The sequence below is a fragment of the Anguilla anguilla genome, chromosome 19 (assembly GCF_013347855.1).
Source record: "Anguilla anguilla isolate fAngAng1 chromosome 19, fAngAng1.pri, whole genome shotgun sequence".
Lineage (NCBI taxonomy): Eukaryota > Metazoa > Chordata > Actinopteri > Anguilliformes > Anguillidae > Anguilla > Anguilla anguilla.
The window spans coordinates 8,478,095-8,548,155 of record NC_049219.1 but is presented as its reverse complement, the minus strand read 5'-3'; the positions used below and the strand labels follow the sequence as shown (position 1 = coordinate 8,548,155).

At 51.5% G+C, this 70,061-nt stretch overlaps 4 protein-coding genes and 1 long non-coding RNA gene across 6 annotated transcripts; 3 read left to right on the top strand and 2 right to left on the bottom strand.

Annotated features, from left to right (window-relative positions):
- The first annotated feature begins 4,529 nt into the window (after positions 1-4,529).
- LOC118219262 (prickle-like protein 1) lies at positions 4,530-12,928 on the top strand. Its single transcript, XM_035402288.1, has 7 exons — positions 4,530-4,702; positions 6,662-6,775; positions 7,289-7,426; positions 9,785-9,988; positions 10,351-10,537; positions 10,713-11,567; positions 11,800-12,928. The coding sequence occupies exons 1-7, from the start codon at positions 4,532-4,534 to the stop codon at positions 12,687-12,689; spliced, it is 2,559 nt and encodes an 852-aa protein (XP_035258179.1). The 5' UTR covers positions 4,530-4,531; the 3' UTR covers positions 12,690-12,928.
- A 9,483-nt stretch (positions 12,929-22,411) lies between these two features.
- On the top strand, positions 22,412-25,593 carry zcrb1 (zinc finger CCHC-type and RNA binding motif 1). Of its 2 annotated transcripts, none has more exons than XM_035402467.1 (8): positions 22,412-22,470; positions 23,019-23,121; positions 23,385-23,413; positions 23,751-23,862; positions 23,947-24,054; positions 24,164-24,273; positions 24,645-24,717; positions 25,194-25,593. In XM_035402467.1, the coding sequence occupies exons 2-8, from the start codon at positions 23,038-23,040 to the stop codon at positions 25,350-25,352; spliced, it is 675 nt and encodes a 224-aa protein (XP_035258358.1). In that variant the 5' UTR covers positions 22,412-22,470; positions 23,019-23,037; the 3' UTR covers positions 25,353-25,593. The 2 variants fall into 2 exon arrangements, with proteins under 2 accessions (XP_035258358.1, XP_035258359.1); XM_035402468.1 differs by lacking the exon at positions 22,412-22,470 and adding an exon at positions 22,533-22,911.
- An 899-nt stretch (positions 25,594-26,492) lies between these two features.
- On the top strand, positions 26,493-31,814 carry LOC118219318 (YY1-associated factor 2-like). Its single transcript, XM_035402475.1, has 4 exons — positions 26,493-26,672; positions 26,960-27,085; positions 31,057-31,209; positions 31,448-31,814. The coding sequence occupies exons 1-4, from the start codon at positions 26,647-26,649 to the stop codon at positions 31,698-31,700; spliced, it is 558 nt and encodes a 185-aa protein (XP_035258366.1). The 5' UTR covers positions 26,493-26,646; the 3' UTR covers positions 31,701-31,814.
- Positions 31,815-33,155: 1,341 nt separating this feature from the next.
- On the bottom strand, positions 33,156-51,606 carry LOC118219348. Its single transcript, XR_004763732.1, has 3 exons — positions 51,232-51,606; positions 49,418-49,511; positions 33,156-33,265 (listed from the first exon to the last, which is right to left on the bottom strand). It is a non-coding gene; the product is annotated as an uncharacterized LOC118219348 (long non-coding RNA).
- Positions 51,607-51,611: 5 nt separating this feature from the next.
- On the bottom strand, positions 51,612-69,301 carry pdzrn4 (PDZ domain containing ring finger 4). Its single transcript, XM_035402329.1, is given in 10 exon segments — positions 51,612-51,959; positions 51,961-52,785; positions 53,637-53,753; positions 55,149-55,250; positions 55,805-55,867; positions 57,071-57,172; positions 58,896-58,998; positions 60,345-60,601; positions 68,937-69,092; positions 69,131-69,301. Coding segments are annotated over 9 exon segments (1,821 nt in total). The 5' UTR covers positions 69,006-69,092; positions 69,131-69,301; the 3' UTR covers positions 51,612-51,776.
- Positions 69,302-70,061: the final 760 nt, after the last annotated feature.

The window sequence follows — 70,061 nt, the reverse complement described above, 5'->3', positions numbered from 1 at the left end:
TCCCCGGGGTGGGGTGGTGGGGGGGGGGCGGGTGTCTGTGCTGTGAATTCTGGGAATTTCAGGCGGGTGGTCCGCGGGCCGCGCTGGGCGCCCTCCTCCGGAGCCCTTTTCGGCAGCTCCTCTGCAAGTTTGGAACAACACCGGGCCCGAGGAGAGAGACAGGATTTCCTGTCTCTAACAAGGCTGTTGCCTTTTTCTCCTGAAGTTCCTGGTTTAGATACGGGCTCGCGTGGGCATTTACGTCACCCAGGGCTGGTTCTGCAGCGAGCGGTGAAGTCTGAAGCTCCGGACTGGACAAGGGAGCGTCTACAAACCGCCCTGATGAAGTTCGGTTCTGAAGTTCTACGACCGCTGGACCGTAACCGCTAAATGTATTTTCGACAAGAATATCAAGTGACGTTGTTTACAGTGGGCTTCAGTATTACAATCTCAGAGCCCTTTTTTTACGGTGAAGAAACCGACTTCAGCCCACCACCAACCTGTAGTACCCCACCCTGGGTGTGGCACGTCGGCCATTTTGCGCAAGAACACACCTCAGCACACGTCAGCTGAGGCGGAGGGGGTGTGCGGCCGTTAAGCTGATTGGTTTAGACCGGACATCATGGAAGCGCTGTTGAAATCGAACCCGACCTCGTCCGTCCAGTTCACACACCTTCACGCAAAAGCTGTTTGCGTGATGGTGATTAAAAAATTAAAAAAAAAAGGATTTTGGAAGATTTTTAAAAGGATCTGGCTAGCCTCTGGAATCTGGAATTCCTTCAGCTGTTATTTCACAGCCTTTCATTATGCTGCTCTTAATGTGCTTTTAAATTATTATACAACGAGGGTGCGGTTTGGCTAGGAGCGAACAGAGCTCGACAAAGGACAGACAGAGTCTCTCGGAAAGCCAAAAGGTGTGTGAGTAACACCCCTCCCCCCCCTCCCGAATGCAGATGCATACACTGACTGACAAACGGACTCTTTGTTAGTATACGGTGTCCTCAGATAAAAGCGCTTCCTCTGTTTAACTGCCTGGGGAGGCGAGCCGCTCACACGCTATTGTTCCCACCGACGACTGAATTTTACTACCCCCCCCCCCCCCCCCCCCGTGCGCGCTTCAGGGCTGATGGACCCAGGGGTGGCAGAATCTCACTGCTAATTACATGACTTTTTTTTTTTTTTTTTTTAAAACCCGAGCTAACCTGTGTGCCAGAATGCTTCAGAACTGTGCGGTTTAAAGGCTTTTTCAGTCTTCGGTGACATATTACAAGACGTTACAATTCCTATGCGCCCGAATAGGATTGGAGAGCGTAATCCTGTCAGTTTGGGATTTAGTCTTAACACTTGCTGCTCAGGATCAAGTGTACTACTGCCAGAGAGAAGGCCCAGAGCACCATGGCTTTGCCTGAAGCTTTCAATCCCGAGTGCAAGTTCTCTACAAAAGCTGCGCGCCACCATTTTGAATTTGAACCATTCGTTGTTCGTCTTCAGTCTGGCAAACCAGCACGGGCAGAGACGGTCGGACCAAAAGCAAACATAGAGCACTCTTACGTATTTGCCGGTGTAGAAGCCTTGTAGAAACAGGAGAGGAAGAAAAGAGAGGGGGGGGGTTCCGGCGGTCGTTACGGCGGGCCGCGCTGATGGGACGGACGTGGGTCGGGTTTGTTTACGGAGCGAGGAGGCGGGGACCAGGTGCGAGGGGCCGTTTGCGGTCGCGGTCGACCGTGACGGGGGCGTAAAAATGTGAGATTTACAAGTCAGCCAGAGCTGGCCGGGGTCGCAGGTCAGGGATGCGTGCGTTTGCCCCTTATAAGTATTTTATGAGCACAATGCGACGTGAAACATCCTTCACGATACCCGTCTTGACACTGCTAGCATTTAACGGCACGAATCCCATTAGCAGTTAGCCTGCCACATACAATGCACTCTAAAGAGAGGCGGTATATGATCTTCTATTGTGACATCACAATATGGCCATTAAAGTAACCCTTCAGGTCACAGAGCATCAGCCTGACGGGGCTTACTAAGCATCTGAGTGACCCCCTTTCCCCAATACGCATCAGTTTAACGTGATATGTGGCGCTCTTCATTACACTGTTATTATTACGCCCTATTCTCAGGCCAAACCAAAAGGCTTGGACGGGCCAAGTTTGGCCCCCCCCCCCGGAGTATAGTTTTGGGCACCCCTGCAGTAACGAGCGCAATATTCCTTTGGAGCCGCTGATGTTAAACGTTAACGGCTTCCGTTTCATTCCGTAACTTTATTTATAACCCCCGAGCTAACATAACATTTGCGTTTCAGTTTCAAAGCTGGTCCGTGTCAGTGCTTTCCTGAGGTAACTCGATGCTCCTCTCTCGCTGAGAGAGTCTTCTAGAAGCACTCCGCTTCTGCCATAACCTGGAGCTTTATTGCTGTCAGACTTCCTGACCAGAAACAGTTGCCAGGGGTAGACCTGTATTTATTTATTTATTAATTTATTAATTTTATTTTCTTATTGCAGCTTTTGCTTACTTCTCAGTTCACCTACAACTGTGACAAGTGACAAAAACAAGGCCGGGAAAAAAGTTGGCGAAAGTACGGCTCTGTAAATTTGCACCCCGACTCAGACTCAACCTTGTTTCAAAACTTGGCTTGAAATGATGCCGGTATGGGCTGGTGAATTCTTTGCAGAGCATCATAGGCTTTCGCGGCGTCTATGGAAATCGCGCTGAATTGAAAGATTTCCCTTGGCGTTTTATGACCTGGTTACTTCCCGTACTTACGAGCCCACGCCTCGTGGAACCAGTTTATTTGGACGGGGATCGCACTTTGCATTGACATGTTAACGCGCTCCCTCCGGAATCGCGGTGGGTGGGGGGGTGGGGGGGTGAATTATTCTACCCAGGGAGGTGGTTTAGGCTGGCTGATGACATCACAGCTCCTTCCCCCCCCCCCCCCCCCCCCGCCCCCCCGGCTCTGAAGGGGGGGAAAAGGAGCTGCGGGCCACGGAGGTGGGCCCTGCGTTCAGCCAAATTAACTTCGGGCGCCTTCTTCACCCCGGGAAGCCGTCCTGAAGGAGAACGGCGACGCGAGAGCGAGACCGTCGGTTGGCGGTTCTCGTCGCCTGCCCTGGCGCCCGTGGTTGGGAAGTCAGACGCCGAAGCCGCGTTGAAAGACGGCCTCGTTTGCATGTGTGTGTCTTTTCAAATGTAATTGTGGGAAATAATAAGTTGTCCGGATATCTCATGGTATCTGTCAGGACTACATTTTCTTAGTCAAATTGCATGAAAAGTAAATTCATGCGTACGTCACATGATGTGAATTTTGTGATTGGGCATGCATAATATTAGAAAAACAGGAAGAGCTGAGAGCGGAAATAAGCAAATAAGAGTTCTGGATGTGAGCACAGGTGTGTGTGTGTGTGTGTGTGTGTGGGTGCATGCGTGCTAAACTGTACGCAAGTTCGGGGTGTGAGAGTGGGTGTGTCCCCACACACACACACACACACACACACACGCTCTCTGTCTCTCTCTCTCTCTCACACACACAATAAGTTGATTTATGCGGGCGGGGGGAAGCGCTATTTCTGTCGGATCCCCCGGGTCATGGCCGGCGTTGACTGTGGAATTTTGTGGACGCAGCTTGAGATGCTGCAACTGCCGAAAGGCGTCCCTCAAACGCGTTTTCTCCCCCCCGTGCGCGGTTTAAAAAAGGGGGCCGGGGCGCGTTCTTCAACAAAGGCACTTTTGTTGGAGGGCCAACAGGTGACGGGGTGTAACCTGAGTGCCTGCGTGCGCTGGATCTGAAAGCAGCTGGGTCTACCTCCTACGTTTCGGGCAGAAAAACTCAACTAGGGGGAGCTGGGGGAAGGTCCTTGAGGTACTCTAACCCATGAATGTAAATGGCTACATATACAGTACATGAATGACCTCGATCCTCCTACAGAAAAGCCCTTAATTACTGCCATGTAGAATCTTACCACTTCGGACCGAACGTATATATTCGAGAAGGAGAGCTCTGTTTTCCGTACGACAGTACAAGCAAACAAACTGTGTTCCTTGCCCCGGAGGATAGCGACGAAAACGAGAGCGGTTCGTTAAAGGGAGACTGCCACGGGGGCACGCGCTGGGTTTCGGGTCCTCGGGTTTCGAACCCTACTGAACGCGGTTTAGAGTACGTTGTCCGGACCGAAGGGAAAACGGTGTCACTCTCGCCACCTCCGGGTCAAACTCTGGTCAAAGGTCTAAGCCTGCCCGGGCTCGGGGCTGTCAGCTAGAGGGACCAATGGCGGGACACCTTTGGCCTTTTCACGACCGCGCAGCCAGAGCGGTCTGCCCGTAAACGCTTCAGGACTGTCGCCGCCGCGCGGGGGAGTGCCGCAGGAGCGGAGTGTGCGTGTGCTGACCCTTTGAAGAGGAGGTTTTTTTTTGGGAATGTTTCGACTCGAAATTCCAAGTGTTCTAGAACCCCGTTGCTTTCGTTTACCCCCGCGTGGGCGAGGTCTCTCGCTTCTCCTGTGACCGACGCCTTCTTCTCCCCCTCTCTCCCCCCCCTCCCCCAACAGAGCCTCGGATGGACCCGGAGGGCGCGGGCCGTTTCCGTGGCGGCGCCCCGCCCGCCGACGCGGCGGCGAGGGCCGGCAAGCTGGCCCCGGGGTTCCGGCGCGGCTCCGCCTCGGACGACGACTCGGGCTGCGCCCTGGAGGAGTACGCCTGGGTCCCGCCCGGCCTGCGGCCCGAGCAGGTGAGCCCCGCCCCGCCCTGCCCCGCCCCGCCCCCCTCCTAACGCACGCTTCTCCCCTCCCTCCCCATCTGCAGGTGACCCAAGGTGCGAGCCGCCCGTAAGGCAACGGCCATTTTAGTAGGAGCGCAGTAACTCGGGGGAAGCGGCCAGATCTGTAGGGATAACGTTGAGCACTTTAACCGCGGTGCCGCCAGAGAGACCCCGGGCTCTGAAAATACGCAAGCGATGATGAGACACGCCCCCTGAGGAGACCACGCCCCTGATGTGCCAATCAAACTCAGCACGACGGGCCAATGCAGCACAGAGCACATATAACAACCGGACAATCAGCTCATGGGAGGGTTCAGTCAGGTTAGAGATCTGTGTTTGATTGCTCTCTGGCGACCCCTGCTGGTCGATCGGGGCGCGCACGCGGGCTGCACGTTAAAGCCGAGTACTGAAAAAAAAAAAAAAAAAAAAGGTCTTCCTCTGACCCTGTTCTGTGCGAGCTCAGCTGCAGCCTGCGGTGTGTAAAGAAGCAGCTGTTTCGGAGGAGAGCTGCACATAACTGGACATTCCAAAACAGGGAGGGAATTGGATATGTACAGCTCCACATTGGGCAGCAAATTTATTTAAAAAATGACACAAGAACAACAACAAAAAAAACGATAAAAGTGAAGCTAGTCCAGAAGGATGGACCTTGGAGGAAGCACCAGATAAACCACATAGCACGGCGCACACAGACAATCTACTGAACGCCATTAAGCCCGGGGGAAATTTCCATAATGAGAAATATTGAATTAAGCATTATTAAATAAGCTCGCATTCATGTGGAAACAGCTGAGGCTTATTGCGGGATGTCTGTTCCTCACTTTCACTCAGAAGTAACACTGGCCTCCCCCTCGTGTCCCTCAGAAAGTCCCAATTATCTACAGGATGTGTGTACTTGCCATTTTGAAAAGAAAAGAAAAGAAAAAAAAAAAAAAAAAACATTTTCACGAGAGGCCTGCAAATAATCACTGGCAGCTGGCGGGCCGAGCTCCTGGGAGAGACGGCGCTGAAAGAGGCCAGGACTGCTTTTTAAAGGGGAAGCTCCTCTTCCCCCCTCGGCCGGGTCCATCGCAACCCAGAAAATAACCCTCGTGGGCTGCGTTTCGTGTGTCAAACACCCAAGCCTTGGTCTCCTGTGTAAAAAGGCCGTTTGAAGCGACGGTGCCATTGAGATGCAACTGGAAACGACGTCAACTCGGCAAACGAAGTATTTCATCTCAGTTAAGAAAGCAAAAAAATAAGTTACATTAATTGCAGCCCCTCTCTTTGCATGACATAGCCAATGGCTCCATACAAATGATGCCGGGAAAGGGTGTGGGGATGTGCACACATCCTCTGCAGTCAAATCAGTTTCCCTCGCGGGCTGCCTGGGGCGGAGATGAATTTAAACATTTAAACAGTTATGTCATGCGTTCAGCTGGGTGTATAATGAATTAAATACAGTTTTACCTTTTACACTCTCTCTCACGCTCACACTCATTCTCACATTCACTAACTCTCACACACACTCACTCTCACACTAGCACACTCACTGTACACTCTCACTCTCACACTAGCACACTCACTGTGCACACACACTCACACACTTGTGCCATGCTCTGTCTCCGGCTTCTCTCGCGGGTCCCAGACATGCAGTTAAACGGCGAGGGCCCCCCAGTCAGGAGCCAGACCTCCACTAACCTGTCAATAATCCGTTTAAAACCCACAATCAAAGCTTTGCTCCAACACGTGCTTTCAGTAAGCTTAACGGATAAAGACCTCAGCTGGAAGGGACAGCAGCACACACACACACACGCACACACACAGACACAGACTGGGAGGGGGGGCTGGGGGTACCCCAGGACCGGGGCTGTGACCCCCCCCACCCCCCCCAGGACCGCAGCGGTCCGACGGGCTCACCGCTAACCCGGCCTTCCCGCCCCCCTCCAGGTGCAGCTGTACTTCTCCTGCCTGCCCGAGGACAAGGTGCCCTACGTCAACAGCCCCGGGGAGAAGCTCCGCGTCAGGCAGCTCCTGTACCAGCTGCCGCCCCACGACAACGAGGTAGGGCCAGCGCCCCGAGGCGGCCCTCAAAAACCGCGGGGGGAGCCCCGGCGGGGTACAGCCGGCCCGGGTGGCCCGGGTCCCCCCCATTAACCCCGTTCCCCCCTGCGATCCGCGCCTGCGCTCGTCCAGGAGACTGTTCACAGCCGACTGCGCCCCCTCAGAAAAAAAGGGCAGCACGTGCCCTGTTTAGCGTTAAGTATGAAGACGGGCGTCGGGCCAGTGAAGCGCGGCCATTTTATGATTGGGTGTGTGTTAGGCCCCGCCCACAATGTGCCAGAGGGATTTCTGCTGTGGTGGCGATTGACAGGCAGAGGAGTCTCGCAGGGGGGCTGCTGGTGGGGTCCACGCGTGGCTTCCTTGTTTAAGGCTGAACGGCGTACCCCCTGCGGGACCCCTCCAGTGCAGCCTCTTGATATTTCTCAGCCCGTGTCTGGATGTCCTTCCAGAGGGTTTTTTTTGGGTTTTTATGTGGGACAGCCTGAACGGGGTTTCTCTCTCTCTCCACCTCAGCTCCGGTATTGCCAGTCCCTCTCGGGGGAGGAGAAGAAGGAGCTGCAGATGTTCAGCGCGCAGAGGAAGAAGGAGGCGCTGGGGAGGGGGAGCCTCAGGCTGCTCCCCCGAGCGCTGCTGCACGCCGTCTGCGAGCACGTAGGTCTCCCCCCCCACACCCGAAAACTCACGGCGGGGTTAGACTGAGCTCTACACGGCGGGGTTAGACTGAGATCTACACGGCTGGGTTAGACTGAGAAATACACGGCTGGGTTAGACTGAGATCTACACGGCTGGGTTAGACTGAGATCTACACGGCTGGGTTAGACTGAGATCTACACGGCTGGGTTAGACTGAGATCTACACGGCTGGGTTAGACTGAGATCTACACGGCTGGGTTAGACTGAGATCTACACGGCTGGGTTAGACTGAGCTCTACACGGCTGGGTTAGACTGAGATCTACACGGCGGGGTTAGACTGAGATCTACACTGCTGGGTTAGACTGAGATATACACGGCGGGGTTAGACTGAGATATACACGGCTGGGTTAGACTGAGATATACACGGCTGGGTTAGACTGAGATATACACGGCTGGGTTAGACTGAGATCTACACGGCGGGGTTAGACTGAGATCTACACTGCTGGGTTAGACTGAGATATACACGGCGGGGTTAGACTGAGATATACACGGCTGGGTTAGACTGAGATATACACGGCTGGGTTAGACTGAGATATACACGGCTGGGTTAGACTGAGATATACACGGCTGGGTTAGACTGAGATATACACGGCTGGGTTAGACTGAGATATACACGGCTGGGTTAGACTGAGATATACACGGCTGGGTTAGACTGAGATCTACACTGCTGGGTTAGACTGAGATATACACGGCGGGGTTAGACTGAGATATACACGGCTGGGTTAGACTGAGATATACACGGCTGGGTTAGACTGAGATATACACGGCTGGGTTAGACTGAGATATACACGGCTGGGTTAGACTGAGATATACACGGCTGGGTTAGACTGAGATATACACTGCTGGGTTAGACTGAGATCTACACGGCTGGGTTAGACTGAGATATACACTGCTGGGTTAGACTGAGATCTACACGGCCGGGTTAGACTGAGATATACACTGCTGGGTTAGACTGAGATCTACACGGCCGGGTTAGACTGAGATATACACTGCTGGGTTAGACTGAGATCTACACGGCCGGGTTAGAGTGAGATATACACTGCTGGGTTAGACTGAGATCTACACGGCTGGGTTAGACTGAGATATACACTGCTGGGTTAGACTGAGATCTACACGGCCGGGTTAGACTGAGATATACACTGCTGGGTTAGACTGAGATCTACACGGCCGGGTTAGACTGAGATATACACTGCTGGGTTAGACTGAGATCTACACGGCCGGGTTAGACTGAGATATACACGGCTGGGTTAGACTGAGATATACACGGCTGGGTTAGACTGAGATATACACGGCTGGGTTAGACTGAGATATACACGGCTGGGTTAGACTGAGATATACACTGCTGGGTTAGACTGAGATCTACACGGCTGGGTTAGACTGAGATATACACTGCTGGGTTAGACTGAGATCTACACGGCCGGGTTAGACTGAGATATACACTGCTGGGTTAGACTGAGATCTACACGGCCGGGTTAGACTGAGATATACACGGCTGGGTTAGACTGAGATCTACACTGCTGGGTTAGACTGAGATCTACACGGCCGGGTTAGACTGAGATATACACTGCTGGGTTAGACTGAGATCTACACGGCCGGGTTAGACTGAGATATACACTGCTGGGTTAGACTGAGATCTACACGGCCGGGTTAGACTGAGATATACACGGCTGGGTTAGACTGAGATCTACACTGCTGGGTTAGACTGAGATCTACACGGCCGGGTTAGACTGAGATATACACTGCTGGGTTAGACTGAGATCTACACGGCCGGGTTAGAGTGAGATATACACAGTAGGGTTAAATGCAGCTGCTTTCAAACGGGCATCATCGTCAGTAAGATGAGGCTTTAATCAAAAGGAGCTGGAATTACAGGGGGCCTGTGGGCACTGAGGGCTTCCTATCAAACCAAGCGTGGAGGTCTTTCCACCGTAAAGACGATCAGAAGGGGAGTTTGTGGCCAGTTTGATCCGGTCCACTTTGTGACGCCGCGCACTCTGCGCTTGCACTGTGGCTCTTCCGCGTTTTACTGCGGGTCACACCAGCGCCTGGGGGAAGGTTGCTTAACGCTGTGAAAATGGGCCTTTGTTAGCCGAAACAAAACTGTAGCCATATTTTCCCTTTCTGCTCCAGTGTCTCCCACCCAATTCCTCAAGATCTTTACATCTGAGGACAGCAAGAGCCTGAGCCAGAGCTCTTAGCCCTTGAATACTTGAGATGCATCAAAATGGTGACTGTCTCCCATATGGCACGGGAGAATGTGTTAAGTTGGCGGGTTGAAACAGGGTTGAAACACAGGCGGCTCTGTTTGGTCTGCAGTGCGGCGAGGGCGTCGCCGGGGGCGAGATGGCGGTGTTCGCCTCCAGGGCGGGGCCGTCCGTGTGCTGGCACCCGGCCTGCTTCACCTGCTCGGCGTGCGGCGAGCTCCTGGTGGACCTCATCTACTTCTACCAGGACGGCCGGGTCCACTGCGGCCGGCACCACGCCGAGCTGCTGAAGCCCCGCTGCTCCGCCTGCGATGAGGTGAGCGCCGACGAGACCGGGGGAGTGGCCTAGACCAAGGGGGGTGTGGTCTAGACCAAGGGGGGCGTGGCCCAGACCAGGGGTGTGTGGCCTAGTCCAGGGTGGTGTGGCCAAGACCAGGGAGGGGGGGAGTGGCCCAGACCAGGGAGGGGGGCGTGGCCTAGTCCAGGGTGGTGTGGCCAAGACCAGGGAGGGGGGGAGTGGCCCAGACCAGGGAGGGGGGCGTGCCCTAGACCAGGGGGCATGGCCCAGACCGGGGGGGTGTGGCCTAGACTGAGGGGGAGGGGGGGGGCTGGCCTAGACCGGGGTGGGGGCGGTACCAGAGTGGACCGCAGTCTCTGACTTCCGGCGCATTCCCTCAGATCATCTTTGCGGACGAGTGCACGGAGGCGGAGGGCCGGCACTGGCACATGCAGCACTTCTGCTGCTTCGAGTGCGAGGCGGCGCTGGGGGGCCAGCGCTACATCATGAAGGACGGGCGGCCGTTCTGCTGCGGCTGCTTCCAGTCCCTGTACGCCGAGTACTGCGAGGCCTGCGGGGAGCCCATCGGTGAGCCAATCGCCTCGTCACCCGGTCGCTGCCAACCGACCAATCCGCGGCTCCGGAAACAAAGGGTTTCTGCCCCTTGTGTTCCCGGTCCGTTTAGAGCACGTTTACTGAGCAAGCCGGTTTGAGGGAGGTGCTAACCCGGATGTTTTTCCCCCTCCTCCTCCTCCCCGTTCAGGCGTAGACCACGCCCAGATGACGTACGACGGGCTGCACTGGCACGCCACGGAGGCCTGCTTCGGCTGCGCAGAGTGCCAGAGCTCCCTGCTGGGCTGCCCCTTCCTGCCCAGAGACGGGCAGATCTACTGCTCCAGGGCCTGCAGCCTGGGGGAGGACGGGCGCGCCTCCGACTCCTCCGACTCCGCCTTCCAGTCCGCCCGCTCCCGCGAGTCCCGCCGCAGCGTCCGCGTGGGCAAGAGCAGCCGCCCGGCCGACCGCCGCCGCCGCTCGCCGCCGCTCCTCCTCTCGCCGCCGCCGCCGCCGCCGCCCGACTACGGTTTCCCCGGCGACGGCGAGGACGCGCTGTCCTGCGGGCTGGCGCGCCTCAGCTTCGCCGACGACCGCTTCTGGAAGGGGCGGGACGAGCAGGGGGAGGCGCCGGAGGACCGCGAGGAGTGGGCGGAGCACGACGACTACATGACCCAGCTGCTCCTCAGGTTCGGGGACCGGGGCGACTTCCGGCGCCCGGGGGAGCCCGCCCCCGCCGGGCCGTGGGCCTCGGACGCCGAGGGCGGAGCCAAGGCGGAGGGGGGGCGCCGCGGCCGGCAGAGCCCGGCCGGCAAGAGGTACCAGACGGACGCGCGCTGGGCCCAGTCGCAGGACGGGCTGGGGGACTCCGCCTACGGCAGCCACCCGGGCCCCGCCAGCAGCCGGAGGGTCCAGGAGCTGGACCTGGAGCCCGGGGCGGCCGGGTTCGAGCGCGAGCAGGGGCGCTGGCACGACGACCCGCTGGAGGGCGTCGCCGACGAGCTGGAGCAGCCCGGGCAGGGCATCCGAGACTCCATGGACTCTCTGGCGCTCTCTAACATCACAGGTGAGGAGCTCCTCAGTCCCCACGCATAGAGCTCACACCAGTTTAATGGGCATGGCAAGATCACGTCAGGATGTTTTTAGCCGATGAACATACACGGCGTCACACATCACGTATCTGAGCTTAGCGAAGCCTAAGCCGTTTGTCATTATAGATCCAGTAGCCGCTTGCATGTCCCCTGTGACTGAACTGAGGCTACGACTGAAACGCGCACCGACCCCCTCTGTCTCCGCAGGGGCCTCTGTGGAAGGAGACTGCAGGGAGGAGCCGCTGCTGTATTCCCTGCAGAGACTCGCGGAGCTGGAGAGTGGGGACTGCGAGAAGATGAGCAACATGGGGACGCTGAACTCGTCGATGCTGCACAGGAGCGCGGTCTCCCTGAGGAGCCTGAGCTCGGAGCTGGAGAGAGAGGATGTGCAAGTGGTGGAAGACGAGGAGGAGGAGGAGGAGGAGGAAGAAGAGGAGGAGCCCCTCCCGGAAGAGAAGCCGCGTCCCCAGCACGTGCCCCTACTGAGGAGGAGCCAGTCGCAGACCAGGCCGCCGCAGGCGAGCTTCTCGCCCGGCCTGGGGGACGTCGGCGCGCGCTACGAGCAGCTGGAGGTGCGGCGGGCGCCCCTGAGCGAGCAGGCCCGCCGCCGCGTCTACCGCTTCCAGGAGCCGGGCCAGCGGCCCGACCTTCATCACCCGCACCATCGTCACCGCCCCCACCGGCCCCACCGGCCCCACCGGCGGCACAGGGCCCGCAGGACCTGCTCGGATGACGCCCTGCACCTGTCGCCCAGGGACCCGCGCACCTCGCCGGCCAATCAGGAGCTCCGCGGCCAGCGGACCCGCTGCCACGGCACCTCGGACTACCCGCTGCAGGGCCTGGTGACGGACTGCCTCCAGGGCCTGCACGAGGACGACGGCGACGGCTGGTGCTCCACCTGCTCCTCGTCCTCCGAGTCGGAGGAGGAGGGCTTCTTCCTGGGCCAGCCCATCCCCCAGCCTCGCCCGCAGAGGTACCGTTACTACGGCGACGACCTCCCCACCCCCGTGTGCGCCTTGCCCTCGCCTCCCTACGACCCCCGGACCGCGTCCAAAAAGAGGAAGGGGCACAGGGGCAAGAACTGCATCATTTCGTAGGCCGCGGGGACTGAACTGACCCTCCTACACTGTCCCGCTGAACTTCATTTACCTTTTTTCCTCTAATAAAGTCGCCACCGACTGAAGCCATGTTCATATGCTTGCTGATGTGAGTACTGGGCACAGGGTGAGGATCCAGCCCTGAAACCGCCATCCCGCCAAACCCTCTGGCTTCCCCCGTGAGAGGAAAGCCGCCTTTTAGCGGTCTCATCATTTGCCTATTACCGCTCACCTAAATGCTCTTAACGGCCCACCCCGTCTCCTAGCAACATGCCACATAAGCCGTAGAATTGTACGGCAGCATTGCTATGTCCGGAAAAGGTAACGACAATAAACTATTTAATAAAGTGGTATTTAGAGACTAATGAAAATAAATATTTAACAGTGCGAATATTAATGTACATATTGTAAAATTCAGATTTTAAAACTGATATTTTTATATACCTGAGGATCAAAATCTTTTTTTTTTCCCCTGATGTATGACTTTTTGCCTGCAGCAGTGATACTGTGGAGGATCTCTGCTTTTGTTAATCCGGTTTTTAAAATAAAACGATGCGACACACTACGCCTCTGATCGCGTCATGAAGCCTACCGACCCTCGCTTTCTCAATGTGTTTTCTTTCTATTAGTATTAAATCAAACGTGGTCTGAATGCGTGTTGAGAACTCAAACGCTCTTGTATAACCCACCAGCATGGTTCAGCTTTCATTTACGGGTCAGAAGTACACTGAAAACAGACTTCCAATCTATGTATAAACGTAAAGAAATTCAAAACCGGAACATTATGGTTTTAGAAATAAAAGAGTATCGTGGATTTTGAGGTACCATTTTAATGCACGTCTTGAAAATTCATTGACTAGGACCAACCGTCGGTTTTTGCTGCACAAGCGTGTGAAAGATTTAGCCCGTTGGAGCCAGCTCGTACTTAGCGTGGTGGAAACGCTCGGCTCAAATGAGATGTGTATCTCGCCCCGAGCGAACGGCCCTTCGGCTTGGGTTTCACAGCGCCGCGCAAACGCTCCAGTCCAAAAGAGGGACGCCTGGAGGGGGATCGAGTGGACCGCGCGCCTGAAATCCGTACCAGATGTTCTCTTTCTCCATTAAAACTCCATTAAAAAAAAAAAACACACACGTCTCTCCTTTTACCGAGCACCACGTTGTCAGCAAAGGGGAACTGGGATCTCGGCAGGGAATCAGCGTTCCTTATATGTAGCCTGTCCCTCAGGAGTCAAACTAAAGACGTTGTGAGGAAGGGGGGTGGGGGGGGGGTGAATGCCAACAACCAAGTTTTGTTACCAGCTGAGCTTTGGCTGACCCTACCCACCCCCCCACCCCCCCACGACTACAGATCTCTGAATGGCAGTTCTTGGCCAATGAGTGCTCGGGATTGCATGCACAGAATCTTGCCTTCAATTACTGAGTCTACATTGCTTGTCTTTACTAGTGGTTGCAATTATAGACCAACACCACATTCTTCAGTTGCAAAATATGAAGCAAATATGCAGAAACAATTAACCATATAACCATAAAATTCCATCAGTACATTGTGGATGGACGTATTTACATATAACTACACTGTGTGTGTATCTGCTTGCATGAAAACAGTTCAGTCGCTTTTCACTTGAAATGAAATAAACCCAGGATTCCAATTTTCAATAATCACGCCCAGTCCAGGCCTACCCACCTCAGGCACAGCACTTCAAAGCCATTTCCACTGCTAATAGGTACAAAAACCAAAGAAAATAAACGCAATGATATTAAACTGATTTCATTTAGTTGCGGTTTAAAAATAAGTTTTTCTTTTATCCTGAAAGCAGCAAAGTTCTTATGCTGCCCAGCTACAGGAGGTTTTGGTATCGGTCATTTTGCACGCGAAAGTAATCACGAAGATTCACATTTTAACCAATCAGCGGTGAAACCGTTTAGCTGCCAGCCAATCAGAAGTGAAGTTGAACTGAGTACGCATACAGAACGCACCCAACCGAGTCCAGGAATGACCTCCTCTGCATCAGAAGTGTTCTTACTGGCCCGTCTGCAAATCCAGAAAAAAGCGAGTGTGCATTTTACCTCACGGCCGACCGAACGCTTCAAGCACAAGAAACGAAGCGGCGGCACGAAGCCTCTCGGCAGCGCCGCGCGATGCTAAGAACCTCCTCCGGGTTCACGGGGGCCATTGCTGCACGGGGCCTGCAGAGAGGAGGCCTGCATTCCGACAGGTGCGCGGGCACAAAGGGGCGAGGTGTGAGGGGCCCGTTAGCGAGCGGCTAAGCTATTTCGCGCCCTTCACAGCCGTCCCCGCACATTTTACCCCCCTCCAGCAGTCGCTTCATTAAAGCCGCGCAGAGGGTCCCGGGCGCGAAGCCCCGCCCCTCTTTACCGCCTGCGTGCGAGCGCCGGACGCCTCGCCTTTGATCTCTCCTGGAAGGGCGGGTCCGGCCCGGATTCTCGCACCGCGCTACCAAGTGCCCTCTCTCTCTCGCCGCGGGCCGGACCGCCTGTGGGGTGGGGGGGAGAGAAGGCCCCTCTGTCTGGCCCTGCGCTCTGAGGCCCGAGGGTGACCTCACACAGGCGCCGCAACGTGCCATAGCGCCATCGCATCGGCGATTTAAAAAAAAAATTTAAAAAGTACCGTGCGAACACAAAAAACTCTCCCATCGCACCCGAGCCACAAGCCGTTTGGCTCAGTCGAGCTTCATCGTTATTAAAGTTAAATCTGCAGGGGACTCGAAGGTCATTCTCTTTTAAGGCAAACGCCTTGCTTGCATTATGGGAGATGTATTTCCAGTTTCCGTAGCGTGCCCCAACGGATAGCGATACTTTTCTAACTCCACTTCTGACGTTGCACGGCAAGAAATAACAACGTTCAAGCAACGGCAGGGCTGGGGGTAGCGCGTCTGAATAAAAAGAGTTTACCGACACTGACCCCTAAAAACCACCTGAATGTGTGAAGGAGACAGAGACGGGGTTTCCCCATCTACTCCCTTCCTCTGCGCTGAGAAAGAAGGATGGCGGATTTCTTCTTGCCTGGGAATTGCCCACTTAACCAGACTATATACAACCTCCATAAAGGCCAGGGCTCAATTAAAAAGATCAGAATTTGGTTGTTCAGAACATGCTTTCCTTCCTCTTGGTAATGGGGTCAAAGCATATTTTTCAGTCCTTTACGGGGGGTGAGGCACGACTGCAGTGTAATTGGTTACAGATTTTTAAGACCATTTAAGAAAATAGAGGTTCAGGTTTAAAAAAAAACAAAAAAAAAACCTAGGCCTGAGTCCCGTCTGGATTCTGTTTAGTTCGAGTTGATCGTGTTTGTTGTACATCAAAACACAGCCAGCCGCAAGTCTAGAATAATCCGCTGTGCGTTTCAACGCCCCCCCCCCCGACAAACGGCATGCTGCTGCGTTTGCCGCCGCTGGGCGGGGCCGTTTCCTGTATAGCGATTGGCGGTCCCGCGGCTCTCTGGGTCCGATAGCACGGGCCCACACACAGGGAGTGACCCCGGGCAAACCTCATTTGTGTAGCGTACAAAAGAAACAAGCAGCTGAATCAAATAAGACTGAGGCATTATGGCAGGATGCACAAATCACCACAAGTGTAGAGTGTATCATAAAACAAACACAATGTAGTGTGTAATATATAATGAACCACATATTATAAACACAATGTACTGTGTATTATAAATTAAACACAATGTACTGTGTATTATAAATTAAACAATGTAACGTGAATCATAAAATAAAAACAACATACTGTGTATAAAATATACAAAATACGCCATGTATCATAAAGTAAACATAATATACTGTGTGATATAAGCTAAATTAATCAGCATTCAACCATAACTATAATGTGATAATACTAATACAGACATGTGCAAAATACATAAAATTAGAAGCAATGATATAATTAACGCATCACCTGTCTACTAATGGAGGCGGTACACAGAGTCAGAATGAAAATGAATGAATTATCATTATAAACACTGATTGCCCTTTGCCATAAACACTAGTGCCGCGCTGGCCTGTATGAGGTGTGTGTGTAAAAGAGCAGCGCTGAGTCTCTGACCTGGATCATTTCCCCACGTTCCCGATCCAGATCCTCCGCCACCTTCGACCGGGGGGGTGGGGGGGGGGTCTCCTGTCCTTTCCTGACCGGAAGAGCAGGGTCAGTGTTACCACGGCAACCCATGAAACAGGGTTCACGCGGACATCATGAAATTAAATTGAAGGACTTTCAAGAACTTAATCATGCACTATTTCACCACGTTCACTGATCTAGGACGAAACAAGTAACTGAAACGTTTGTTGGTTCTCTAAAACAGTATAACACAATATTCAGGAAGACACGCACACATACATACACACACACACATGCGCACACACACGCACACACACACACACGCATACACACACACACACACACACACACACACACGCATACACACACACACACACACGCACACACACACACACACACACACACGCACACACACACACACACATGCACACGCACACGCACACACATATACTCACACACACAATGCCGCACTGGGCTTGTCCGTCAAACAGGAAAGCTCAGAGTAGGGCCGAGGCGGTATACGTAGATGTTCGCTTAGTGACCTCTGAGATAATAACCCCCCCTTCCCCCCCATCCCCCCCTCCCCCCCCCTTCGGGACCCGAGGCCGCTGACACGCACGTGACTGAGGTCCACCGTTACCCCGGTGAGGGGCGGCGGGACTCGGGTGAGAAATGGGGAGCGAAGCCGCCGCTGGGCTCTGATGTCCCGGGTGCAGACGGGCCGGCCGGCTCCAGGTGAGAGCCGTAAATCAGCCGCGCTCGGCGGCCAGGGCCCGCGGGGGCGCACGGGGGGCTGGGCTCTCGCAGGGGAGGGCCGAAGAGGAAACCCTCGCGGAGTCCCGCCCCCCCCCCGAGCTCACAGAGCAGCCCAAACCCTCCGCCCGCTCCTGCTACGTGACCAGCAGGATCAGACGGAACATCACGCTCTACTGATCTGTCCATTACATAATTAATCACAAAAAAAACCCCCCCAAAAAACTAGAAACACAAAAAAAAGGAATCAGGCGGGAGCCCGAGGTTGGGGTTGGGGTTGGGGCCCGGTTAACTGTCAGCCTCAAAAGCAGCACATTATAAAGCAGGAGAGGGAAGCCGCGCGAAATGAAACCCACCTTTGAAGTGGCCGCGCGGCTCTCTGGAGCAGCGCCCCCCGGGGGTCATCCTCTGAGTGGCGGGGCGGTCCTCCCTCTGCAGAGGAGGAGAAGACCGGACGGTAAATCACTCCACACACCGAAATGAGGAGAGAGCCAAAAACCTAACCTGACACGACACGACATGACACCAGAGCGTTTGGGTCGACTTCCTGTGGGGAGGGGGGTTCAGCTTTCTTTTTTATCTTTGACTTGTTGTGACTCGAGGGCTGCGAACGATGGGAAAGCCGAATCGCTCTCTCCTGAGGGGAAGCCCTCGCGTGTTAAGGCGGTCGCGTGCTCCGGAACGTTCTGGAAGCAATGGGGGGGGGGAGGAGTGGGTGAAGCAGCACGGGGACATCGGGCCCCCTGGCGCGCGGTCAAAGCGCCTTCCGTTCCGTTCACAGCGAAGGGAACTCTCTGTGCTCCTCCCACACAGAGGCCCAAAGTGCTGAGGCCCTCACGTTCCTGTGTCCTGATTCTCAGAACAGTGGCTCAGCCAACGTGGGACCCCCTTTGTGGGACCCCACCTGGTGGGACCCCCTGGGGACTGCGAGAGGTTTGAAGGTAATACATACAGAAAAATAACTTCCTGTATGTTGCATAGTTCCAAAAAGCATTTAAACCAGTCAGGTTAGACATTGCTCTCCTGTAAGCAAACTACAGTTGATAATACAGTTGATAATACCGACAAACTACACACGCAGCCATTTTGAAACGCAGTTTGGTGGTCCAAATTAACAGTATTTGCTCTCTGGACTGTGTCCCAAACCTGGGCGGGACTGGCAACCCATGCCTTAGAGCAGCAGGCCTGCGTTTCATCAGACAGAGTCAACAGAAGGCAACGGTTTCAGCCTGAAACCGAGAGGGAGGTGATGAGGAATGGCAAACGCACTGCGTGGCGTTGGGCGAACGCATTCTGTGGTGCAGGTCACACGGTGGTGATAAAGCTAAATTGGCTGGTAACAGGCAAGGCTGTTTTACAGAACACTCCCGATGAGCAATTTAGACTTCAAGCTTTTCAAGGTTAAATACAGCATCTCAACCAAATATGCACCTAACAGATTGTTATTTTCATGGATATTTCATATTTCTACATTTCAAGGCCGTGTGATCCCTGAATAGCTGCTGCATCAGTTGCTGTATGAAGTGAGCCAGCGATCCGTTCATAATTACGTTTTAATTGAACTTCTTCAGTATTTAAACCGTTTAATATGGAAGCAAATGCCTATTCAGTTCTCCTGCAAATCAGCTTAATTGATTTAACTTAATTTGTGACCGCCGTGATTGGTTGGTAATGAGGCTGGGCCCGATCCCCGTCCAATAGCACGTCCGATGCGCGTGAACGCACGCCTGCCGGAGGCTCGAGGTGTCAGAGGTAATCAGTGCCGTTCTGGATCAGTAGGGCCGCGGAGCCGGGGGAGAGAGCAGCCCCCCCCCCCCCCAATGGGGGGCCTGGGTTTGAGCGGTGCGTCAGTGCGTACCGCGCGGCGGCGGTATCCCCCCCCAGATCGAACTCCCGCGCGTACGCCACCGTTCGCGGCGCTGATATCGCGGTCGAGCTCTGCCATGGTCGTCGGGCCGGACCGCGGGAGGAACCTGGGCCCACCGGGCCGGCAGCGGCTCGCGGTCTCTGCGCCAGAACAACACGCCCTGCGTGTTAAAAGGGTGTTTGCGTGCTGCCCGGCCGAAGGGTGACGCGCAGATTTTTTCATCTTTGCAGGAAAAAAAAAATAATAATAATTTCACGCTTCCCAGATGCTCATGAATTGCAAATCCGAGCGCGGCGAAGAGTGAAATTCCATCGGAGTGAAACGGAATTAAATATTTCCCCCCACCGAGACAAAGTGGGGCTAAAAGGCAGGGGAACTCAACACAACCACCTCATGATGTGCAAAGATTCTGCTGCTCTCTCTCTCTCTCTCCCTCTCTCTCTCCCTCCCTCCCTCTGTCTCTCCCTCCCTCCCTCCCTCTTGATCATTTCTGAAGACCAAACCTAACCTTACCAGGACACAGTCGATCCTCAAAACCCATCCAAATTAATGACCTATATGAGGGCAAGCAGAGGTACAGCCCAGATGAGAACAAATCTGTTCCCCTCAAATTGAACACGGGCCGCGAGTCCTGCCGCACTGCATGCTGGGGCCTGGAGTCTCCTGAGGCCACTGCAGGGCACATGCACGGCGAGGTGGAGTGCGTGTGGCCTCCCGCGCTGTTCGGTCAAAGAAATGCGCTTCCTATTCTTTCCAGTCCTCTCGAACCTCTGATCGAGCGTAGAAACAGCCGACTCGACTGAAGCTGAGCAGACGCCAACCGGGGTCGAAATACGAGGTGACTAACTACGCGAGACAAAATTAAACGAGGGTTAACGAGGACACCTCTGAACCGAAGCTCCGGGAGCACCTCTGAGCTAAAGCATCAAACTGCACTTCTTACTCACTTTGAAGTCTCCGCTAATTGGAATGCCAGACAGCGGAGGGAGAAAAAAAAAAAACACTTGCGGTTTTATTACTGCTTCAAAAGAAGGGCGGCGTCGGTTCTGGTCGAAGGGCGGAGCCCACGTTCGAAGGCTTGTCCCTCCCCGACCTTTTTAGGGCTCGATGAAGGAGGCTCCGACGAGCCCCCGTCCCGAGCGTCTGAGACTGGAGACTGGATCACAGGATCAAACAGTGCAAGCCTGACCTGGGTTAGGCCTGAGACTGGTCTGAGATAAACCCGAGCCTGGTCTGAGTTAGTGAGTTATTTTGTGCCAGATGGCACTCACTTACTGCTCATTAGCTGTGGGGAAGAGGAAGGGAAGGACTTGGTTAAATAAACTAAGGGGGGGGGGGCAGACTAACAGACCCCGTACCTTTCTACTTCCTGTCCCTTTCATCTCAGTAAAGGACATAAAGCAATAAAATAAAAACTTGTCGTCTGCAGCATCCTCAGCCACCAGCTGCCCCCAGCATACAGGAAGACCTGCCTTCACTGGGCTGCAGAAGTCCCCGAACGCTCACAATTCATAATAAAACAAGGTACTTCATATTCGGTTTCTGTTTTTGAAGGGGGACAAAAAGAGACTGGCTTTCTCTCAGCAGAGTCCTACGGCCGCCTCGCTAGACCAGACTGCGTGGGGTGACACACGCTTCGTGTGAACAAGAAAAAAAAAGAACCAGGAAGCACGAGAGGGGTGAAAACAGACACACTAATTCAGGGGGGGCGGGGGGGGGGGGGCGTGGCCAGCTGACAGGAAGAGGCGGAGCTTCATTACAAACGCCGGGCTCCAGCCACCTCAGGGTTTATAAGGGGAGCTTAGAAGGCCAGCTGACCCCTCCACAGACGTTGGGGCTGTTTATTTTAATATGGCTCCCCCTTGGCCTAATTAAGTCCACAGTGGTGTGGGGGGCAGGGCCTTGGCACCGGAGTGTCAGACCTCGGGGGGTTTCTCAGTGTCTGTGCTTGTGTGCTCTTGCGGTCTCGTGAACTCGTGTGACTGCAGGACGTATAAATCAATGAAAGGCACCTGGTTTTTGGGGGGCGACCCCTGTCTGAACCCGCGTCGCGCCGGGTCCCGAACGAGGAGCGACCTTTAAGGGGCCCGTGGCGGCGGAGACGGTGGCGGAGACATTTGGAACGCCGAGGCAAAAATAAACCTCCGTGCGTTCGCGGGGAGAAACAGCAAAAACACGCTGTAGGAACACTGAGAATGGCGGGGACTTCAGGAGGGCGATTGGTGAAAGTGCACAACACACATTCACACAATCATGCACACCACCAACATCCATGTACACACACACACACACAAACAAGTTGAATTCCTTACCACACGTAAACCCCAATCTTCTACCACACACACACACATGCTCCTAACCCCTTTCAACATGCAGATGCCCCACAAAATTCTACAGTTCTTTTTATAAACTATTCTGGGGCCTCAACTGCATTTTTGGCCAGAAATAAAGGAGCAGACGTGCTCTCTGCTGGCCAAGAGAGGAATAACATAATTCAGTTTCAAAGATATTTTCAAGACCCAACGGATCTGCATGCCTCATATGTTCTTGACCTGTTACTCTGGGCAACATTATCAAATACCAATGTTTCTGCTATTAATTAATAAGTTCCAAAGCAGGATATTCAGTTGTAAGTGCTACCAGACTGTTTGCTTAAAGTTCAAGTCAGATGCTAAAGTGCCCCTCCGTCTCTATATTCGTGAATTTGGTGTGCTCTTCATTATTCGTTTTTGTAAATTTTGAAGAATCATTTGGGTATTCCAAGAAATACTGCATGGGTTTTTATGAGGGCGTTCATTATTTTTCTTTCAATTCAAACTGTATTGGGGAAAGCTAGCCATTTTCACTTTTTGTAACATAATGTCTTTAATCCACATGTTGCCATTGTTCGTGTGAATCTTGCTCAATGGTTCTAAACACATTTCCTTGCAACTCAAGCCACCGAAGATAATTTTAAATGCACCTGGTGTCAGTGACGTCGTTTCTGGTGTAGTGGAAAGGTTTTTCCTCCATTGGAAGGAAATGTATTACGTCATTTTTCCGCGACAAAAGCATCCGTCAATAACAAAGCTAGGTTGCCAGGAGGTAAGACACGGTGCCAAAACTATTTCAGATTGAAATAGATTAGCTAACAGTTACTAATTATTTTTGCACAGAAAGTCATAAGAGTTTCTGCACTGTTAACCGAAATACTTCGACTGCTGGAATAAGTTATTGAGCTGGCTATGACGTCTCTTACCTTAGAGTTGCAATCTACTTTGCAATAAATTATCTAATGAGCAGCATTAAAAGCGTGGACGTTTTAAACGGATAACACTGTCACTACTTGATCGTAGCTATGTCATATTATGACAGTGTGTAGATTATTAGCAGTTCGGTGAATCTGAGTACGGAAACTGGAAGAACACTACAACTGCCACACACAATAGCACAATTATTGCTAGCTAGCTTGTCACAGTAGCTAACTTAGAGCATACAGTTATAAAGATGACGATTTTCTCGTCGTTGTATCAGTGGTTACTGACTGTAGGTATTGTGTTGCTAATCTCTGGGTCTTAATACATTGTTTTGTGAAATGGCTTCATAAGTAACGGTGCATTTTTGCTAAACTCTTAATTGTTTAAAATTTACAGCGAAACCTTGACTGCTATCATGAGTGGAGGGTTGGCGCCGAGTAGAAGTACAGTCTATGTATCCAATTTGCCCTTTTCTTTGACAAACAGCGATCTGCACAAGGTAAAGTACGTCCCGTTCAACAGAAATTGTGTGATCATATTGCTATGTAAATGCAGACGACAGTAGGATGCTTAGAATATGTTATTAGTGTTCTTACAAACGGACCAAATAAACATTCGGTTGTTCACTCACCGTGAACATGTATCAATGAGAACATCCTAGGCATTGGTCTTTGTTAGTGACTCACCCAAAATGCTTCGATTCTGTAGAAATACCTAAATGTTTAACGTATCAACTTGCCGTGGTTTTACCTTGTCTTTCAGTTATTTACCAAGTATGGAAAAGTTGTGAAGTAAGTATCATCTGATGATGTTTTCATATTTTGTGTGAATGGTACGTTTATCGATTGAAGTACTTGAACAAATTTTATGAGCTTACAACACGATTTTGTGTCAGGCATTAATTTGTAATATATACATATTAATTTACGATTGCGACAATAATTGTGCAGTATGTGGTGAGTGTCACAGCATTTCCTAGTGGCCTGCTTCCTTTTAGAATGCAGATGGTTCACCTGAATATTCTCCACCTGTCTCCTCTTTTAGCCATAATGACCCTCTGTAGCCCCTCCATGCAGTGGTGGCAATGATATTCGCTGTTAATTGTGGCTTCTCGCCTGTTGACTTCAGGGTGACGATTGTGAAGGACAAGGAGAGTCGGAGAAGCAAAGGCGTGGCTTTTGTACTTTTTCTGGACAAGGAATCGGCACACAATTGCGCACGGGCAATCAACAACAAACAAGTAAGCCTGTTTATTTTGGGCCAGTTCAGCGAGTTCTGAACGTACGCGGTTCTCCGTAACCTGTTTCGTTTCCTGTGCTTCCAGCTGTTTGGAAGAACTGTGAAAGCCAGTATCGCCGTTGACAACGGAAGAGCCACAGAGTTCATCAGAAGGCGCAACTACACGGACAAATCTAAGTGCTATGAATGCGGTGTAAGTCGCTTCCTGTAGTCAGATCGTTGGATGCTTCATTTTCGATGGTTTAGCCCAACGTCTGCTGTGTCTGTCTGTGCCTTCACGAAAACCTTCGCTGACATTGCAGGACACTGGCCATCTAAGCTACGCGTGTCCTAAAAATATGTTGGGAGAGAGAGAGCCGCCAAAAAAGAAGGAGAAGAAGAAGAAGAAGAAGGTGGAAGAACCCGAGGCCATGTGAGTTCTCACCATCACCATCAGCGCATTTCATCTGGTGATGCCAACTTGCATGTGAGGACAAGTGTCCCCCAAAGTGGCAATGTAGCGGCTTCGGTGCATCCATTACAGAGGAACGGAAAGATTTAATTCCACTCGAAGCGCAAAAAGGTTTCTACAAATGACCAGTACTATCGCGGCATGCTCCAGAAATGTGACTGGTGGGGCTTTGACTGCATAGAAAGAGCTGCAGCCAGCTGAGCGTGCTTTTCAATTTTGTTTTTGGTTCTTATACGTTTACAGGCTTCGCAAGCGGCAAACATGCACTCGTGTTTATTCTCGCGTTCATTTGTTGAAGTGATATTTGTGCTCCGTTTGTCTGGTTTCGTTAGCAACGAGGAGGAGAGCGAAGATGAAGGAGAAGACCCAGCTCTCGACAGCCTGAGTCAAGCCATCGCGTTCCAGGTTAGACAGCGGACACGCGCTGCGTTCATTTCGTGATGTTCCTTCAGGTTCACAAAATGACATTTGAATGAAAAACATAACCGTTATGGTTCCCAAATTCATCTCTCACGGTGGGACGGTTGGATGTTAGGTGTGCTCCTGCAGTTGCCCTTGACCACGACACTTGCCTCAGAACTGGAGTCGGTCCCCGGGCACAGCACGAGAGGGGCAGCTGCCCACTGCTCCTAAGTAACTAGGATGGGTCAAATGCAGAGGACAAATTACCCCACGGGGTTCAATAAAGTATATCTTATCTTAATCTTAATATGTACAGACCCACATTTTGTGCCAAATTAATTTTTTTAAAATAGTAAACTAATAAAGTTGTTACTTTGTTATGTTTATCCTGTGAGGCCCTCAGCACTTCTCCCATGTTTTGGGAGCGGTTTTGGTAGCCCGGTGACGGCGGGGTCGCGTTATCTCTCCTAATCCTGCAGCAAGCTCGGATGGACGAGGAGCGCGCGCGCAAGGCGGCGGCGGCGGCGACGGCGGCGGCGGAGGAGGCGGCGGATTGCCCGTCCACGTCGGACGAGTCCAGGAAGCCGCGGATCAAGAAGAGCGCCTACTTCAGTGACGAGGAGGAGCTCAGCGACTGAGGGGGTCTGCGTTGGCACGCGCGGGAAATCCCGAAACGTGCTGCATTTTGTATAGAATTAACCCTGAACATGTTTATATTTTAAGTATGTATCTTGTGTCCCCTCAGCAATGGGGAATTGAACCAGAGAGAGGCTTTGGAACTAAGTTAGATTTTTTTATTTTATTTGCACTGTGTAAATACTATGGGTACTTTGTGGGTGCTGGTCAAGGGTACATTTTGTAATAAAACTGTTAAATTCAGCACTTGTTGTATCGTCGTCATTGACACAAAAAATAACTTTGAACAGGAAGTGTTTATAACGTACAGTATGTATAAAAGTTGTCTATGTTTTCAGCAGATAAGAGATAATGGAATGTTTTAGGAAGGTGTTGTACAAGGGAAGTTTGTGTTGGTGCAGATTGTACACATATGGCAAATGTATTATTGAACAGAGATCATACATCTTATCTTGGATGTGCACATTCTTCAGATGGAGAGATCGGTGACTGTCATACAGGTATTAGTATGATATATGTGCACTGCAGACTTCTACTTCCCTTATTGCATAATGTATGTTCTTACACACTTTAGTGCATCCAGTAATGCAGTGACCCAATGTGATATGTTGTGAATAAAGTATAACTCAGTTGCCTTTTGTCAATGTAACGACACAAGGAAAACTGTTGGGCACGTTTTAGCAGTCAGATTAATTTTTCGTTTAATACTGAAGGAGTAAAATCATTTACATTGTCTTTTACAATGAAAATCAGAATCAAATGTGTATCACAATATCTCACTAGGTTGCCAATAAACAACTGGGCCCCAAAGTAAAACATTTTTTATTAAGATCCGTTTGTTTCGGATAATATAATCGCGTTATTTCCTAAGCACGCTTATTTTGTTTGGCTGCCAGCCTGCTTGTTGACTGACTAGAAGCATAATATTTTATATACAGTATTCTTCATTGTTATACTGGCTAACTTAAGCAGGTAAGAAGACCGTCCCTTTAAATAACTAGAAAACGAGCTTGTTAATGAAGTGGTTCGATTTCCGCCGTAGTATGACATGAGTTAAGGTGTGAGACATGTAAAGGGGAAGATATAAAATAGTCTGTTTTTGCGAGCCTGTCGCCTCCAAGCGACTGTTTTCCTTTCAGAAAACGGGCCTCGGATTGATTGGACAGACTGCAACCACGTGACCGCCCTCCGACTGGAGTTTCCACGACAGCTGGGAGCTGTGGTATCCGGGCGCATCGGTCATTTTTTAAAAATCGAATTCTGTTCATATATTAGTTTAAACAGAGTTTCAGCAATATGGGTGACAAAAAGAGTCCGACCAGGTAAGACACTCCCTCTTTTCGTATCTGAAAGACAGAGGCGCTATGAAGATATGCTGGATTATTCTGAGCGAGGGCAATACGAGTGAATTGAGGGAGCCGCTACAGTGTAGCAACCATGGCGGACTCGCTGTTTTATTGGTGCCGAATGAAATGCCCCGTCTGATCTGATCGCCTTTGATCCAGATGAGGTTCCCATCAGATGTTAGCAGCTAAATTTGCTCCGGCTGTATGCACGAATTCTGTAATCGCGATTGTGATGCGGTGCTTCCTATGTGTTTTGTTCGAAGGCCGAAGCGGCAATCCAAGCCCTCCTCTGACGAGCGATACTGGGACTGTAGCGTGTGTACATTTAGGAACAGCGCCGAGGCATTCAAGTGTATGATGTGCGATGTCAGAAAGGGAACATCAACGCGGTAAGTATATTTGGGGAGTCTTGATTACGTTACAACCATTTACATGCATTAATATCGTGTTATCAGCTGCTCTTTATCGATGACACCTCCTTCCCGTTTTTTTTTAACGAATTAAAAGAAAATTATCCATTCGTCCAGAATTCTACTAGCCTAATCCTCAGTTTCCGAGATGCTTTCTGTAGCTGCGCAATGAACTTTAATATAGCGAAAGCGTGTAAAGAAAGGAAGCTTCGACTACTTTTATTAAGTCAGCTGTAGGATATTCTAGTCAAAAATGTCATTTTAAAAACTGGCTGGTTTGTTTAAAAGAAGGAACTTGCAGGTATTGGGATGCGTTCCGTACCTACCATAGACTAGGTTTGCTCCCGGTTAATCTGTCGTCGCCTTAAACCTCTGAAGAGTAGGTTTTTTTGGATTTATTTTTCAAAATGAATAGTCAGTGTTCTAAAACACTATTGCTTTCCGTTACCAGTAGTTATACAAGCATTCGAATGTCCCGTTAATAACATTCTAATCACCTATTTATGATCTCACACCGTAAAGGTCCAAAATCAACCAAGTAAGCCAGCTGGGTCAGTAGGCATGTCTAAATCTTTCTTACCCAGCTGGTTTACTTGGTTGATTTTCGACAGATCCATTAATATTTTAGAACGGCCATCACTTAACCTGTTAAAACTATAAAACCCACAATTCACACAGCTTGTAGCTTATTAATAACTTATAGACTAATGCTTAATGCCTTAAATATATAGTATCTACTCCAGCAGGGAAATTGACTCACTTCTACAGTGAGTTCAGAAAGATAATTAAGGTCATCCTTCACTCAAAGGTCGGCGCAAAATTGAAAGTAAACTTTTAAAACCGAGTTAAAAATTGTCAGGGAATTCCGAAATGATTAGAAATCAGTGGGAAAAGTTTAACATTGCCTCAGGTTTGCATTCGACCCAAGGCTGTCTTAAGACGCTTTTACATGCTTAGCTCTATGCTGTAATACATTTAGGCCCTGCTTATGTGTAATTCTTCATTTTTATTCTAACTGTGGGCTATGTCCTGTTAATTACAGTTTGAATAACAGGGAAGGGGAAACCTGGACAGGTTTCGGATGAGGAACGAGACAGGCTGGGGACACGGTCGCCTCCTGTTTTACGGCTTCGCTGTGACGCGTGTTGAATCCAAGTGCGGGTCGGTTGACCTTCGAGGAGGCGAAGCAAAGCCATTCGTCCAAAGAGGCCCCCCGCTCTCCACCCCTGCGCGAGCTAGCGGTAGCCGCCAGACAGTTCTGCCAATTCTACCGTTGACGGTAGCACCAGGGCCGGCCCTAGGATTTCGGTGGCCCTGAGCAAATCTGCCCGAGCGGGGGTGCTGTTGGATTCTGACGAGCTAGTTCCGCGATATGGGGATGAATAACATAATTACGAAAAGAACGTTATTTACCTTAGATAAACATTGGATCGTGTGCCCCCCCCCTCGTGCTCATGTGGCCCCCCCCCCCCCCAGCGGTTGTGGCCCTAAACAACCGCGTAGACCGTTTATGCCACGGGCCGGCCCTGGGTAGCACATCAGAGCACGTTCGTTCCAGCCCGTTGTTTCATCAGCCGGAACACGGCCATGGCGCTTTGCTTCCCTCGCATCGAGGGCCAAACTCGAGCTCGAAAGCCCGAAGCCCCTAAAATCTCCTGCGTTCGGCGAGGTCACCGCTGCTGGCCAATGGCTGTGCGCCGGCCTCGAGAGGAAAACGGCTGAGCTCTCGCCGCTCGACAGTAGCGTGGCCGACATCGACCCCAAAAATCTGTCCAGCGGTTGTCCCCTTCTCGCAGCCCCAGTCGGGTGTAAATGCGCGCGCTCCCTGTTCTTCAGAACCTAAAACGCGGCCTCAGTTTGCTCCCCAGACCTTATTCCTTCGCATGGAGTACGACACGGATCCCCAGACCCGGCCATCGAGGCAAACTGCCGGTTTTCCTTCTCCGCCTGTGATCAAGGGGCCAGTTTACACCTGGGGAAGTGAGATCTCTGGCCAATCAGTCAGATTAATCAATTAATTACCGGGAATTAAAAATAAAAACTCCCCTGAGGGCCAGGTTTACAGTTTTGTCTGCGGTCGGCAATTGAACGGTGCGTTTGTTTAAGCCTGTTTGACTTTTTTTTCTTTTCTCCCCCCAGAGCAATTATCAGTTGGCTCTGAAAGCGTGCTGCTGTTTGTACACCCTTGAGCGAGCTTCTTAACCCTGGCTGTTCCTGTAAATTACCCAGCTGCGGTAATATGTAATTGTGAAACGCAAGCGATAAGTCGCGCTGCATAACAATGTCTGCTGAGAAAAAAGAAAAAAAAAGAAACGCAAGCAGCCTCCATTCAAGGCAATTACAGCTAATTAATTTTGACGCCTGGCGCACTGGGGGAAGGTTTGTACGTAGGAGTGTCAGGAATAGTAGGCGCATTTAAAATGTCAGTCATTTTAACCTGTTATATTAACATAAGGCGAATAACATATACTAATTGAGAGTTCTAATCATACAGTTTAAGAACATCGTGTAAGTTCCATCACGCGCATTCCGTAATCCAGAGGTGGGCAGCGAGAGCCGCACTATCCGTCACTCTATCAATACACGTATCAATACTGCAAAAAAAACCTTTAATGGTTGATGTCGAGCGATCGGTGGGAGCGAGTTTATCGAGTTTGTTTCGAGCTGGGATCCTGAACTTCGGTCCTGGAGGGCCGCAGTCTCTGCGGGTTTTGGAGATTTCCTCTCCATCAGCAGGCCGTTTAGACCTCGGAAACGAGGCGTGTGGACTATTCAGCCGATCAGCGGGTTAAATTAAGCACTAAAGAATTGACTGAGTGAATGAATGAATTCAAAATCCTGACCTCTTAGTGAGTCAAAATCCAGCGGACACGGCGGCCATCCAGTACCTGAGTTAGAGGTCCCTGGTTTAGAAGGACTAGCTGCAGCACTCTCAGCACAACGCTGTACCCCCAGCTGTGCAGCGCTCACTGGGGTGCTACGCTACGCACTCAGGTCTGGAGAACGCGCGGGAACACTCCTACGCTTCCGTGTAACGGGCTGACTAATGGCGCTGACTCTGTCATTAGCCAGAGGGCTTCCCGCTGCCCGTATGTTTGGGGTGATGTCATAGAGTCGAGACAAAAAAAAAACAGGAATGGTGAGACATTTTTCAAAAGACAAAAACAAAGAAAAGAAAAAAAAAAATGTCCTACCTTAAACCACAAATTAAAATGTTACTTCCGCCCCAAATTATGGGTTAAAGGGCTTGGAATTGTCTTTTTTCCCCACTAACCACATTGTGATTCATTTAAAAGCCACTGGTGAGCGTCTGTAAGATCAGACTTAAAAATTGATTGTGGAAGTTTTTAGTGCTGATTTGTAATTGACTGTATGCACAATTTTTGCACTTATCGTGTGAGAGACAGCGAGAAAGAGAAAAAATAGCCGCTTTAATCCCAAGTTCCTCAAAAACATATTTGCGATCCAAATCTTAAGCATGTGCGAAAAGCCTTTCCTGCGTAGGACGTCTCCGTGGAAAATCTCGGGGGCGTGTCGACGTTAATGTTTCCGGAGGGGGTGCAGGGGGGGGGGTTTTTTCGGTCTGCGTTCACACGGAGTACCCTGGCGGGCGGGCGCTTCCTGCTGCGTTCTCGATTGGCGGACGGGAGGAACGACCCTCCGGCACGCCCCCCTCGGCCATTTTCCGTCTGTAATCAGTGCTCCTACTCGGGATACGTTATGACGTCATTATCAGGGCCCTGACCTAATGAAGACGAATGTTGATTGAATCATGGCCTATATGAACGGGTTTTTAATTTTTAAAAATATATATATATAAGATCCAGACACTACAATTTATTCGCCACAGGGTTTTGTTCTCAGACGCCGTGTCGGCCATTTTGCTTTACTAGCGGGCGGACGTTTTGTTGAGCGTGGCGGTTCTGCTCTTCTCCTCCCCCCCGCTCCAGGAAGCCGCGGCCCGTCTCCCAGCTGGTGACGCAGCAGGTGACCCAGCAGTTCGCCTCCCCCACGCAACCAAAGAAAGACAAGAAGGACAAAACGGACAAAGAGAAAAACGACAAGGAGCCCACGGTCAAGAAGAACAGCCACAAGAAGATGAGGTAGGCGGGGCCGCCCCCTGGCATTAAGGGCAGAAGTTGGTGTGAAAAGCAGAAACGGATAGGGCCCTCGTTGCCACCCCTCTGGTCTAGAACAAGATGCATGCAATGTCCAGCTTTATGTGAATGTGCTCTAAATTAGGTGGTGGGATTTTGAGCAAAAACAAAAAAAGTGTGAACACTGATCCCTGATCCTGAGCTGATCCTGAACGCTGATCCCGTCTCCGGTTCCTCCCCGCAGGCCGCGGTTGAAAAACGTGGACAGGAGCAGCGCGCAGCACCTGGAGGTGACGGTGGGCGACCTGACGGTCATCATCACGGACTTTAAGGAGAAGGCGAAGGCCGCGCCCGCCCCCGGCGGCGGCGGCGCCGCCCCGCCCGCCGACCAGCACAGCCAGAGCGGCTCCGGGTCCGACACCCCCGCCGAGCGGGCCGCCTCCCGCTCCTCGTCCCCCCGGGGGGAGGGCTCGTCCGTCAACGGGGAGTCCCACTGAGGCCCCGCCCCCCCCCCCTCGGCCACGCGCGGGAACGCGCACACGTCGTAGAACTTATGCCAAGGCGCACCACGGAAACCCCTCCCGTATTCAAGCAACCCCATCCACCCCCCGTCCACCGCCCCCCATCCCCATCCCCTCCCCCCCCCAACACGTCCTCACGACCTGACGCCCGGCTCGGAGCCCAGCGTTTCGGAAGTCTTCCGGAACGTTCCCCCCCATCCCACCCAACCCCACCCCACCCCACCCCTCTGCCTCTCGATATTACGGAAACAAATGAACTGTACTTTATTCCCAACCGGTGACCAGCCGCTCGAGCGCCATCTTAATGTGATAGTATTTTTCATCAAGGTCAGTGTTACATTGTCAATAATACACGGTTAGATGTTTTATTTCTATACCCTTTTCGATATGAAATCTGTCGTGGCATGAAATGGATCCATTGTGAAAAGAGTGTTCTCCAACGATCGTGGACTGCGGCGCTCTCTCGAAGCTCGCCAGCAAATCGAACTGTGACGGCAACGGGTTCTCTCCTCGTTTATTTTTTTAATTTTTAATTTTTTGAAGCACCTGCTGGTACTTGGTGTGGTTTCGTGGGAAGGCACTCGAACGTTGTTAGTACTGCATTTTTTTATTTTATTTTTTTTTTGCCAATACCTACAGCACGTTGCTATGGATCGCCGTCGCGTTAATGGTTATGTCGAACCGTACCGTCGTACGCGTGAGTGCGTCCCCATCGATTATCTTGTTTTACTGTCGGAGGAAAGACGAATGTTTATTTGTAAAGCGATGAAATTATGAATTTGCTGTTAAGAGGTCAGTCTGCTTCTTGTTCATTTTATAGATGCTAGCTTGTCATCATTAACAGTGGTTTATAATATAGAAATTATCACAGAATAAAATGAAAATTATAGACTCCTTTGGAAAAAGCATCTTGAATATGAAATTATTATGATGATTTTTTTTGCATGCTTGGAGGTGGGGATCGGCATGCATTGGAATCAACAGTCATGGTTGGGTTCTTTTCGCTTTCTATGAATGGACCTACATAAGCGCTTTATAACACCTTCATAACCCTGGCAACAGCGGTAGGGCATAAGCAAGACAGCTCTGCTCTTCAGAGAAGGTACGGTGCACAGCAAAATGTAGTGTCGATTCAACTCTAACAGAGTACACATATGGTCCTTGTGAAACTCAGCTCATTTAACACTGAATATTTTACTGTGTTAAAAAAAAAAAAAACCTGCCAGTGAATTCCCCACAGTGAACAGGAACAGAATTGAGACCACCTTTTACTTCAAACCAGTGCCTGACATAGGCCTACGTTTGAACATGTGGAAACACAGTTCTCAAGTGGATGTGAGTACAACTAAGCAAGACAATGTAACCGGTGCCCTTAGTGTAACTCATGCTACGTCTAATTTCAGTGCTGTAAGCGTCAATGGAGGACTTACCATGCAAGGTAAGTTCATTGCGTAGGTCGTGTGTCACAACCTCTCACTACCTTCCCGCGGCTCGTCAGCTGAGTCCTGGCCCTCAGTTTAACAGCTGCTGATTCTGTCCACCTGTTTGCCAGACAAATGAACAAAGTTAACAGTGAGCCCTGCAGAGAGCCTTTTTACAACACAAATGAACACAGAGACTACACTGGACTCTACAGCCTGTGTCCCCGCCCCAGTGGAGCTGACGCCTACACCGCAGCAGCAAACGCGTCCCCCATTCGCATTTCAATCGCGTATTTTAATTTACTTGGAATTCACAAATTGTATAAAACGTTGTTCCCTTTTCGACCACAGGGTGGCAGTGTATAACCAAAATCACGTACTCGCTCCTGCTCCTTACCTCCCCCGTCCCATCTGGCCCCTCTTTCCCTACATCCAGTGCTGTTCTGACTCATGCTGCCTACCTCCTTTTCACAGTTTCCTTACTACCCTGAAATCTTGCATTGAGACTCCCTTTTCAGGAAGTTATTTGGGGGGTTTGATTCATCAGTCTTGTGTCACGATATGACTCAACGTGTGTAAACTGGCTGCTGATGGGAAGGAAATCACAAATCGTGGCACATTAAACCCCTCCAGGACCCGAGTTTGAGACTCCTGGTCCACAGCACAGTTGTTGTATCTGCTGACTTTCCAGATAATAAGCTCCATCAATAGTTCCGTCTCTGCTTATCGTCAAAGCCCGAATCAGCACTTTCATTAATGATCACAAAGGGACAGTAAACATCCTAAGTGGGCACATGCAGCTAGCACAGGAACCTCTTGTTACAAATGTGAAGCTTGATATCTCAAGGGGGATATCAACACCAGAGTTGAACATCTGACCAGTGTGTGGAATATCTCTGCTAACGGACGACTACACATAAACGGCGACTCCTTTGGGGGGGGGGGGGTGTAAGAACAGACACAGGCAAATCCCAGGCGGCTCTCTCCGGACGCGCTAGGCTATCCGGGACCGCGGTTACTCTGGCAGTAAAAGGGTCTCGCCATTACGCATCGCAAGGCTCTTGAAGGAGCTGTAAAACTGCAGTGCTGATAGTGCTTTTATAAAGTGGGTTGAGATGGGTCTCCTTTACCGCCCGTCCACACGAAATCGATAGAAGACAGTAAATGGAACCTAAACTGCTCTACTTGGCCTTAATGCAAGAACAACATCGAGGCAAGCGAGCACCTGTTAAAACGCGTTGCTGTTTAAACTTTGGGTGAGCACTGTAAAAGCCGGGGCTGTTAGAAAGAAAATAGCTTTCCCCCCGTTTAATGAGTATGGCGGAGATGGGGCTGCTTGCAGTTTTAACAGATTTAGCTTAGCGACTGCGCAGCCCTGATGCTGATTCTGGGAAAAACAGGGGGACGGTATATTAAAAGGTTTCCAAATTCACGTGGCTGGGAATCGATCGGCTGTTTTGTGCTTAAATTTGACTGACAGTTAAAAGGAAATTATTTTCCATCGCAGACGCAGTTTAGGGGGGAGTTCAGTGATCGTTAAAGCGAACACGGTGCGTCGGCAAACTGATGAAAGAGCGCAACGCAAGCAGCAGGGCGTGCACTCACGGGCGCCAGGGAGCGCCACTGCACCCTCACGATTTTTAGCTGCGACCCGCAGGTCGGTCGGTCCACAAAAGTGTCTCACCCCGTAGCGGCCACAGCTTTCGCCCCAGGAGGCTGAATTTTGGCATGGAGGTTGGTCATGACCAAAGGTAGAGCTGAGTAACTTTCAGGCCGATTGACCAAGACGGGGCGTGGCGATGGGCGTGGCCTATCACAAAAAGGCGCATTAAACTCCCGAATGGATCTCCCACTGGTGATCTCAGTCTGGGATTCTGATTGTAATGTAAGTGGTACACTGAATAGAGGGCAGTTTTTGGTATTACGTTTGTAAACATTGCTGAACTTGTCTGTTCTGGTTAATGCATCATGATGGCCAATGACAAGGTGAGAAGGTGAAGTGGGAAGTGACTTGGGAATTATGAAGGTGAACAAGGAATTATGATGCGAGTTGGCATTTAGGAGGGTTAACTGGGAATTTGGAAGATGAACTGAAAATTAGGAAGTTGGACTGGGAGTTAGAAGATGAGTGGGGAATTAGGAGTATGTGTCAGGAATTATGAAGGTCAACTGGGAACTGGAAAGATGAATTGGGAATTAGGAAGGTGAATTGGTAATAACTCTACAGTGTGCATGTGTGCGTGTGATCAGTACATTTCCCCAGCTTTAGAAATTCAGTTAATCGTCTTGCCGATGATGCGCGGAAGCCTCCGGAATGATTTACGAGCCGAGCGGTTCAGCGCGGGCCTGGGGTTCCAAAGCAGATTTGTGCCCGCGAGCTGCTCGGCAGAGGCACCGGAGCAAACGAACAGAGTCTTTTTAAAAAGGAGAGACAGCTGCTCGCGATAATTATTCTCTGCGGCTGCGGCGACTCGCGAGCGATTTAACCGACCGCATGTGCGTAGCCTTCGAGCCACGATCCGAAAAGACGGCAGCGTTTCGGGACTGCTACAGATTAGTTTATTTGGCAGTTAGAATACACTTCTTGTTTGTTTCTGACATTGGCTTTTTATAGGAGACCCTTATTGACTTTTATGGGGCAAAGCGCAGGGCAACCGTGCAGGACATACTCCGGAAGAAACCCGTCTGCTGGATTCACACCCGTCGCCCCCCGAACAGCCATTTGTGTGTGTTCGTCAATTGCTCAATTATTTATTCAGCGAATGCAAAGTCCTCGAGCCAAGCAGTTGCCTCCTGATCTGCTGTGCGGAGGGTGACTAATCCTCCTTTTAGTATTTGGAGAGGGCGAGCTTCAATGATGTGTTCCGTTGTTTGCTCCCCTCCGCATGCGCACGGTGGGCTTGGGCTGCTGCTGCCCCACCCGCGAGGGCTGGCCAAGCAGGGGGGGGCGTGGCCGGACCCGAATCCGCTGAGAGTTGAACAGCTCGATGTACCAATGTCACAAAGCGCCTGGGGGCCCAGTTCCACCCGAGAGCAAGCGCCAAGGGCGACCGTGTGGCAACGAGGAAGTGCGAAGACGCTTGGCTCGACCCAGACGCCGGGGGCAGACCAAATACAGCGAGAGAGCCGCCGAACGGTTCGCCTTCTCCGCACGGGACCCGCACTCGGACGGACGCGACTGCGCCGATGCGCACGGGCTATTCGATTAGCGCGGTTCGGCCGGGGCGCGTCGCGCAGGCAGGGAGTCCGCCACACGTCGAGTTTCGATCATCGGATACACAGCGGAGTCCGCGATAACTTTCAATTGAGTTTCAGCCTTGCTGCAGGAAACAATGTGGCCTCTCGCGTGAACGTCCGCACGCGCAACCCGGAGTCAAGGACAGAGTACGTCTCACGGTGGGTAACGTTATTTCCTGACCATTAGATGGCGCTATTGTCAAGTTAAGGCACAGCAAGTAAAAGGAGGTAGTAAAACATATGATGGGTCAACTGTGAGGTCCCTGGAATACAACAGGGGAGGCTAGCATCCTAGCCTAGCTGCCTTTCTAGCATACTAACTGAATTAGGAAACATTTGTGGAAACATCTGACCTAGAACACATTTTTTTGTGATTAATACAGTGCATCAAAGCTCAAACCGTAATCATGAACTGTGCAACCCCTGTGGACTAGAGAAATTCGGCTCAGATCACAGCAAATAAGTAGGATTTGTATGAGCATGAATAGAAAGGCGAAAAAAACATTTTATACACCCTCCCCATGAAAGAAAAATGACTTTTAAACACGGTCCCGTTTCTTACGGCATCAAGAACCACTTCAGCCCTAAAAATAAAAAAATGTAAAAAAATAACTTCTCTTTTTGTTCAAGGTGCGGAAGAGGAGAAAAGCGTGAGGAAAAAGTCTCACAGCAGGGGTGAAAAGTTCTCGCTTTAGACTTCAGACTCGCTTATTAGCTACGCCGCCCGGGGGGCCGCCCGTCCCCTCTGACGACACCTGGGCACATCAGAGCGCTCCATCGCTTCCAAAAAATAAAAAAAACCACTCCACAATTCCGCAAGAATTTAGAACTTCACCCACAGCAAATAACGGGGAATGACATCAAAGGGCTGCGGAGGACATGAGTTAACAGAAGACCAGAGAATTACTGCTTTCCAAAAAGAACTCGCGCATTGCATGCCTAAAAGATATATTGCATTAGACTAATGCGCACTATATGACCAAAAGTATCTGGACAACCCTTTGGTCTGGGGCTGTTTTTCATGGTTTGGGCTAGGCCCCTTTGTTCCTGTGGAGGCAAATCTTAATGCTACGGCACACAATTACACTCTAAACGATTCTGTGCTTCCCCAACCAGTTTGGGGAAGGCCCTTTTCCTGTTTCAGCATGACAATGCCCCTGGGCACACAGCGAGGTCCATACAGAAATGGTTTTGTCGACAATGGCGTGGAAGATACTTTACAGGACTGCACAGAGCCCTGACCTCAACCCCATCCAACACCTTTGGGATCAACTAGAAAGCCAACTGCAAGCCAGGCCTAATCGCCCAATCAGTGCCCAACCCTAACTAATGCTCTTCTGGCTGAATAGAAGAAAATCCCTGCAGCAATGCTCCAGCATCTAGCATAAAGCCTTCCCGGAAGAGTGGAGGTTGTTATACCCGCAAAGGGTGGACCGACTCCATATTAATGCCCACAATTTTGGATAGAATGGGGGATTGTCAGGTGTCCACATACTTTTGGCCATGTAGTGTATATACAGTAGAAAAACAGTAGAAGCACATCTATATAACCCTGACTCACATTCAAGAATCCGAATCCGAAAAAAACCGAATCGTTAAGACTACAACTCCGCTTCGACAAAACGAATCGTTGCTTTTCAGTATCAAATGACAAAGCAGATTAACTCCGCGCTCCAAAAAACGGCTTCGATTAACCACCTGGAACTGTTTGCGTAGTTTTTCTCCACCTCATCGAGTTTCAGTTGATCACACCCCCCCCCCCAAGGACAACCAGGAGAAATTGCGCTGCTTTAATGAATTTCTCCGTTTCGTTCAGAACTGCCGGAAGACAATCAGTGGCTGGCTCCCGGTCGATATGTCATCTGCATCATAATCAGGCCCGCTTCCATTCTGGCCATCGAGCCCGTCGGGTCTGACGTGCAAACGGAGAGCTTGCCACGCCGGGCTGTGCGCTGCCAATGTTCAGCGGCTTTTGTCACAAATAAATTGCATCCAAAAGCACCACGTGACCTAAACTTGGCAGATGTAATATTAAACTGAATAATGAGTTTTTCCTCATTTCCTGAAAAGGTGCCCTTTTTTTTTTTTGGATGTGCATGTTTTTTTTGCACAAAGCAATCAAGGATCTTTTTTATTTCAATGTTCGCCCTGAAGCATTAACAGTGCTTCTGTACAAACTCAGTCTGGCGAGCTATCGTCAGCGATCGTTAAACTCCGTGTTCGAGTTTGTGAGGAAAGGCAAATTAATTTGGTTGTTAGCGGAAGTTAAGGAGCAAAGTTAACTGGATCCCAGCTAATGAGCATCGTTATCGCCGTGCGAGATCACACAGGGCATATGCCAGCCCGCCGTCGTGTGCGCTCAGTGTGTCGGGAAGCGTGCTGGTTCTCGACGGCAGTCAACAAGCGGCCTGCTCTTCACCCTTCCACTTTCGCTCTGAAATTCCGATTTGATTCCTCCGCCACCATCCCTCTCTCATCCCCCCTCCCTTACATGGCTTTTCAGCCCAGCCTCCTCAGACACAGTCTCATTCACAACCTCACTCTGTTTCACCAGGAACGTTCTGTACTCCCTAAACAGCCCATGTGAACAAAGAATATATATATATATATATATATATACACACACACACACACATATATACACACATACAAATATATATGTGTGTGTATATATATATATATATATATATATATACACACACATACATATATATAGTAAGGCTCCCTCTTACTTGCAAAGTTATTTTGCAGGTTGATCTAAGCCGTACTGAGTGCTACCATTGGAGGCCGCTCGGGAAGTTACCACCGCCGCCGAGCTTCCTCGCAAAACAAACGACCTGCCCCGCCCTGCCCCGTCCCACGCAGGCTCGGGGTTTGGCGGGACGGCCCCCTTCCGTCGCTCCCGTCTCCCGTAATCCCCCCCTCCCCTATCTATTGGAGGACCCAATTTAAATTGACGGTTAGATTCAGATGATCGAACGCGTGCATTTTATTACATTTGCGCAGTAAAAAAACGCAGGAAGTCAACTAAAGTTGATTTGAAGTATTTTGCCAAGTCAGGTAATGGAGAGAAAGGAGAGAAAGAATTCAGATAAAAAAAAGAAAAGGAAGCATTCTCTTCAGAGGGAAACGGAAAGCGTACGTCTTAATACAATTGAGATTAAAATGATGGCAAGATAAGTTTAACAATTTTACAAAGGAGCGAGAACATATAAAACTAAAAGTAAAATAAAATAATATTTCCCCCATCGGGCTCCGGCGATAATCAGCCCGAGAGGAGGTTTCTCCGGACGAATTTAGTTTAAAAAGCCAGGCATCGCTTCAGACTTTATGGCCCGGCCTGAAAATCGCTCTCGCTCGGCTCGTTGGGTCCGTCGTTAAAAAACGAGAGAGCTAATGAAGGGAACGGGCGGGGGATTACTTTAACGCTCTCCAACCAAGCCGCGCGGAATTAAATTCTCTCCTCCTCCTCGTCGTCGTAGTGCGCGGCGCGTTTCCAAATGGCGCGGTTTTAACTGGGCTGGGTGATTTTTTTCCCGCCCTCTTGAGCCCCAGCCTTAATGCGCGGGCGGAGAGCTGGATCCTCCACAAAATGGCCGCCGCCGCCCATCCCCCCGGGCTGGGGGTGGCAGATTGGAAAGTGGCTGAGGCGGGGCTTCCTCCCGCCGCTGCGGACCGCTGCAGGGTCGTGAAAAGCACGACCCGGTCGCTGTTCCGGACCGCCGGTTTGATTCAAATTTAATTAACCGTTTCCGTCTCTCCGTCTTAAACGTGGGAGCTGTTATTAAACATTTGCGAGGAGGCTTTCGTGTGATGTGAGGAAATATCAGACGATGTCCATCCCCCCAAAACTGGATGCTGAGAGGCTGTTCTCCCAGTCTTGGTGCTAACAGCAACGGCAGTTATATTGCAAATATGTAAAAATGAAATATTTCTACATATCCTACATACATAGTCTACATATTTACAGTACACTGCAGTATATTTCATTGGCTAATGAACCAATTAAAGCAGCCGGAGCCAACAGGGCTTCGCACTTAAAAGACCGACTCAAATAAGCGAAGGTGTGAGTGGATGAGGAAAGAACACCACGCCGCGAGTTTCCACGGGTGAAGTTTGCCTTTTTAATGCATCCTTGTGACTTGTGGAAGCCTTCGGTCCAGTCCCGGAGGGCCCCAGTGTCCGCTGGTGTGTTCAGCACCGGCGGTTCATTTAAGTCACTCATTGGCTGAGGACTCCACACGCACCTTGTTCCCGAGGCCTTAATTAGGAGCTGATTGAGTGGAAACCACGGAAACCAGCAGACGCTGCGCCCCCCCCCCCCCCCCGCCCCCCCGGGGAATTCAGTGTGACGCCCCAGCTTTAGTGCGTCACGCCGCACAGGGGATAAAGGAGCATACAGCCAGTGTAATGAAGGGTTAGCCTGAGACTGTCTGAGCGCTGCTAGGCCCATTATAACCAGAGACACTTTACATGCCAGCCGTAGGGGCCTGCGTGGCGTAAGACTGAAGCACAATGATTGGATAAAACCAACTGATCGAGTTCATTACAATGCATCCCGTGATACTGATTCTGTTTTCCTGATTTGAGAATTAATAACGACAGCAAACCATCAATGGAGTCCAGCAAAAAAAAAAAATAATATTTTGTTTTAAATCAAGAGAGGGAACTGGTCTCAATGCTCAGTGTGTAACAAGCAGGAAGTGCATTACTCTAGGATAACTGGAAGAAGCTGGAACTGAAGTTCTGTGGGGGAATATTAATGTTCTCCCCCCCCCCCCCCAGCAAGGAGAGGAGGATAAAAAAACTTCTGTTCTACAAACTGAAGCAGGAGCCCTGAGGCAGGAGGAGGCTGTGTTCCCACAGACGAGAAGCCAGCTTGCAGACTGCAGGAGGGAGATAGCGGTATCTTCCACCGCGATGTCCGCCTGGGTTTCAGTCCGCCTGCAAACCTCAGCGCCCCCCCCCCCCCCCAGATGTGCAATGCCTAATCGTAACATAAGGTAATGAGGAGAACAGGCCACCCGCTTCTCCTCTCGCAAAGACGGGGGGAGTCGTTCGCTAAAGGAGAATATACAGGAGAATATTCACCGCCACGATTCGCCAACTACTTCTCAGCGCACGCTATGAGGGGAACGACTAACAGAGTGAGAGTGAGTGAGGGTGAGAGTGAGTGAAAGAGTGAATGAGAGCTCTGCCCGGTGCGCTCACAGTGGGGTCGCCCCCCTGGTCAACACACAGCCTCGCCTCGCCCCCCCCCCCCCCCCCCCGGCGCCACGCCTGATGTTTCGGCGATTAGGGCAAACTGCATTGATTAGCAAGCGGCTCTACGACGCCCACAGTCTGTCACGGAATATTACGCTCCGTACTGGACCCCCTCTGGTTTGTTTAGCAAATTCTTCAAAGCGATCAAAACTTTGACGCCGTGCAAAATGAAATACTCCTCGCTCTCAATCGCTGCTCATGCTGCGTAGATCAGAATGTTAATTACGCCAAGCAAGTTTAAAAATAAAAAAATCCTCTAAACTACAGCCGAACACAGACCACAGGCATGAATAATTCTGTTTTTTGGGTTTACTGAGCTCGTACTGAAAGCGGAGGCGTTTCACTCCGCTGGGGAGAGCTTGACCGTTTTTTTTATCCGTACGTAATTAGCCCTAACGGGAATCGTCGGAGCGACCGCTAAGACGTCGGCTCAGTTGGGGTTGCTCCAGCGCGGGGGTCACGCCGGCAGAACGCTTCGACGTGCGCGACTTGACAAGTAAACCGCGTTCGTTCGTTTATCCGCCAGCGCGTGATTAGAATCGCTAATGATTGGCTGTCAACGTTCTGAATCCGTTTCAAACGTCTCCGACGTGACGATCGGTGCGCTTCATTAAACCTCCTTCTATTAACCCGCGTTATTATTAACAGGCTTATTCGCCGCACACTGACGCACAATTAGCATAATCTTGCAGCGCGGAGCCTAATGTGATATCGCAGGACCTTTTTTCAGGACACGGTTCACTGTGCGGTTGTGTGGAAACTGCATGGATCTGTTATGTGGCTAAATTGGGATAAATTAACTCACAAAAAAGTGTGTGGTTTTTGTGGAAACTTTGTGGATCTGTTATGTGGCTAAATTGGGATAAACTTACTCAAAGAAATGTGTGGTTTGTGTGGAAACTTTGTGGGTCTGCTATGTGGCTAAATTGGGATAAACTGAGGCGCCCCCCCCCAACCCGACGCCCACCTGTGGCGCCTCTGGACCCGACGCAGTCGGCCATTGTGGGAAGGGGGGCTGTGCCGCTCAACGTTCTCGGCTGAATTTAACTTCGGCCCGTTTTGGAAAGGGAACTATGGCTGCGGACACAACCCGAGCGGGTCTTAAGGAACGAGTCTGCCCAATCAGACGCTGCCGTTTGTCTCCTCGCCGGCCGGTATTGGCCGCGGTTTAAAGCGGGAAAATCTCCAGGGCCGTCCAGCGGTGACACGCGCGCATCGATTCGGTAAACGTGCCATCGATCACCTCCGACACTCCCCGCACAAATCACCTTAATTCAGTTTGTCTTACACTCAAGCTTAAACAGAGGCCAGTGTGTACTGCTGCTGCACGCAAATCAATACACAATCAGCATTTCATTTTCAATGGAAAACCCTCTGTTTACTACCCTTGTTCATACACCAACTCCAACTTCACCTTAATTATATAAAGTGTACTGTGGCAGTCTCTGGGTAAGACAGAAATTGTAATGAGACTCACGAGCAGAAGGACTCAAATGAAACACAGGGCCTATTACACTTGGCAACACCTAAAGATGACTTTTCCAGCAAGAAACATGAGAGGTTCATCACTATGCCGTGACTCACATTTCAACGCATACTGCAAAAAATACTTGTTTTAATAGATTTTATTTTGTTTTTGTGGTGCGCTTCTGTGGCACATAATTTTAATCCGTTTATTCTGACTGCGATTAATTTGAATCCGTTTATTCTGTTTGCGATTCTGTTTTATATCGAGTTGTACGCAGCCGGTATAATTACGTCTCTGTAGCCTTCGGCTTTTAAGTTTTTCTTGCAACACATTTTATTAAAACGACCTTTGGTGGCTGTCGTTTTATTGTGTCGAGACTTTTGCATAGTTTACAAAAGATACACGCGTGTATATCACCTATTAAAGGGAGCTAATCGACAGAATCACTGACTGTGTGTAAGAACACGCCTATAATTTAAACTGTAATCAGTTTAATTTGTAACAGGAAGCGTATTTGTTAAAGCTATAAACAGACGTATTTTACGGGTATGACACTGATGTCACTACACTACTCTCTATTCTTGTAGGAACTGAGGAAACTCACAAAATGGCCGAAAGCATTCAGGTGTCAATTCTAAGAGCTAAAGCAGCTCACGTCTCTCAGAGCACGCCACATTATACGCAGGACCGCTACAGGGAGACAAATGATGATGATTATGATTATGAGAGTAATGGTAATGATGTAACGAGCAGGTTCTCTCGTTTACAACATATTTTTCTTTTCTAATGGCTCGCCGTTCCAATTTCGGCATCTGCGTCTCACCTTTTCTCATTACCAAACGCAATCTCATTCGTTCCTTTTCATAATATGAATTATTTCTTATTATACTTCGTCACGTTGATGTGCCGTTGAAGGCATTTCACACTGGAACAGAGCCTCAACAGATACCAGACCGTGGGGCCCATCCGCACACTGGAACAGAGCCTTAACAGATACCAGACCGTGGGGCCCATCCGCACACTGGAACAGAGCCTTAACAGAGACCAGACCGTGGGGCCCATCCACACACTGGAACAGAGCCTTAACAGATACCAGACCATAGGGCCCATCCACACACTGGAACAGAGCCTTAACAGATACCAGACCGTAGGGCCCATCCACACACTGGAACAGAGCCTTAACAGATACCAGACCGTAGGGCCCATCCACACACTGGAACAGAGCCTTAACAGATACCAGACCGTGGGGCCCATCCACACACTGGAACAGAGCCTTAACAGATACCAGACCATAGGGCCCATCCACACACTGGAACAGAGCCTTAACAGATACCAGACCACGGGGCCCATCCACACACTGGAACAGAGCCTTAACAGATACCAGACCATGGGGCCCATCCACACACTGGAACAGAGCCTTAACAGATACCAGACCATGGGGCCCATCCACACACTGGAACAGAGCCTTAACAGATACCAGACCGTGGGGCCCATCCACACACTGGAACAGAGCCTTAACAGATACCAGACCGTGGGGCCCATCCACACACTGGAACAGAGCCTTAACAGATACCAGACCTTGGGGCCCATCCGCACACTGGAACAGAGCCTTAACAGATACCAGACCGTGGGGCCCATCCACACACTGGAACAGAGCCTTAACAGATACCAGACCGTGGGGCCCATCCACACACTGGAACAGAGCCTTAACAGATACCAGACCATGGGGCCCATCCACACACTGGAACAGAGCCTTAACAGATACCAGACCATGGAGCCTAATCCACACACTGGAGCAGAGCCTTAACAGATACCAGACCATGGGGCCCATCCACACACTGGAACAGAGCCTTAACAGATACCAGACCGTGGGGCCCATCCACACACTGGAACAGAGCCTTAACAGATACCAGACCGTGGGGCCCATCCACACACTGGAACAGAGCCTTAACAGATACCAGACCTTGGGGCCCATCCGCACACTGGAACAGAGCCTTAACAGATACCAGACCGTGGGGCCCATCCACACACTGGAACAGAGCCTTAACAGATACCAGACCGTGGGGCCCATCCACACACTGGAACAGAGCCTTAACAGATACCAGACCATGGGGCCCATCCACACACTGGAACAGAGCCTTAACAGATACCAGACCATGGAGCCTAATCCACACACTGGAGCAGAGCCTCAACAGAGACCAGACCATGGGGCCCATCCGCACACTGGAAGAGCCTTAACAGGTACCAGACCGTGGGGCCCATCCACACAGCCCCTTAACAGGATGCGCCACCCAGCAGCCCATCATTTTGACACCTGTCACAGCCTCGCTAGCTGCCCTCGCCGTAAGACACATCTGCAACCAAAGTGCTCTAATTCTGTGGGAGGTGCTGCAATTCAATTTAAGGCGTTTGATCGTTGCTCGTCGCTATCCCCTTCCCGTAGCCTCATAACACGCTTCCCCGATGCGCTGAACTCAGATTTCCCGAGGACACCGATAAGACGCCTTATCCGCGGCGGGTAATTCACTATTTTTGCATTTAGATTGCGTGTTTACGCTACGCGGCCGACAGAGTCGCGTCCTCCCTGGGAAAGCGGGGGTGGCACGACAGGAGCGTGCGTGTGTGTGTGTGTGTGTGTGTGTGTGTATGTGTGTGTGTGTGTGAGATGAGCAGTCGGCATGGAGACCGGTTTAACGAAGACGTATTGCACGGAGCGCGGGTTTCCGCCGGTCAATTTCAGAAAAAAAATTGGGGATCCTCTCTGGGGTCAGAGCAGTGGGGATCCTCTCCGGGATCAGAGCAGCAGATCCTCTCTGAGGTCAGAGCAGCGGGGATCCTCTCCGGGGTCAGAGCAGCGGGGATCCTCTCCGGGGTCAGAGCAGCGGATCCTCTCCGGGGTCGGAGCGGCGCGGATCCTCTCCGGGGTCGGAGCGGCGGGCCCGTGACGTCGGCCGCCCTCGCCCCGAACAGCGCACTCGGAATCCGGCAGGGCTTTAGCCGCGATTAGCGGGACGCCCCTTTAATGGCGCTTAATGGCGCCAGTCAGTCATCCCGTGGCAGAACGCTCGGCATGCGTAAATTAGCATAATTTAGCATAATTTAACATGATTTAGCATAATTTAACACGGTCCCTGCGACGCGGCGCTGATATGCGAAGGCGAGGCTGGCGGAGCCGCAGAAGACGACCAGCCGTCGTACGGCACGCCCCCCCCACCCTGGCGGCCAAAACCTCCACCTTAGACCCAACGCAGGTGCTGAAATATGCGAATGGGGTGCGTTTGCCATGTTGGTTTCACCGCCTCGTTTTGCAGAAATCTTGCCCGCTGTCAGAGCTCTTCTGTGATTCTTAAGTGTAGTGCTCAGTGATTGTTGTCACATTTTCATCATGCAAAGAAGCTTGCTGTTATTTTAAAAAAATCTGTTTGGAGACAAATAATCCCGCATGCAGACGCACCCCACGAGCACACAGGAGCATGCTGCCAGGAGTGTGGGAGCTCTCCGGAATGGGCCCAACGGGGCTGGAGACCAATCGCACGTGGAAATGATTCCAAGGAGCCAACTGTGTGTGTGTGTGTGTGTGTGTGTGTGTGTGAGAGTATGTCTGTGTGCGTGTATGCTTGTGTGAGAGTATGTATGTGTGTGTATGCTGGTGTGAGTGTGTGTGTGTGAGCGTGTGTGAGAATAATTGTGTGAGAGTGAGTGTGTGTGTATGTGTGTGTACGCTTGTGAGAGTGTGTGTGTGTGTGTGTGTATGTGAGTATGTAAGCTTGTGTGAGAATGACTGTCTGTGTGTGAGTGTGTGAGAGTGAGTGTGTCTATTTGTGTGAGGTCTGTGTGTATGCGTGCGTGAGACTGAGTGTCTGTGTGTGTGAGAGTGTGTGTGAGTGTGTGTGTATGTATGTGTGAGTGTGTGTGTGTGTGTGTGAGTGCGTGTGCGTGTATGCGGATGTGAGAGTCAGCACATATTATTTTTTTCTGAAAAATAATTTGAGTAATAAATCGATGGTGGTTTCACTGCCATATTACACATATTAGTAAGTTTATATATGACCCCTCAGTGGCAGAAAGTTGTGTAAAATCTTGTAAAATATTGCCATTTTACGACTTTAATAAAAAGTAAAATATTAAGAGAACATTTCTTCATCAAAATGTTAATATACTTTGTTTTACTGCTCACTGAATGGAAATATAATAATTTTCACAGATAATTTTTCACTGCAAAGAACAAATAAAGAGAATCTTAAATCTTTAGCAAAACGAAGGGAAAGAACCTCTTAATTTCAATTTATAATACCTGGTAAATGACCCATTTAACATTAGCGTGGAAAGCAAGCTTAATCATTTCATGAGAAACGAAATGTAGCCTGATCTTTAATTACCGTAAAATATTCATGGTTTTGCTTAATTGTTCTTTCTTTCTTTGACTGCGGTTAAAAGGAAAAGAGGAGAAGAAAAAGAACTATAAAAGGGTAAATTATTTAACGGCGGGAACAGGTCTTCTCGTTAATCATAGCCCCATTGGTGCAGTACATTCCACAGGGTTGCATAAATCTTCAATCAACATCTGTCCTTTACTCTGAATCACAATTAAAGGCGATTGTTCCCTTTCCCAAAGACAGGCAGGCATGTAAGCCGCCAACTGCTAAACTTTCTTAACTGGCAAATGAATTGCTTGCTTTTAACCCTTTCAAGAGTAGGGGTTTTGAATGTGTTTTTTTTTTTTTTTTTTGCACAATTCTAAGTCAGTGTTCTAGAATTCCGCTGCATTCAATTACCAGTAGCGATTGTGACATCAGCATTAGAATGTTCAGTTAAGAACATTCTATTCACATTTTTTTGTGATCTCACAACTTAAAGGGTTAACTGTAACATCACAATGGCAAATGATAGGACTCTTAAAGTGAGAGTCATGTAGGCTTCTGTGCTACATGACTCTCACTGTCCACCACATCAAATAATACCGGAGCAGTCAATTCCCTTCCTGGAGGGCCAGAGTGCGTGCAGGCTTTTGTTTCCATCAATTTCATTGGCTCAATTAACTAATTAGTTATGCACAGCAAAGCCAATTCGCTCGTACACGAGACCACAGTGGAACACTGCCTACAGGGCCTCAAGAACAGTCCAGAGCTGCCATTCACAGGCTCATTAATAAATGCGGCTGAAATGTCAGATCGCACAAATGAATGGAGCTGATTGCATAATTAGGAACAGAAGCTGGCACGGAATTCAGAAACGGATACGGTCCTCCTCGCCAAGCTGTGAAACGCGACTTCTTTGGCGTGGAGAAAAGATCTGAGGGGAAGCTGACTCAATAGACAGTGCATTTGCATCCAAGGTGCTTCACGACGTTTCTCAAGCTGCGATGATTAAAAATACGGGTGGTGTTTCTTAAAGGCTCAGCGTGAGCCGATGAACTCTAGACCCCGCGAGCTTTAATACCATTTCAAGACGCGTTACCGATTCCTCGCCACATATCCTATTAGCTCTTATCTGAAGATGATGCCTGAGAAAATGACTACGATGACACTCACAGTGCGACCTACAGCATCAGAGAGTGAGAATTAAGCGAGGAAAAAAACGGCGCAAAACGCAGACTGGCACCTCGTGGAAACCGAGCGTCCGTAAAACGAACCCCTTTTTCCCAAGTAATGGGGAAAAAAAGGATCCACTGTTGCCACAGCGCTCTCCGGGAACCAAGTTGGGGGGAGGGGGGGGGAGGGGAGGAGACGGCGGTGTTATCGGTTTGACATTTCTGTCAGGGACGCTATTGGAACCGGCGGATGAGCCTGACAAATACCAGCGCTGTCACCGTGCCGGGTTTTAATTACACCTCTCCGGGTCTGCCGGGGGGGGGGGGGGGCCTGTGAGCGGAGCTTAATTAGCTGGAGAGCAAAGGCTGGGGGGGCCGCCCTGACGGGGGTTTTTTTAAACGGCCTCCGCGAAACGGGGAGCGTTACACGCGAAAGAGGCGAGCCGCGAGGACGACGACGGCTCGGCCCCGGCTGCCCTGATCGCTGAGAAACCGTTCGGTCACTTGTCTGACCCTCGGTTTGATAGTTAAAACAGTTATCTATTTTTTTCACAATCACAGTTTGGCAATTTCAGCGATGACTAAAAACAACGGAAGAAAAAGTGTGACACTTACCTCTAAGTTAAGGTCAGATGTTGACTGTATACAGACTGTATATGTCAGTGTGTGTGCGTGTGGTGTGTGTATGTGCGTGTGTGTGTGTATGTGTGTGTGTGTGCTGTATGTAATAAAAGAAGTTAGAAAATGAGGGAAAGGCTGCACTGGGACTCACCCCGTCTGACAGGGACTGCGCCTGACCCAGACCAGCCCAGTCACAGTGTTCCGCTCGCCGCCAAGGGCCCGGGGGCTGCGTGTGTCCTCTCCCTCTGTTTCAGAGCAGTGCAGTTAGCGGAGCCGTTTTTCGTTCACGGGCGACATAAAACTCACGTTCAAAATGCGAGGAGTTTTCAAGCGAGGGTGCAGACGTCTCCGATGAGAAGGCTTGAGGAAGTGTGCTTTTCTAGCTGCTGGAAGTGGCCTTGGTATTCAGAGCGGCTACGGTCAACACCAACCGCTGCGGTTAACCAGGCTGTGCAGCAAAGCAGGATTACGGAGTTAGCTGGATAACCACGCTGAGTAAAATCCGGTACAGCTCTTTTTACTTCAGTCCATGTTCCAGATTTGGAAGGGTTCCGGGTTTTACTCAGAGCAGTTATCCAGCTAACTCCGTGCTTCAACAAAAATATTTTCTGTGGATACGTTTAACAGGGTTCAGTCTTTGTCGCAGAACAGAACTAATGGGACCGAAAAAGACCGTTAAACAATCAAACATCATCTCATGCCAAGGGCATTAGGCCGTGACATCGCGTAATAACAGCCAAATGGATTAAGGTAAACAACAATTTGATTTATTTTCCAATGATCACAATTAATACACATTTATCTGCCTGCAGGACTGCAGAGGGCACTTCACCTGAAACCAGGGGCGTCGACGTCGAACAGGAAACACGGAGAAAATGTACAGTTTTTTTTATTTACAGCACATTCGTGGAGAACAAACCAAAATCGTATGAAAAGTAAGAAACGGTAACCTCTGCTGCCGCAGAGCGGGGACGAGGCCTGTCGAAAAACAACACCCAAATGACTAAAGGCAAACTATGCAGGATTTTTAGCCTTGATGTGGTCCTGTGTTTACAATCAAAGAAGTTTTTTCCTCAGCAGGCTGCCAGACTTCAGCTATCTAGCTACCTAACGTACCGTAGCAAGCTGGGTTGCTAGAGTGTAAAGACAAAGATTGCCAGTGCATAGATATGCCTTAGCATGGTTGTTTGATAATATTTTCACGGTAAAAATCCAGCATAGTTTGCCTTTAAGAATCATAACTCCCCCCTGTCCTTCTTGTAAATTCAAGTCAACAGCCGTGGCGCAAACCTTCCCTCAACGTTTCGCTGACGTTGAAGTGATGCGATAACGCGCCAGCGATACAAACGTAAATCACGTCGACACAATGTTCTGGGTTCCAGCTGTGTCAACAGCCTTCTCCCGACCTGAAAAATGACCACTGCCTGCCCCACCTGGGAACTGAGATGATAAGAGTTAGCACCTGTAGCCGGAGAAATGGCCGTGAAAGTCAGCGCTCAACCTACGCGTAAAATATTAAAGTCGATGACAGATTCCGTGGGCAAGAGCCAGATTCCATGTGGATAAATCTGGGGGAGGAATCATCACAGATTTTCAATAGTAACCAGATGGTGAGCTCTCGCACTTCTTGAATCCTCTCTAGCACTCTCCAGGATCATACTCCGTTATCCTAGGGATTGGGGGGGGGGGGGGGGTGGCACAGTAGATGCAGTAGTGTGTGGTTTCCTTCCAGAAGATTTGCATCTTGAAACAAGGTGGGCGGACTATTAAGCCAATCCAACCATGTAAAAGGTGAAACGCACCACAAACCAGATGACGCTCACCCTCCAGGACTTGAGATTGAAACTGATTGATTGATTGATCGACTGATTTTATTTTGGGGTAAAGGAATCCACACACAATTGGATTCCTGCTCTGCTCTTGTGAGTTGTAAGGGCTTCAGCTTTAACAGTGGGGGGGACGTACCTTTTAATGTTAGGAACACAGAGCCACCAGCGAGCCGCGACTTCTACCAGCATCCTAACCCTTTCCTTTCGTCAGCGAAATGCTCAAAACTGATCCAAGATCAGTACTTTACGAACACTGGCCCCGGGCTGTAAACAGGAGCTTCAGGCCGCGGAACCTCCCCGGAGAAAACGATGATGAACAGGCGAGAAGGGAAAGCCACCGGAAAAGGCTGCAGTGGGCAGGTTGCCTGGGAAACCGAGCACGTACGAAAACTGCAGTCGGGTTTATAAACGGTGAAAAACATCTCCCGTCACGTTCTCCTCATAACAAAAGTGCCGCATTGAACGAGGCAATTAAGAGTTTCCCCACACGCGGAGGGGCGGGGCGGGGCGGGGCAGGACAGGGCGAGGCGGAGTAGGGGCGGGACTCATACGGTGGTGACAGACAGGAAGGGGCGGGGCTCATACGGTGGTGACAGACAGGAAGGGGCGGGGCTCATACGGTGGTGACAGACAGGAAGGGACGGGGCTCATACGGTGGTGACGGACAGGAAGGGGCGAGGCTCATACGGTGGTGACGGATAGGAAGGCGCTGTGCACGCCGGTGTCCTCTGGTCTCCGGGCCCCGTGGCTCATCAGCTCCTGGATGGTCATCCAGTTATCCAGAATCTTCCGCCTGCGCTTCCTCATCATCTTCCTGCGGCTGAGCTCCAGTATGGAGACCTCCTTCCGACCCCCGCCCCCCCCCCTCGCCCCCGCTCTGCGGGCTCTCCCTCAGGCTCTCCAGCCGGCTCCTCATCATGAACTCCCTGCGGCGCCGCTGCTCCCGGGCCCGCAGGAGGTGCTGCTTGCGCTCCTCCCGGCTCCAGTAGCGGCCCAGCTTCAGCTCGCTGGCGGCGTCGTCGTCCGTGGTGGTGCCCCCGCCCCCGCCCCCCCGCTCCTCGCGGATCTTCAGGGCGCGCTCGCGGAGCAGGCGGTCGCGGGCGGGTCGCCGGGCCGGGCAGCGCTGGGCCCTCCACTCGGCACGCTGCAGCGGCGGCGGCGGCGGCGGGGGGTCTCGGCCCGCGGTCGGCAGGCCGAGCTGGCTCTGCTGCACCAGGTGCGCGGAGCTCTGGTAGCGGCGGGCGTGCGCCGGGACGTCGCCGTGGCGACTCGGGGAGAGGCTCGGCGCGGGCGGGGCGGCGGTCCTGCTCAGGTTCCTCAGGTTGGCGGCGCTCACGGCGCTCTGGGCAGAGCGGTCGGGGGAGCGGCGGCGGGCCGGCGGCGGCGGCGTGCTCCGGCAGCTCTCGGCCGTGTCGTAGGCGCTGGAGCTGTCCTTGTCGGCGGGGGCGGGGCTGGGGGCGGGGTCCCGGGCCAGGCGGAGCCGGCGGGCCTGCATGATGCTCTGGCACTCGCGCTCGATGCTCCTCAGCTCCTCGCTGAGGAGGCGCAGCTCCCGCTGCACGCCCTCCTGCTCCGTCGCGCGGGACGGGGGCCCCGGTTCCGGTTCCACCGGGTCCTGGGTGTTGGAGGAACGGGTGGTCGCGTCTGTGGTGGTCTCCTCTTCATCCTCCTCTTCCTCACAGCCTTTGGGCTGAAATGAGAAGGATTCAGAACAGACGAGGCTCGGTGAGTCCAGCAAACAAAAATGCGTTCTGGCACCCAACTTAGTCTGCAGAACAGACCACTTCTATTCATCACAGGCCAGTACACACACACACACACACACACACGCACGCAAGTATAATAATTTGGGTGATGGGTGACATTAAGGGTCTAAGTGACTCTTATCTGTTGTACTGTTGATCGTTTTTAACTCTGACTGAGGGCACTTTAGAGTATCTGCTAAAGAAATGCAATATAGCAATGCATCAAACTGGAATGTATTACTGTAGCTTAAAGGTCCAGTAAACTGGATTCAAATTGTGGTTATATTCCCCAGAAATGACAATTGAACATGCCGTTAAAACTGAAGATAATTTCATGTGTATTAACGGTGGAACACTGAGCTGCTGTGCACTAACATTAGACTCCACAGCAGTCCCAAACTCCGGACATTTCACCCGAATAAAGAAAGGCTTTGATTCCGCACGTCTAAGCCTAAAAGCTATTTAATTATCGCTGGCTGACGGTAGGCCCGCTTGCTTGTCCATCACGCGTCTGTTCAGTGACAACCGCTGCATGAAAAGGTGCATTGAAGGGGCGGACAACGCATCCAGAAACATACACTTTCCTGCTGTGTGCGATGTGTCAGTGCCGGAAAAGCACACCTCTGTGTTGGAAACACATAATTTCGTGCATTCTTGTCCAGACGCTTTGGGTAAATTACGAGACGTGGTCGTGCACACGTCTCAGGAGCTGAAGGTCCGGTTAGTCTGGAGAATCTGTGAGCGCACCACCTTCGCAGCTTTTCAGCGGAAGGCGAACCCTGAACCCCTAACCCACCTGCTGCTCTCCGCTGCTCATGCGCTGGTCCTCCTCCTTCCGCTGCTCTTCCAACATCTCCATCTTCAGCTCCTCCAGGAAGCGGCTCTGCTCATCGTCCAGCCACCCCTCCTCCAGCTGAGGGCGAGAGGGACAGAGTGCGCAGGTCGAAGGGTTAAGAGGGCAGGTCAAAGGTTAGGGCGCAGGGGAGTTCCGAACCTATGGACCAGGAACACCCACTTCAACAAAACTGGACCAAGGCGAGGCAAGAGTGCACCAAGGGCTACATCGTGGGACCATCGCAAATACAAAAACATAACTATTTGTACTGCTGCTAATAAGGAATGCCAAAAAAGTTCAGTTTCTTGACACTGGCAAGAAAAACAGCCTTCTTGACAACTGTATAAGAGACAGAAGAGGTTGTTTTTATATTTCTGAACTTCCCACTCAACCGTGGTTCTGCTTTCCAAAACTCAAGGAAATCCAATAAATCACCAAAAATACATCGATGAAAACTTCTAATGACTATTCACCGGAAAATAAACTTGGCGCACTCTGATAATGAAGAAGACTAGTAGGCAGAAATTATGGCTTTTTGTGCAGAGGTTATTACTGTGGATAGCCTAGCTCAGTAATGCAGTCCACACTAAAGCAATTATTTCTGCCTAGGAGTCTTCTTAATTATCGGAGCGCTCCAACTTTATTTTCCGGTGAATAGACACTGGAAGTTTTCAGCTGTATATCTTCAATGGTTTATGGAGTCTGTAGATTTGAAGCACCCCTCCCATTTCTGTAGTCATTCTGAAGACACATCGAGACTCAATTCCAATAAATACCTTCCGAGGTTTAAATCTGCGGTTCCCACGGGCGGACCTGGTTTTGATTAAAAGGGAAACGGAGTCTGCGGACGCTCTGAGAACAGCGGCGGTCAGGAGCCCGACCGTTCCCGTTCGGTCACTTCGCAGCCTGACGCCAATTATTCTCCCGCTCCAGAAGAAAAAAAAAACAAATCACAGAGAGACACCGACCCTGTGGCCCTCTCCAGAGCTCCGCCTATCGCTGGCCTTTGCTAAATTCACTCTCACAGACGCCAACCGCTCTATCGGATTTTCTCGCACGCGACGCCTTGTTAGCGATCCTCTTTGCGCGCAAAGCGGGTTTGAGGGGTGAATTCTGTCGCCTGGCCCTCTGTCTGGCCCGTGATCTCACTGGCCCGTCTCCCTGCTCGCTCACCTGTACCTCGCACGACCTGCGTTGCCCCCCTCGCCACCCCTCACCTGTATCTCATTCGACAGAGGTAGAGGCAGAGGTGGAAAATCCTAGTTCAGAAATTAGGAGCCCTTCCCTGTATTTTGTTCCAATCCCCCCCTGGATTTGCTGATTAGTACAGCTCTTCAGCCAGGAGGTGGAACTAATTAGTGAAACCAGCTGGCTGAGTTCACGGGTGAAAGAAACACATCACAGGACTAGTACTTTTTCGGACCCCTGGACTGTCCCCCTTCGGGACAGCGGTCCCCTAGTTTTCCCCCTCACCTGTATTTCAGGCCTGGCCACCAGAAGCAGGATGTTTCGGCAGTCCTCGTCGGACAGCGCGGTCACCGCCTCCTCCCTGTTCTGGACGTCCTGGCCGTTGATCTTTCCAAAAAAAAAAAAAAAAACACAGACAGGAGCATTCATTCCTTTCCAGGTCCTGTTCCACTCAATGCGATTCATTTCCCCTAGACCAGGGGTCTTGCGACCTTCGTTCACACAATAAAAGGCCCAGCATTAATTCAACTCGAACAGCGTACCTATGAGTCCAATAGAGGAGTTAATTAAAGGCTGAACATTTTGCTGTGTAGAAATGTTTATGTCAAAATTCTCAAATGTGAGGGGGGGGGGGGGGGGGGGGTCCTGTGGCGTAGCCTGTTGTTCTTGCCCCCTATTCTTCCTGTCTTCCTACACTGTCCTGCCCAATAGAGCTGAAAAAGCCCTAAAAATGCGTGTTTGAAAAAACACCACAAATAGGCATATGGTGTTATATCACTGGTGATGCAGTAAGCGATGATGCAAATGGTGACACACTAACTAACAGCATATACCTCTCTGGGCTTATGCGCTGAGGGTGTGAGTAAAATGGGGGGGGGGGTGTTAATGTCATGTGACCTCTAAAATAAAATGTGGTCTCTGGCTGGGAGATGCTTCCTTACCTGTAAGATTCGATCCCCTTCCCTGATGCGTCCGTCTCTGGCGGCGACGCTGTCCAGGCCCACCTGCGTCGGGTAAAAAATGCGGTTCGGTCACAGACGACCAAAATGACAGAGGCGGACGTTTCTTCAGAAACAGTTTGGTTACAAACCAGCAGCTAAATCAAGAGAAAAGCCTTTGCTGCTACGACTACTACTAAGTCATGAATGTCTGTCACAGACACCTTCTTCGGTGTGAATATCCCGCTTTCCTACTTCATATTTTCAAGCTTCTTCATGATGATCATTTCCAAAAAGACACGATTAAGAAGAATAAAACATTTCCAAAAATAAAAAATAAAAAATAAATAAATGAATGAACGAATGAAAAAAAACCTCAAACGCCACCGACAAAAAATATGTTCAGAGCCAGCGCCAGAATGCGATCTGAACGCATGCATTTTTAATGAGGCGGATTTCCATTTCCCTTTCATCCGCCGTCTAAAAACAGCAACCCCCCCGCTTCGCCGTACGCCGTCGTTTGGAAACGCCGCCACCGAGCGCTCGCGACGTTCCGCCGGCCCTCCGGCCTCGTGGGCGGTTCTCCCCCTGGCGACGGGAAGCCGTCGAAACGCCCGTCTTTCAGAAAGAGAGAGAGCCGTTGCTCTGAGACCACGGGGCCTGCGGCGCGTGGTGAGAGGTGTGAATGAAAGCGCCCTTTCCACTCCGTAGGCCGTTAGAAGGCTCCGCTCTGAACCAATTAAAAAACCGGCAGTTAAACCGTACGGGGAAGACTTTTGCTTGAGGATGCCGCCATTTTTCATTTGCGCTCACATTAAAGGACGTGTCGTTCGTGCTGGTTTTACGCTGAAAAGGCGGTTTGTATTTGAAAGGGCAGCTGCCGCGATTCCGGATTCTCTTTGTAGGCTGGTTTACAGGAGCGTGCCCCTTATCAGACCCCCAAAAGGAAACCGGAGACCGTTTACGGCAATGACAGGGAGCCACAGCAGGGTTTGACAGAGAGACAGCTACGGGCCCAGCGCTGCACAGTCGCAAAACATTCTATTGGATCAGCGTCATGTAGACCTTAGGCTTTCCACAGGCAGCCCAATCGTGTTCGGTGTCGTTGGAAAGCCGATGTCACGGGGAGCAATGCTGGAGTCACTGGCGGTGTGGTGCAGTGGGGTGCTGAATGGAGATCGTGGGACGCCCTTTGAAAGTGAACAGTCATGAGTCAGCAGGCAGCTGTGCTACACGGGTGAATAACTGGGCGCATAATTAGGCTCTCACCTCGCTGACGTAAATGCCGGCGTCCTCCTCCTCCTCATCCGTCCTGTAGCACAGCGTCAGGCCCAGCTTCTCCTGGCTGTTCAGCCGACACAGCTCCACCTCCTGCAAAGCATCAGCTCAGTCACTGGCCATACCGAAATACTCAAAAACCACTTACAATCCCCAAAAAACATGCCACGGTACTGCTGAAGGAAGCCGCGCGTCCCCAGGGAGAAACACTCAGGAGTTCATTATTCACGCGTCTGGCAGCGTTACACACATTAGACGAGCTCAAACGCACACATAGTAAAACTGTCGGTTCGCCCGAGGACGACCCGAGGCAGCCGAAATACGTTCCCCTCTGCTCCGGTTTGAGCGTTTTTACGCCACATCTGGGTGGTTTCATCGCTGTGTTTCGGCCCTGCTAACGCTAACGCTAATAAAATCCGTGCTAATGAACGCTTTCTGCGGCTACGCGGGGCGCTCGTGTGTTACCCTCCTCTTTTTTTTATTAATTCACTTCATCGTAAAAGTGTGGAGGGCGTGGTTGTGGTTATGGGGAAGGGGGGACATCTCTTCCTGTGTCTTCAGGAGCCTGGCTAACCATGATATTGCTACATCATTTTTGAATACCCTAGTATTAACAGTAGGTGAGTCCAGTACCCCAACAGCACAAGTATCAGTTAGAGGGGAGCACCTCTCTTTGGTCAAAATACAAGCATAAACTATTTACTTGTGAGGGGAACAGGGGACTAGGTGAATCATCCGGATTCTTCTACAGGCCAGAAGTGAGGCAAAAGCAGTAAGACCTAGACGTCCACCCGCCCAAAGGATAATGGGCTCAGAACCAGCACCTCAAGAAGACTAAAGTTCTGCATCAGCTCACAGACCAATGCCCCGGGCTCGAAAGAACGTTTCTGAAATGGAGAACAACTGGTAGCCATTGGAAACCCTTTGATACGGGTCAGTCGATCACATTAGCCCGTAAATGTGTCAGATAGGAAATGGATCAGAAACCTCATTGTGGATGATCAGCAGAACTCCCCCCCCCCGCTCCCCTCCCCATTATCACTGTGAAATTAAACTAGGTATACATGCGAATGATCCAATTATTATGTAGACAATGGCGACAAGAACAAACCGTTTCATTTCATCAGCGAGAACGTCGGACCGTGAAATTGAGACGCCATTTTAAAGCTGATGACATTACAGAACGGCGGTATCACCCCTATCGTCTGAGGTAGAGAGAGAGGTGCTCACTCTGTTTGCCCTCCATCCCTGCTCCCTATCACCCTGTTTAAATTCCACCTCTCCATTCCTTCTCTCCATCACCCTGTTTAAATTCCACCCCTCCATTCCTGCTCCCTATCACCCTGTTTAAATTCCCCCCCTCTCGCGCGGTGGGGAGATACGAGGCGCGGCGCTCTGACGGGGGGGGGGGAGAAGCTCTCGATTCGGCTGACACCTGACCCCCCCGCCCGCCCCCCCCCCCCCGGGACTGGCTTATTCCGGGCGAGCCCCGCGAGAGGAGGCGGGAGATGGGAGATTGGACCCGAGCGCGCGGGCGAGACCTGCCGGTAAATTAGCAGCTCCGATCGGGCGATTTGGGGGCGACTGGGTGCTGCCGCGGTGATATCTCGTCTTTGACAGCGAGGGACCGGGGAAGAGCAGATGCGAGTGTGTGTGTGTGTGTGTGTGTGTGTGTGTGTGTGAGGAGAAGCGTTTCCTGTGCCGATTCAATGCGAAGTCCGAAGAAAGCAAGGCAATCGCTGGCTTGCGGGGAGAAAACAAAACCGAGCTAATGAGCAGGACACCCGGCCTGCTACACTTCTTCGCGCTCGCTTACCTCGTACTCGAACTCGTCCGCCCTCTCTCCGCTGGCGGGGGTGTGAGAGAGGTACTCCGTGCCCTCGTAGAACTCCTGCTCCACGGTCTGCAGTGAGTGACAGCTGTCCGGAGACAAGGGGGGGGGGACGGATTAAACTCACAATCTTGGGGAAATACAGTGTCAGTGATCTTTAATTTGTCTGAAGCCAGAGTAAAACATCTCATAAACAGCTTCACTCAGGTCTAGACAGTAATCCCAGCAGCTGTGAAGATGAGTTGCGTAAGCACAGGTCCGTCGCTCCCCGTGCTGTCTGAACATCGGCCGGCGCTCTCAAAGCGCTCGGTGTGGAGCGCGCCCGGGCCTTGTGTTTCAAGCTGTTCCTCCGGAGTAGCACGCCGCCGCTAGCGTTTAACACTCAGAAACCAGCGCAAAAAAAAGAACGAAATCCGATCGCTGGATTTTTAAAAAAAACAAAAACAAAAAAAAGCACCCTGAGCTCCACCCGCACGTCCGAGCGCAATACGAAACCTTGAGGCGAATTACGAATTCGAAGCGGGTCAGCTATCTGTGGGAGGTCGGGTGATATCAATCACCCACTTAGAAACGCCCACTCCTCCAGACAGCCTCCATTAACTCCAGCTTCATTTAGAAGGCCCTTGGAAAAGCAACATTTACACGCCGCCGTCCCCTGGGAAACAGGGATATTATGCGATGCTCCACGTATTCGCGCCCACAATTTATTCCTCTTTATAAATGATGGAGTATTTTAAGTGCTTCTTTTGTTGAATTCGTGCCTTTTTTTTCCCGCAATGCAATGTACATTTTAATGCGTGATGTAATGAAAAATGCATGCGTAGACAAACGTTTAAATGCCATTAGCAAATGCCCGGCCATTTCCCCACGATAATTACTTTTAATCTGTGTAACTGAGTAATAGACCCTCATAAAAAAGAGACGAAAAAAATCCAGTCTAAATAGTCTGTGAAGACCCATTTAGAGCGTTTCTGAATGCAGCGGCCTGGATTCAACGGCTAACAACGAAATGGCGGTTTTTCATTTATTGTTCTTCACAAACACGGTGTGTCGGGTTCGCGAGTTTGTGACGCTCGCGTTCACTTGGGAGTCAAAGTTAAGGGCAGATGTTGATGGAACACAGACGACAGTCACCTCTCTTCACAAAGACTGGCAAGTTCACCAAAACGAAGTCACCAAACTGTGTTTGTGAAGGGAAGAAAAAGGCAAAACTTTCACTAATTTGCAAACAATTTCCAATGTTAAGGACGAAATTTGATTGAATCCTGACCATGTATCGGACAGAAGCTGTGTGTTTTTATTGGAGGGGTTACCTGTCAGACAGAAGTTGTGTGTTTTTATTGGAGGGGGTACCTGTCAGACAGAAGCTGTGTGTTTTTATTGGAGGGGGTACCTGTCAGACAGAAGCTGTGTGTTTTTATTGGAGGGGGGTACCTGTCAGACAGCAGGAAGGGACACAGGTCGGGCAGCGGGGGGGTGAGGGGGCGGAGCTTGGCCAGGGCCATGATGTGCTGGAAGGTGATGTCGGTCTGCGTGCAGACGTCCGCCAGCCGCGCGTCCCGCGGGTTGCCATGGCCGCCCGGGGAGGCGGGGTTCCGTTGCGGGACCTGCGCCGCCATGGGGTCCCCGCCGCCGCGCAAGGCCTCCGCCGCCTCCTCCGCCGTCACCTTGGAGACGACCTTCCCGTTCACCTGCGGGGGGGGGGGGGAGGGGCAGCGCCTCAGCATCACAGGTGCAGGACGTCATGTGATGGGAATGTGCTTTACACACTCAGCGAGGCCGTCACATCAAACCCATTATATACAACACACTGGAAAGAGCAGGGCCGTTTCTACCACACACTCGTACACACTGTCCTATGCACACACACACAGGCGCGCACACACACACACACACACACACACACTCGTACACACTGTCCCATGCACACACACACAGGCGCACACACACACACACACACGCAGGCGCACACACACACACACAGGCACACACACTCATACACACTACTGCTAGTAAAAGACGGCAGTGATACAGAAATCTGACTTTAGTGAATGAATGTCTTCATTGATTGTTCTAACAAAACAGATTGGTAGCTGTTAATGAGACTGAATGCATCTGTGGTGGAAACGGAGGAGACGGCGCTCCATTTTGGCTCCGTACGGAGCCAAAATGGAGCAGACAGTGGCAGTCAGACAGTGAAAACACAACAGAGCGGCTCGCCACAGTTCTCCAGTTTCCCTCCGTTGTTTTGAATATGGCATGACCAAGATGTAATGAAAATAACACCCGTGAACCCCCCCCTAAACAAAATGCTGAAAATCAGTGTAATGACCTGAGAACATTATTAATTATAGAACCAAAAATAGGAATTTAAATGGAAGGAGGGTCGGGAGATAGGGTGAACAGGTGTGCGCTGCCAGACGAAAGCTTGAAAAAAATCAGCCGGTACGAGTCCCTGATGTCAGTCTGGGAGACGCGAGCTCTGGACCGCGAGCCGAGATGGACAGATGGACGCACCTTCTGAGAACCACAAGGTCAGAGGTCAGCAGCAAAACTGCCAAGATGCAGCTCCACCCGGCTACAGCTCGACTTTACTGCTGGGTTACAGCTCGACCAGCATACAGCTCGACACCATTTACTGCTGGGTTACACAGCTCGACCCAGTTACAGCTCAAAGTCACTTTCAAATAAAAGAACAAAGGAACAGTGAGACAAAGGGAAAGGGAACGATAAAATAAAACGTACTTAAGAGCAGAAACCACACAAAAAGAGCATCTTTTCTCAGCTCCCTGCTGCTGTGGGTCAGAATCCCAGATTGCAGACAGGAGTTTGGGCCAGATAAATGAGCCGCCCTATTGCTCAGGACAGTCTTAGAGGGGGGGTGGGGGGGAACAATCGCATTTCCGCTTTCCTCCAGGGCACTATCTGACCTGCGTGGAGATCCTCGCCTTGTACTTTTCTAGCGCAGTTAAACTGAACGGACTGTTTTCCAAGGTGGTTTAACGAGGCCAGATGTTCTAATTAATCCGCCATCAACGTTTGAATATTCATTAACGCGCGCGGCGTCAGACTGCTGGGGGCTCGTCTCTGTGAGGCTTGCGGCGTTTGACGGGGGGGGGGGCGTGGCCTGTGGCGAGCGAGGTGTGGTGGTGCCGCACTGTCGTCACCTAAACTTTCATACTCCTTCCAACCAAACAGCCCGCTCTCTTCACAGACTGAGCCCCCGGCGGCTGCGTGTCACTCTGTTTTCTAACGCCCCGCCGCCATTAGCCTGCCACTGGTTTCACGCTGCGCATTACGGCCCTCGGTCGGCGTGAGCTAACTGCAGCGCTCAGCTGATGCTGCTCAAGTGAAGCAGGCTAATATGAAGCCAGTTTCATGTCATTACTTCCAGTGCTGCTGGTTCATTACTTTCAGCTGTGATTTACACACATACATGTAGCATACACTGAATATATACATACATGTACACACGCACTACACACGCACTGTGTGTGTGTGTGTGTGTGTGTGGGAAGGGGGTGGGGCGAGAGGTTGGTGGTCTCCAGATTTCCCCGGTGGCCTGGATCATTTCGCTGAAGCTGTGTGCCGCAGGAGCGCAGCAGCGTGTTCACGATCGCGGGGCCTGATTTATACGCTCATAAGGCCTTTACCGAAACGCAGCGCGCTTCACACCGCCGCTTACGACCGAAACGGGACCCGCGGCGCCGCCAGGAGGACCTCCGGGCTCGGGGTCGGGAGCGTCCGGGGCGGGGGGGTCTTCGCCTGTTACCCTTTTTTGTTCTTGCTGCCGTGGGGTACAGACCGAACAGACCGCCCGTTCTCAGCGCTGAAGGTTTTGCGCAGTGCCCTAAAGCGCGCTCTGTTTGAACGCTAACACACTAGCCACGAGCCATAAAGTTCGGAGGTCGATCTCCGCTAAGGAAAAGTGTTAGGGAAAGAAACGAGACGGCACTTTTTTCCCAGCATGCCCCAGTGCACCGCGGCGCCCGGCAGGGGGGACGGAGGCTGTAAAAGCTCTGGTGCGGGCTGTGGGCACAGCTGCTCGGCTCCGGCCCGAGGAGAGGTCTGGGTAACGGCGGTGAGTTTACGGTGGCTCGGGGAGGCGGGGGGGGGGGGGGGGGGGGGGGGGGGGGGAGCGGGCGCGGCCGCCAAGATCCAGACGCCGGACAGCTGTGAGTCTGCCTGTCGGCGTCTGCCTGAGGTCTGAGCTGGACGTGCTGCTGTGAAGAGAGAGAGAGAGAGAGCTCACGGACGGGTGTTTGGAGAGAGAGAGCAGCGGAGGAGCAGCGGAGGAGCAGCTGGAGGAGTGGCAGAGAAAGAGGAGGAGCAGAGGAGGTGCAGTGGAGGAGTAGTGAAGGAGCAGGGTAGGAGCAGTTTCTTAATGATTTCTGAATACTGCGTTTGCGTGTTTCGCAGTGTCTACGGGGATTTCCCAGTAAACTTTAATTCCGGTTGGGCACTGCACGAACCTTCAGCACTGAGAACGGTCAGTTATTCAGTCAAGAGGAGATAAGAAAAAAAAAACTTCTAAAACACCTCTCAGGCTTAACTGTTCTTTTCCAAGCCTCTGAAGGGAAAGCGCGCTCGAAACAAGGCGGAGCTAAAGCCGAGCCCCGCCCCCAGACCGCTCGCGATCGCACGTACGCTGCGGGAAAAAAAAAAACAGATTAGATAATATATTCTATGGCTGCTCCCCAGAAGCCGGAGAACATTATTAGACGAGGAGTCTGTTTATGCGTGTCGCGGGGGGGGGGGGGGGGGCGGAGGTGTGATCTCTCCGGGGGGTGCGAACATATTAAGCAAATCTTCTTTCGGCTCGGGCTCGGAAGACACTCGCTCGTGTCGGAACGCGAGTAATTATGAGAACGCTTTGAGGTTTTATAGAGCAATAGCTCCAGAAGCAGTTTCCCTCTCTCCTGGGTGGCACGGGGCTGCAGAGCTTCGTTCAGGCGGTGATGTCTCAAGCAACTGACTGACGTGAACACCGAACTGCAGTTTCACCTGCGACTAACGCTACCGCAACGTACCGGGAGCAGCCACGTTAACTCTCCAAGCAGAGGGAACTCCACCGTAGAGTAATGACTGTCTGTGTAATTAGCATGTTTCTCACCCAGAGCCAGTCACGTGACACGAACTGCACGAACGAGCACAGGACAGGAGCTACGGACCAATTAGCAGCCGGCCGCGTTCACCGCAGCACAACTCACAGAGCGAGCCGCGGCGGCTCACTGGCGCGCAACAAGCCAGCCCTTATAAAACGCCGCAGCGACGCCGCCTCTCACTCAAACGCAGTCAAAGCGCAGGCCTCGTAAGATCGGCTTTGCGCGCGGAGGGCGATCGTGAACGCTCAATTGCGGCGCCTTGTCTCCGCAGAGCTTCGCTGTCACGGTAACCACGTCAGCGCGACAGAAGCTCCTCGGCTTGCATTCCCGGCAAGTTGCGCGGCTCTCCCCGAGCGTCCGGCGGCCTCCTCCGCGATCAGTATTCACGCCGCCGCCCCTCCCCGGTGGCGGTAACGGTTGAGCCGCTAGCGGAGGCGGCTAACAGCGCTCGCACCCAGACGGCACCGTGCAGCGGGACCTTCAGCGGCAGTGTGATGCTAATGACGACCCCTGCGGGTAAATTTGGGCCGCTCCTTATCGCCACTCCCCCCGGGGGCCCCCCGCCGCTCGCTCGCTCACTGGCGCCTTATCGGCCCGACCCAGGGGCCGCACACAGAGGCAGGGGGCCGCCCTGGGACCTTTCGCGCGCCCCCTGTGGCCTCCAATCTCCGGCCCCTTCCCAGCATGCCTCGGGGGGGGTCGGCCTTCCACAAAGGAAGGTGGCTGAGCCCTTCCCCTGAACTCGTCCCGTCAAAGAAAGGGAACTCCACCAGAGCTCCGTTCCAGGTGGTTCTTTCTAAATGTCACCGGTAATATTAAAGGGGGGAGAATTCGCAGGGGCTCCCGTGATGGGATTCGTGCGGGTCCCCCCCCCCCTCTCCTCCCCAGGCCGTCCCGCGCCTGTCCGCGAACGGTGCGGAGCCGTGGCGGGGGTTAAGCGCTAGCGCTACAGCTTCTGAACCTGCAAATCACGCCATCGGCAGCTCACGCTCACAATCAGCTGCTCCAGTGGGCCTGGAGCTCAGAGAGAGAGAGAGAGAGGGGCTCTGTGTGATAACTGACTATAACACCTATACACACTCGCACACACAGACAGACACGCACTCGGACATGCTCATGCACATGCACTCACACACACACACACTCATACACACACGCATGAAAAAACTCTATGCGACAGAGAATCTCTCAGAGCAATACACACACACACATACACCGGATGACCTGCTCCCTGCATCATGGAGAGAGCGGGTTTTTGACTCTAACCGCCAACGCCGCGGCTCGTAATGAGTGTGTAGTCAGAGCTCAAACAGCCAGCCCCACCAGACACCGCTTGTTCTTACCATCTTATGAAGAGCAGGGGGGCTGGACTGCTGCCCTATCATCCAGCTGCGGCAGGTCGTTCCATTTAATTCTGCATCAAATATTCATTAAAACGGGGGGGGTTGTGATCGAACAATTAATTTTACGGTGAGGGAGTTTGGTGCGGAAAACTGAGTTTTCATTCGTCGCGTGCAGACACATTCACCCTGCGTACCACCGTGCGTCATATAAGCATACTACACCTGCATATTTTACAAATATGACTTCCTGTGGAAAAAAACGACACAAAAATAGCCTAAAGCCTGTGTGTTCTAAGGTAAGGAAAGACACTCAAATGTGAGAAGGGCTCAACAACGCCTTCATCTATTCGCTCCTGAAAATAAAGTCTAACAAAACGACCGATTTGATTGGACAATTTCCACCTGCGACACTTCGCAGAGCTGGATTTACACAGAAGGCCGATTTCTCCTCTGACTAAAACTCGTTTTGAGGGGGCTTCTCGCCCGAGGTCGGGGGGTCGGGGGGCCGAGGGGATTGAGCCAGGTCTGAAAAGGTCACCGGCGCACTTACTGGGATTGTGTAACGAATGGAAGAGGAAAAGGTCAATTCATCAGTTCCCCGTTATATCCTCAAATCCCTTTCTAAAGATTTAGTGGATCGGGCCGATAAACTCATTTCCTGTATCTCTCGTCATGTGACCTGTATCTCTTGCCATGTGACCTGTATCTCTCGCCATGTGACTGCTAATGTCTACAGACAGGTATTTCACAACACAACAGCAAAAGTTTAGTAAGTCAGATTTTGCATACCTTTTGGGCTATTCCTACACATACATAAATACATACAGGTATAAAATAACTATTTGTACAGTATTGGAGTTACAAAATAAGGCTGTTAAAATAAAAAGAGAAACGAACTAAACAAAATAAACATCGAACAATACGGTAATAAAAATATCTGCAAGATTTAAAGAAAGACAGGTTTTATGTACATATACTGTACACAGTCATGTCACTTATGGCTCCCTGTACGGAGCTCACATACTCCAGGGGGCTCTTGGTCAGACTACAGTTCCCAGTAATTGGTCTGTACTCAATGACACCAACCTCATAATTGAGTTGGTGGAGTGGGCTGTCACATTGTCATTGTCTGCTCTAGTAGTGGGGGGGGCGGGATGGAGAAATCCATGAAAATGTTTGTCACCTGGTGAAACTACCACGCACAAGATGGATGCCGCGCATTTCTCTGCGATCGAGAGGCGACGCTTTCGAAACATCTCGACCCAGATTAAAAGCCAAGGCGCCGGCGTCCATTATGGACAGAGTCCCGGCTGAACTGGTTGGGCGTCGCGGGCCGTGATGTTCCCAGTAACAGCGCCGTCGGCCTGTTTCAGAAGGGGCTGCGAAGCCCGTGTTGTATCTCAGGGTGATCTCCCCGCCGGACACCGGATCAATCAGCCCACACATCGGTCTCCCGCTGCCGTAACGCTGCTCTCTCCGGTTTAATGGGGGAGCAGCATCGCTCAGAACAGCGTAATGGGGCCGGGGAGACGGATGAGCGGGTCTGCAGCTAACAGTCAGGAGCTCTGCAGGGGACACGGCAGGGCTGGAGTTCAGCGGTGTCACCCCACTGCCATGCGTACACACACACACACACACACACACTGTATACACACGCACATTGTATACACACGCACACACGCACGAATACACACACACACACACACACACACACACACACACACACACACTGCATACACACAGGTTGAGATAGAGAGAGGTAGAGATACAGCGAGAGGGAGAGAGAGATAGATAGAGAGAGGGTGGGAGGTTGGGGGATACAGAGAGGGTGGCGGAGATAGAGAGTGTTCGGGAGAGATAGAGAGAGAGATGGGGAGAGAGTGATAGAGTGGGTAGAGTGAGATAGAGAGATGGAGAGAGATAGATAGATAGAGATGCAGGGGCAGAAAAAGTGGTGGGGAGAGATAGACAGAGAGTGGGGGGAGACAGAAAGAGTGGTGCGGAGAGATACAGTAGAGAGGGGGAGAGGGGGTTAAAGTGAGCGCTAACGTAGCTCTGACTCCTGGCTCAGCACATTAAACAGCGCTGCTCCGCTCCCCCCCCCCCCCCAGCCCCTCTCACACCCCATCACCCGCAGCCCAGAGGAACTCCCAGCACCGCTCGCTCGGGGCGAGAGAGCGCCATAGTGTCCACATGCAGGGGGGCGAGCCCAAACCTCAGCGGTGAGGCGGTCCCCTGCTCTCTGCTGCCCCCCAGAGACGCAGCACCCCCACCCCCCCTCCACGATAAAGCAGCTCTCGTTCAGAAAACCCAGCCTCCCCCATCGCCGGTTCGACAGAACCGCGCTGATTAAAGCACGTGAACCGACTCACGCTGTGTTTCCACGGCGACTCCGCGGCTCGTACGAAGACGTCAGGGGCGTCGTCTCCACACATCGCTGATTCCTGAACGCAAGCGCCCGTTCAATACATCGCTGTGGAAGCGCGTTTGATTACTTACAGCCTGGTAAGTTTTATTTTCAAAGAACGCACAGAGACACGGTCGACTCCGGGCGCGCTGCCAAGTTTGACTCCTCAAAGCCCCCCGCGTTCGAGCGTATCGGCGCAAACCCGTCTTTCACACCGAAAAACTCTCACACACACACACACACACTCTCACACACTCAGGCACACACACTCTCACACACTCTCACACACTCTCACACACACACACACACACACACACACTCCAAGGTTATAGGTCTGTCACAGGGAGAGGCTCTCAGAGCTAAAGATACACACACACACACACACAGAGTTGTCTTGTGTCTGCATTCACAATTCACAATGGCTTAAATCCCCTCAAATAAATGTGACAAAACTAAAGTGCAAAGTACAAGCATCTCAAACTGCCACTAACCTGTGCTCAACTGACTTCTTTTGGAGAGAGGAGAGAAGGAGAGAGAGAGGAAAACAGAGAGGTACAGTGAGACAGAAAGAGAGAGTGAAACAGAGAAAGAGGGAGAGAAAGAAAGAGACGGACAGAGAGAGAGACGAAGAGAGAGAGAGCGAAACAGAGACGGAGAGTGAGAGAGAGAGAAAGACGGAGAGAGAGCACATATTGATTTCATCAGTTCACAGGCTCAGCAGGAGTGTAATTCCCTGGTGTGAGAACTCCCTGCAGACGATTTCTCTGACACACTTTACAAACGCAAGCTGAGAGAATGTGGGAGAGCGGTAATCGGCTCCGAGGCTGAAGCTGTCCTAGTGCTGAGGTCCTGCCCTGTTCTCAAACTCTGCTCTCCAGGGAAAAGGACCTGTAACCCTAACCCTAACCACAGACACAGCCAGCCCTAACCCTAACCCTAACCACAGACACAGCCAGCCCTAACCCTAACCACAGACACAGCCAGGAGAAAGTCTCCTGCTCAACTCACATCAACTCACATCTAGTACATTAAAAACTGTACACAGAAAACACACATACATACACAGACACAAAACACTCACACACACACACACACACACACACACACACACACACACACACACACACACACACACACACACACACACACCCCTGCGGGCACTCTCTCTTACCTGAGCGATCTCATACAGCAGTCTGTAGCGCTCCTCTCTCTTGCGCAAGGCGCACAGGCTGCAGCCCATTATAGAGGCGTCCGTGTTCCCCCGCGGCGGTGGAGCGCGACGGGGGCTCCGCGTCTCATCGGTCACCCCCGAGTGCGCTCCGCACGCGCACACGCACACACACACACAGACACACACACACGCACACACACACACACACGCAGCGGCGGTGTCCGCGTCCGGAATCAGCGGCGACCGCGGCGGAGGCGCCCGGCTCCCGTCTCTCCCCTCTCGCTACCGCGCGCGCCGCGACTCCCGCTCATGGCAACGCTCCCCCCTCTTCTCACCCAGCCGCCGCGCGCACGGCAACACACAGCGCTGCTCATGAATATCCAGCAGCTCCTGAATAACAAGCGGCTCATGAATATTAAGCAGCTCATGAATAGTAACCAGGGGGTTTTAATTATTCTCAGTGTGAGGGGGAGGAGTCACGCTAGCGGAGGTTGCCATAGGTTCCCAGCATAGAGCTGGGGCTCACTGAGGATCCTCCACAGCACACAGACAATATGCCCCTTTGTGTTAGCAGCGCTTCCGTTTTAACCAGCAAAGAGGTGCATCAAGGTGAATTTCCGGAGGAGAATATGTGCTCATTGTTACTGCCAGCGAGGGTAGCATAAGGTACTTTTGCCAATAGGATCCATTTTAAAAATAAACACACACACACACACACATATTTTGTAACTACCCGCTTAACGGGCAGAGCGCCGGGCCCTCGGCGCCGCAGATAACGCGGGGAAAATGGCAGCCTCTCAGAGGAGGGAGCCGGAGCGAAGGCGCTAGCTCTCCGCTTATCGCACCGCTCAACCCCCCCCCCCCCCCCAAAAGTCACACACCAGCCCCCCCCGGCCCCACCTCACTCCCGCAGACTGAGAAATGTCAACTCTGCTGCCTCCTCACACGCCAGGGGTGGGGCTGTTTTACAGCGCTTACCGCTTCCTCCGAAATTCAATTAGCCGCCTGAGGTGCGGGTTTATCACGGGCGTCTTATCGCAGTCTGTGGCGCTCGCACACGCGTGGGTGGGGCCCGGGGCCTCCCGTCGGGGCCGTCGAGAAAGGGCCTGGCGGACGCGCGGAGAC

Coding starts and splice junctions, on each gene's coding strand:
- LOC118219262 (XM_035402288.1), top strand. CDS start 4,532: ATGGACCCGGAGGGCGCGGGCCGTTTCCGTGGCGGCGCCCCGCCCGCC. Junction 4,703..6,661: donor CCGGCCTGCGGCCCGAGCAG/GTGAGCCCCGCC, acceptor GCCCCCCTCCAG/GTGCAGCTGTACTTCTCCTG. Junction 9,989..10,350: donor GCTGCTCCGCCTGCGATGAG/GTGAGCGCCGAC, acceptor GCATTCCCTCAG/ATCATCTTTGCGGACGAGTG.
- zcrb1 (XM_035402467.1), top strand. CDS start 23,038: ATGAGTGGAGGGTTGGCGCCGAGTAGAAGTACAGTCTATGTATCCAAT. Junction 23,122..23,384: donor CAAACAGCGATCTGCACAAG/GTAAAGTACGTC, acceptor CTTGTCTTTCAG/TTATTTACCAAGTATGGAAA. Junction 24,718..25,193: donor GTCAAGCCATCGCGTTCCAG/GTTAGACAGCGG, acceptor CTAATCCTGCAG/CAAGCTCGGATGGACGAGGA.
- LOC118219318 (XM_035402475.1), top strand. CDS start 26,647: ATGGGTGACAAAAAGAGTCCGACCAG. Junction 27,086..31,056: donor AGAAAGGGAACATCAACGCG/GTAAGTATATTT, acceptor CCCCCGCTCCAG/GAAGCCGCGGCCCGTCTCCC. Junction 31,210..31,447: donor AACAGCCACAAGAAGATGAG/GTAGGCGGGGCC, acceptor TCCTCCCCGCAG/GCCGCGGTTGAAAAACGTGG.